The sequence below is a fragment of the Nuphar pumila genome, chromosome 15 (genome assembly GCF_984573655.1).
Source record: "Nuphar pumila chromosome 15, dmNupPumi1.hap1.1, whole genome shotgun sequence".
Lineage (NCBI taxonomy): Eukaryota > Viridiplantae > Streptophyta > Magnoliopsida > Nymphaeales > Nymphaeaceae > Nuphar > Nuphar pumila.
Window position 1 is genome coordinate 20,425,895 of NC_143263.1, and position 72,089 is coordinate 20,497,983.

At 37.8% G+C, this 72,089-nt stretch overlaps 2 protein-coding genes across 5 annotated transcripts; one reads left to right on the top strand and one right to left on the bottom strand.

The window, feature by feature from the left end:
• Positions 1-6,093: 6,093 nt before the first annotated feature.
• Positions 6,094-26,852, bottom strand: LOC149814743 (cellular apoptosis susceptibility protein, putative / importin-alpha re-exporter). Of its 4 annotated transcripts, none has more exons than XM_089990273.1 (2): positions 23,836-26,852; positions 6,094-6,281 (listed from the first exon to the last, which is right to left on the bottom strand). In XM_089990273.1, the coding sequence occupies exon 1, from the start codon at positions 26,731-26,733 to the stop codon at positions 23,836-23,838; it is 2,898 nt and encodes a 965-aa protein (XP_089846399.1). In that variant the 5' UTR covers positions 26,734-26,852; the 3' UTR covers positions 6,094-6,281. The 4 variants fall into 4 exon arrangements, with proteins under 4 accessions (XP_089846399.1, XP_089846401.1, XP_089846400.1 ...); XM_089990275.1 differs by lacking the exon at positions 6,094-6,281 and adding an exon at positions 10,504-10,765 and having other exon boundaries at positions 23,836-26,851; XM_089990274.1 differs by lacking the exon at positions 6,094-6,281 and adding an exon at positions 22,765-23,170 and having other exon boundaries at positions 23,836-26,851.
• A 24,641-nt stretch (positions 26,853-51,493) lies between these two features.
• On the top strand, positions 51,494-56,030 carry LOC149814744 (large ribosomal subunit protein P2B-like). The gene is made up of 3 exons (XM_089990276.1): positions 51,494-51,678; positions 55,378-55,607; positions 55,765-56,030. Exons 1-3 carry the CDS (start codon positions 51,591-51,593, stop codon positions 55,789-55,791), a joined length of 345 nt encoding a protein of 114 aa, XP_089846402.1. The 5' UTR covers positions 51,494-51,590; the 3' UTR covers positions 55,792-56,030.
• The last annotated feature ends 16,059 nt before the right edge of the window (positions 56,031-72,089 follow it).

A 72,089-nucleotide genomic window follows, 5' to 3' on the forward strand; every position in this document is an offset into this window, starting at 1 on the left:
CTTGGCATTCTACGTGCCCATCTCGTGAATCAAATCAAGCACATATTTGCATTGATTAATAAAAATGCCAGATCTATGGCGTACAACCTTTTTGCCCAAGAAATATTTCAATGTGCCCAAATCCTTGACTGAAAATTTGGATGCAATAAATCTTTTTACTGCCAGAAGTAGAGAGTGGGATGAGCTTGACAAAATCACATCATCAACATAAACTAAAATTGTTGCAAAGGAGCCATTCTTAGCATAAGTGAAGAGTGAATAATCTACCCGAGACTACTGAAAGCCAAAAAGCTTCAAACACGTCGTGAACTTGCTAAACCATTGACGTAAAACTTGCTTAAGGCCATATAAGGATTTATGTAAGCGGCATACTCGAGTGTCCCCCGGTCCCACATAGCCAGGTGACGGAGACATGTAAACCTCCTCATGAAGGTCCCCATGAAGAAAGGCATTGTTCACATCTAGTTGATGAAGTTCCCAACCCCGGATGGCGGCAACTGCCAATAAGCATTGAACGATGACAAGTTTGGCAACTGGCGCAAAGGTCCCATGGTAATCCACCCCTTCAACTTGGGTGAAGCGTTTAGCCACCAAGCAAGCCTTATATCGCTCTATTGTGTCATCGGACTTGTACTTGATGCGATACTGGCTTGAACCCAATTTTCGGGTATGGTATCAGGTTCAAAATCGGATCTAATCGGGTTCACTATAACAAAAATCATACTCGGACCCAATAAGAACTACATGAACCAGACCCTGACCATACCTGATAAAATCATATTTTTTATAATTTTTACATTGAAAAATTGCGGGTTTTAATCAGAACTCGGGTCAAGTCTGGGTCTAGTATAAAATTTCATAAATTATACCCGAGTCCATCTATTAATCAAAACTTTGAGTCTGAACCCAGGTATTCTTATTTATCGCCATACTCGGACCCTATAGGGTTTGGTTTGGGTTGGGTCCGGGTAAAGCTGACCAGTTGACACCCCTACTAAGAACTATGAAAAATAAAAAAATAACAAAAAATTGCAAAAAAATTCAATTAAAATCATTCATAATTATTCATCTAGCCATCTTCCTCCTCTCTGCAATGAATATATAGAGAGGGATCCTAGAAACCCTAATCCTATTACGGATTTGAGATAGATATGAAACTCAACTAAGATGTCGCTCCCGTTGTTGCATCATTCCCCCTGGGTTAGAGAAGACACCCTCAAGGCTAGATCTTACTTCCGCTTTTTTTAGTTTAGCTCTACTATTCAAGTCACCTAAATAAAATGTCATATGAACATGCCAAACATGACCCCTTCTAAGAAGTGCAAAAAAGTCAGGTATGCTCTTGTCAAACCAACCATAATCATCCATCACGTCTCTACGTAAAAATAAATAAATGCATCATAAATACTTCAATTTGAGATACCCATTCCTTAATTCTCCACATGTTGATGATGTTCTATGATGTACCTTGAGATTTGAGAAAAGTCTTAAAATGGTTTTGAAAAATTAGGCATAGGATGCTTTTGGATATGGATATTAGGATTGGCTGACGAGGATTCACTATGGCATAGATTCAATAGGTTTTGGGTATTGGGATTTTGGCCTTGGGTATTGGTTACAATATAGGAAGGCTCTTTGTGATTTGGATCTGAGTAGTTTAGGTTCATGTCCAAATTGGATTCATCTATATATGAACCAACATATTCTAGATTGACTTTTGAGGAATCAAATAAAATATATTTAGATATATCATGAGATCTTACATCTAGGTCTTGATGAAGGTCTTGGGTATGTTGTAGTGGATATTTATCTGGATTTGATTCTAAATCAGTTTCACCTACTTGGGTTTGAGTAGTAGTTTTAGGAAAGAGTAAACTCTCTTCGACGTATTGTTTTAAGGCTTTTGTAGCATGATTTGAAGGAACGCACCCAGTGCATCAAACATTGCATTTCTGGCCATGTATGAACTTGTACTGAACCTCTCGATCATTTTGCAACTCATTCCACCACACTTGTGCTAGTCCTCACAGTTGTGTCTACCAACGAGACTCTGCGATGCTCCAGAACATGATGGCACTCAAAGTAGAACCGCATAATCAAAGAATATCTTATCATCCAAGTGGCCATGAAACTCTGAAAACTCCACTTTGAATTCATAGGTGTTAGCACACTTGTGGGTATGATCATTATCTTTAAAATGTAACTAGATCTACCTTTTACTGTTTCTAGATATTGGTAGAGGTGGATCCTGAGACCCGTTTTAGGTGGTTGGAAAGAGTTGGGGTTTGGCCTAAGTCAAAATTTTGGGTAGGACTAGAATGGATTCGATAAAAAACTTGGGTTTGGTGTTGGCCCAAATGGTTCAAACAAGGTTTTGGATCAATATGGGATGAATTTAGGCAATTTTGGGTTGAGTTCGAGTCCAAAACAAGGTTAGGGTAGGTTCATGTTGAAACCAGTTCTGAAATCCTAAACCAGTTTTAAAAACTGAATAAGGCTGATAAAATGGATTTTGAGTTGGGTAATTAGGTTAAACATTAATAAACAAACCAATTTTCTATATATATATATATATATATATATATATATATATATATATATATATATATATATATATATATATATATATATATATATATATATATAAGGTCACAAGAATATGTTAACTAAAAATATGTGAACCAGAGAGTAAACCAAGATTTTCAAGGTTTTCTTTGTTATTTTCTTAAATTTCAATGTCCAGATGTGATCTACATATTTGGTTTTACAGGAACCAACTCTGGGATTATCCAATTATAATGCACAAACAAAATCTTTCAAGGCTTGCAAATCAACAACGTGGAAATCTTGGTAAATATTCAAATACTCAAAAATCATGTTTTTTCTTTGAAAAAACATGATCTAACAATCATTTCTTAGCAAATAGACCTTGCGTCAGAATTACAGAAAAAAACATCAGAAATGCCTAATTCACACTCCAGTTCACGTATTTCAAGTTAACATATTTTGGTGGCTATATATATAATTAGATTTTAAAAACACATTAAAAACAATTTTTTTAAGAAAATGAATCAGCTTGTGATCGGCTCATAAAGAGCTCAGGCTCAGCTTGTAAAGCACGTGAGCTCAGTGATGAGCTCATGAGATGACCGCAAGCAGGAGTGTACCCTTAACTAGCCCGAGCCTCAACAGGCCGAACTCGGCTTGGTCGGCTCATTTAGCAGCCCTAGTGCCAGAACCCAAAAGCTTCACTCGAGAGATGGTTGTCCGCGTATTGATGAATGATGCATGAATTCTTGAGAAGAGTGTAAACTTGCTGGCTTGAAGCTATTGTGAAAAAGTGACACTTCTTTGTCGACACTCGTAGCTCATTATCTATTTTGGATATGGACATGGTTGCAAAGCTTTGTAGGCAGCAGCTTCTCCTCCTCGTGAGGCTAATCAGCTTCTCCAGTCACAATTTTCTACCGACCTCAAATCCAGTCCACTTGTACCTTTTTCAATGATTTTTTTTTAATTAAAGCAGTATTATCAACCGTACCTCATAATATACGTTGGATCTGTTGCATAACATTTAGATTTAATCAACCATGAACCAACCCATCCTATCCGTTTGCACCCATGGCATGGATCATCACGGCAGGTTTAAATTCTACTTGGTACTACTACTACCAGAAAACACAAGGAGCGTGGTAGTGGGGTGTGGAAAGTAGAGAGTCGCTATTGAGTCAGATCCATGTCAACCTTAGGTCCACCAATTTGGGCCAATACCCAAAATGGACTGAACCCAGTTTGTGCATATCCAGATCTAACAAAGCATGATTTTGGCAAAAACTTGATCAGGTGGATCCTAGCCTTCGAAGTGCTAATATATGATAAGCATATTTTACTTTGGACATCTCTTTGAATGCAATATTGGGTCTAACAGTAAGGTTATAAGTCCTCTCCAGCCCACTAGAAACCCAGTAAGCTTACAGCACCCAATAGGTAGCCCAGCCTGCCTAGACAATTATCACCCAAGGACTGGGTTGTAATTTGACTCATGGGAGGCCAGCTACAGTAGGGACTCAATTTCTAATAAATCCGTTCTGTTTTGACAGTATCAGGGATCAAACAATCAGACCTAAACCCTACACATCAACGGATTGGCAGTTTAAACCCACTGAAACATCCTCATCCCACCAATTTATAGTAGGGATGGCAGTGGACCGGGGGAAAGCAGGGCCCCACCCTGCCTCGCCCCATTTGGACCAGGGATGAAGGGTATGAAACAGGGATGGAGGCAGAGACAAAGGTTAAAATCCATTCCCGTCTGGGGATGGAGGCAGAGATGGACGTACCCTTTTCCCCGTCCCGTCCCCACCACGATCCCTGCCCCATCCCGTCCCTGCCACTTTTCCCCGCCTCATCACCTCACCGTTTGAACCGGGGATGGAGGACATGAAGCGGGGATGAAGGCGGGGGTGGAGGTAATAATCCATCCCCAACGGGGATGGAGGTTATAATCTTGAGGCGGGGCGGGGGTGGAGACCTTGTCCCCCACCCCACTGCCATCCCTAATTTATAGGTGTACTCAATGGTTGCAAACGGATCGATCATTGTGGGTATTGGTTCAAGACCACTAGTAGCCTTAAGTGGGTCGAGCAGATATCTGACATGGTTAGATCCAGGTTCATGCCTGATATACTTCAATGGCCAGAACCAGGCTGAGATACTATAAGATCCAACTAAGCCATACCGGATCAGTCCCCAAAGCTAACTCAAAGGAACTAGCTCAACATCAAACTGACCAAACCCCTTGAGGACATACCATAAGGACGACCAAATCCTCATGGGCGAACATAATCGCAGTCAAACTAAAACCCCGCATAGACTAGACTACATTCGACATCTCAAGAATTCATGAACTTGGTCACAATCAATGTCTCAAACCTCAGCATTGGGATCCCTCGGAAAGGGGCAATCTCATGTTCAATAAAAAAATTGTGTTCCTTTGGAACATATCTCGAGAAAATATCAGCATATATATAAGATTTAGAAAATTAAGAAAATATATACATGTTAAACTGCAATAAAAACACGATATTAAAAAAAAGATGATAATTTCGAGCATTATGCATTAATCAAGATATTATAATTTTAAAATATATCACAATAGATTCATACCAATCAAAACTGCAACAGGCAAAAAGTCCACCAAGGAAAAAAAATAACTCTTTTCTCACCAGCAAAAAAGGAACGACAAGTATTCAAGAAGCTCCAAAACTAGAGAATCAATTTAGTTCTTCCAGACATCAATTATCTCACCCTTGAAAACAGCAAACTATGAAGGAACGATTATAGGGCTCTCTGATATGATATACAATGTTCCTAGGTTTCTGAATCCCTGCTACTTGTAGAAATTCTGAAAATCTAGGAAATACTAGGGATTCCAGTGGTTTATTCAAAGCCAGGTTCAATTTTTAAGCAGTAAGAGTGAATCTGAATTTAAATACTAACTAAATCCAATGAAGATAAATAAAGGGTTAAAATTTCATATGATAGCAATGGATTGGCTTGGAGAATCATACAGTTACCTCATGGGGAGTTAGCTACACCTATGAATGATATAAATACTACTGTTGCTTTAGCTTTACTCACGTCAGTGGCATATTTCTATGCAGACCTTACTAAAAAGGGATTGGGTTATTTCGGTAAATACATTCAACCAACTCGAATACTTTTATCAATAGTCTTAGAAGATTTCACAAAACCTTTATCACTTAGTTTTCGACTTTTCGGGAATATATTGGCCGATGAATTAGTAGTTGTTCTTGTTTCTTTAGTACCTTTAGTGATTCCTATACCTGTGATGTTCCTTGGATTATTCACAAGCTGTATTCAAGCTCTGATTTTAGCAACCTTAGCCGCAGCTTATATAGGTGAATTCATGGAAGGTCATCATTGAGTAGCTTTCCATCCAAATAAATAATAAAATAATGCTTTGATTTTCAAAGAGTCGTTTTTTCTTTTTGAATTGGTTTAAATTAAAAATTAAGTAAGCCCATGAATCTTATTCCAATAATTAATTCATGGGTAGCTTAAGGAACATGATTGATATAAATATATTTATTTATGATATGTATGATATAGAGTAGGAAGAAAACAAGAGCAAGAGATATATATGTCCGAAAAGGTCAGAAATGAGGGTTTTACATGTTAAAAAAAAAAGGAAAAGTACAAACAGATCATATATGATCTTGATCTAAACAAAACATCTCCAACTCTACTTGAGAAGTTACCTGTACAACCACAAACCCCATATTCAAATTTGGGAAACATAAATGTCAAATGAAAATTTTGAGAAACATAAACAAGAACCAGAATCCACAAGGGTAGTCCGGTTGACAGACGGGTTGAACTTTAAAAGAATAAACATATAAGATGGTAGAGAGTTCCAGAAAGGACTTAATTATATTTATATCACTAGATCCTCGGCATTACAGGATTAAGAAAGACAGAGAATCAATCAAAAGAAATGAGAAAAGTAGGCCATCCGTAAGGCTATTCCCAAGATATAGGATGCTCCTCATATTTATCATTCACGGTATGTAATATTCCCCATAGGAATAAATCCTATTTTTTAGAAGTTACTGAAAGCAAAGCATCATCATACAATCATCATTGAACTACAGACTGCAGTTAACTAGACCACTCAGCAGCTTGGGCCCAGAACTTCAAGGAAACATTTGAACATCATGCACAACATTCAGAGTAACACAATTTTGCAGGATTCAGATTTCTTAACAAAGTTCATGTTTAGCCACTATCAACAGTTGGAGCTCATTGTGTGTAATTAATATCAATTCAAATAATGACCAATCTAAGCAGCCCTTGGGACTCCACAAGATGCAGATGAACTGGGGATATTATCACCCTCCAATCAGGTAGATCCTAACTGTCATTATAATCATAGCTTTGAACTCATATATAGTCTCTAGGATTCATGCAAACCAACTAAACTAGAGGTGCCAGCCACCATGCTACCCTAAGCGGCAGGTTGGTGCATCCAAGTCATGCTCTACACTGCAGTTCCAGGTCCAGAGAAAGAAGGTGCTTGCACAAGTTAAATGATCAATATCAACACTCTCATTCAGAGGCATAAAAGAAGGGAAACCCAGAGTGCCTCCAGCCAATTGCAAGCTAATGTTGTGGTCTTGCTAAGATAACATGGTCAGCTACCCCATGCCTACTAGTGTAAAGTCCGTTCGTTGAGAATCTCTTATTTGTTCCATGTATAACCAAACAATACTATGCACCAAGGTTGCAAGTATTGTATCGTTACCTATATCGGTTGGGCCCAAAAAAAGATATGTATCTTATAGTAAAAAAAAACATAATTTTTTAATAAAATTTTTTCAGAAATTCTAAAAAATCAGAAAAAGTAACAAAAATACTAAAAAATCATAACACGTGAAACAGTGATGAATTGCACAAAATACAACCATAAAATCACATATGAAGCATTTATGTCTCTATTAGCTACGCTCTCAGGGCATTCCTAGAAGAAAAAAATCTCCTAATAGAGCCTGTATATCTACCTCCTTTCGAAGAACTGCTTTCTCCCTTTTTTTTGTGCCCACAAGAGTACTAGTGCTAACACCAGCCACACATTTTCCCTTCGCTTTAGAACTTCCTACTTTTGATGCTATGCTAAGGATTGCAGGATAAGAAGGAGCTCATATTCGTCATACGCATCCTCTCACGGTTGCACATATCCCATTTCTGCCTCATATCTTTTTCTTGTATTTTTTCTCTTGGATCAGTAAATAATTGTTGTCATTGTCATTTCACAGAATTCGACAAATCCCTTGGCATGCAAGCTGCAACACTGAGATGTGTCCCGGCTAAATGATTCTTCAACCGAGAGATACCACCAGAAATAATATGATGGCAACAATTGCACTCGATTTTGACTCACTACTTGAGTGTCCCCATTGTCATGTCAGATCATGTGATGTCATCTTCTCTCAAAGAACTCAATAAGAAGCAAAAATAGAGATTTTTAACCTTAAGCCACTTTCTTGAGTGGAAAAATGGTGGAAATGTACTCTTACTTGAGCAAAACGCAAAATCTCTCTCCCTTGCACACAGATCAACCCCTAAATCGCTCTCACAACTCCAAGGGTGCATGAATACCCCTCTAATGGCCTCTATACAAATGGAAAAATTGGCCCTCAATAGGTCTTTAAAACCCAAAAAAAATAAAAAATACGATTGGACCCTTTTTAAAGTGTGTTGAAGGTGTATCGTACAATACACATTGTATTGTTCGATACGCTTGATGCTGATATGATACACACTCAAATCGTGACACGAGCGTATCATAATAATTTTGCCCATAGTTACGATATGTATTGTACCATATTGTACAATAGGATATGATACAACATCGCTCTACACTGGTAGAGAACATCTCATTTTTTTTTAAATCCTCCATATCAAACTCCTAAAACATGGTGAAAAGACTAATCTTCTAGAATTTATAGCTACTTCAACACTACTTGAAAAGACCCATGAATTGCAACAATGTAACAAAGTTGTCAAGGAAGAAGTGATCCAATGGTAGTTTCACCTAGAGTTACCGGAAGCGTCTAGCCTAGCGGGGAAGCGTGCTTCCCCGAAGCGTGTTTCGAAAGCATGAAACATCGCGCTTCCAAAATGCATTGGGAAGCGTCAATTTTTTTGGGAAGCGCGCTTCTCCCTCACTTCACCCTTTTTTTCAATTTTTTTTGTATTTTTTATTTTTATTTTTTTCGCTTCCAGCTCGCTTCCTAGGTTGCTTCCGGCTCGCTTTCGAGACGATTCTTGATTCGCTTTTAAGTCTACCCACGCTTCCCGCTTCCTAAATTTTTTAAAGTGCCATGCTTTCCGCTTCCGCTTCCCATATCGCTTCCCGTGTCGCTTCCCGCTCCCGCTTCCTCAACTGGCAACCATGGTTCCACCAACCTCGTTGAAACTGAAGTAGGCATCATATGTCATTCATTTGCATTTCAACAATTTTTGGCTTTTTGCAATCAATCATAGGTGTAAATTTTGACTATCACAAGTGCGAAGTAAGCAAGGGAAGGAAACATTGATCACTAATCCAATTGATCAATTTAAAATTCAACAAGGTCATCAACTAACATGAGTAGACGTGTCAGTAGATGTTTCTAGAGCAGTATACTGTGTAACTTACCACAATGGCAATATTCCAACAGATTCCCTAGAACCATTCCTACACTGAAGAACAAAATGGAACATACATATTACATGGAAATCTGTCAGCTCTAAATACTTAAGAAGCCATCAGCAATGGTGCAGTAGTGTTTATGACACAAAAATAAAAAAACAGCAAGCATCATTATTCCTAATCCAAAATTGGAGTTCATTTGGCATAGCGTTGTGAAGTAGGTCCCACATGCACTCCTAATTCAAGGAGAGTTGGATAATTGTCTTCAACTATAACTCACAATTTGAAAAAAAAATGAATAGGAAAACAAAAAAAGGGAATTCTTCATTTGGGATCCAAAATTTCCTAAATTCCAAAACCAGACATCCTACTTAAAAGAGAAACTTCCTTTTGGCTTCTAAAGCTTCACAAAAATGGTCAAACAAAGACATATCTCTCATCCCCTTCTAGTTGATCGATAAGAAAGCACACATGAACGGAGATTGAGCAAGCCAATGTGCCAATAGGAACCAGTAGAGGGCTTATAAAGATATCGCTTTGTCCTTTATATGTAAAAGGATCTTTTGACCACTTACTTTTATGTTGTCAAAAGTCACACACACAATGGAAAATCTAATAACTTGAATACAACTAAACACAAGTTAGAAGTAACTTTGGTTAGTTGGGCAAGGTTAAGAGCAGGCCGTTCTTTAACCATTTTCATTCAACTTCAGACACTAAAACAACTTCCTTGAAAAGGATGATTTGTTCTTCTAATTTCAGGTAAAAGTAGGTATCATAAATGGAAATTGCACAAAAGACAAGAGATACATGTAGCATTAGGAACTCCCATGCTTGTATTGTATGAAGTTTGGGAAAGAAAATTCCCTTACATGAAATTGGAAAAAAATACTAAAAAATAATGGTTGACAGTAGGGTTTTCCTCATGGTACTTGTAAAACGAAAAAGAAGACTGAAGGATACGGAAAGGTTTGGGTCTTCCACCACTCATAGCTCCATCCTCTGTTCTAGAATTTCTATTTTGATTGGTAATCATCAATTGAATCATATTAAGTTATTAACCAATGTATCTAATGTGTCTGCCAAAAAATGTCCAAGAGAATTGTCAAAATGGCATTAGATTCCTCTTGATTTATTTTCTTTCATCATCTTCCTCACATTTTTTGGATTCTTCACAACAAAAACATTCTTAATCAATCACCGCTCATACAAACAGAATAATGATAGGAAAGACTTGAATTGAGTGGTAGAATTGCCTCAAAAAACATTTTTTATTTTTGATGTTTAACAAGGGGAAACTCCAGTTCAGGTGGTGGGACCCGGGTGAGATTGATGCCCCACCATATGGCTCACCCTCACAGTTAAACCCATTCAGCCACACCCCTGGCCCATTAGAGAGCCTGCTGCCTTGGCCTTTCAGACAAGGGATACACATCCCACCTGATCCAACTCATCCCCATCATCACAAACTGAGACAACGGGTTTTCACTCCCAATTCCTCATCATCGCACTCTTGACACCCTTCAACTTGAACGCCTTAAGCCAATCCACCTAGCAAGGTATGCAAAGCCCTTTTGGGCGCTTAATGCTTTATTTAAACAATGGACATATTTGGAAAAAAAGGAATAGAGCAATCCAATAATAAATGTAATTTACAAAACAGAATCAACAGAGGCACTTCGAACAAAAAAAAACACGAAATATCTACAACATCCACACACAACACAAAAAGAAGAAATATATTTGTGAAACAGTAAAACCCCAAATTCAATAAACATCAAATGGTCTGCTCCAGAAAAAAAACTCCACAGAAAGAACTTAGTACAAATTATAAAAAGTGACATGTGAACCAGTTTGGAATGAAGGCCCTAGTTTTTAGTACCTTTCAATCTTCTTCCTCTTCTTGTGTGAAACAAGGAAAGTACTCTCCTTGGTATAAGATGAGTACTTTTTTCTTGTATTTTCTTGTTTTCCTTTTCAACTAAGGAATCTGGGGTCATTTTCCACACCAACTGAGAGAACGCATGACAGTCTCTGAAACCTGACACCTCTCTTTCCTTTCTTTATTCAATTTCTTTTTCAAATGTGGATTTAAGATGAAAATTTCCAAACTTGCACTTCAAATTAGGAGTGCACATCAAACCAACTGACGAGTACACCAAAATACTCCTTATTCTGGATTAATTCCACTCTAGATAATAGCTGGGACAGTAGACGAGTTAATGCTAATGAAGTTCATTAATGCTCCCAAGGATGCCATGGGTTATGACTCTAACGAACAGAATAAGTTGTAAGATGCCATTTAGGCACATTAAAGTAGACAGCAATAGAAGTCCAATCTTGGTCGTTCAGATGGAAGGCAGCCAACTAATACTCAATCTAGGTCTCTCTGGCCTTCTTACAACACATGGCCTACAGCCATGGCAAAGCCCATGCATGAGTTCACAAACAGCATTCACTAGAAACTAAAATTACGATATTAAATCAAGCTCTTTATACTTCACCTGTTGCAAGTTTCAGCAACAATTTATAGAATCTCCTAAGCTAATCCATTCTCAAGGAGTATTTGCTCCCAACTCGTACCAGCCTCGTATGACTATTTCTTGAAAACCAGGGATACTAAGGGAAATAGCAAGCAATATATAGAACAGCAGTTCCTTTTAGGACACAACAAAAAAAGGTGGTTCTTAATCAGAGAAAAATAGCAAAACTATGATCAGAAAATTATACAGATATTCCCTTAAAACATTAAAAAGTTTTGCACATAAAGGAGACTGGAGTGTAAGGACACGCTTGATTACCTCGGATCTCAGATCTCCGAGGTGATCTCTTATGATTCCTAACTGAATCTAAAGCAATGTTTGACGAGAGAGAGAGAGAGAGAAAGGCATGTTTGAATGTCAAATATCTCTAATCCATGTATTGAATCTAGTGTGGGACCAAAAACAAATTCATCTTTTTTGCAGACATGGACTCTTAGATCCTTGAATCCTATGTTACATAGGTACGGGATACAACATTGGTACGAAGGGTACAACACAGGATTTTCGAAAAGGATGGGTATGGGGATACAGATCCAACATCATCTTCTATTCATAGATTTGCACCCGCCTTTCTACAGTTAGTAAGAAAATTTTCCATCTCAGAAACAAGCAAGAAAGTGATGGATCTTGTAGCGCCTTATCACCGTGGGGAAAATTAATACTATTTGGGGAAACTGAAAAAAAAATATATGGCTACCATTGAACTCTTTTGATCCTGAGTGCTATCTATGACTACATGTTCATTGGATCATGAAATGGATAAAGAGGGTTGAGTCAAGTCCAAAACTCAGTTGACCCATGCTCGAAGTACCCAAGTACCACTGCAGGTATGATGCAGGTAAGAGGGGTTAGTAGAAGTACTCATAACATATCGTGAATCTGAGATTCAATAGTAACACCAGTTTCATGAACATCTAGCCCAACAAGAAAAGATTGAGCTAGAGATATGAATCCTTGAATCATGCTTCCTCTTCAAACACTCGAGCTTGAATCTGATATCCAATAATAATTTATGCTCTCTCTCTCTCTCTCTCTCTCTCTCTCTCTCTCTCTCTCTCTCTCTCTCTCTCTCTCTCTCTCTCTCTCTCTCACACACACACACACACACACACACATCAAACACTGGTTATTGATCTAATTAGTAGGAACTGATGCCCCAAAATTCATATCCTACAATTTGATATCCAAGGTAATCAAGCATGACTAAAGAGAAACTTGAATCCAAGATCTATGCACCTTTGACCCCACCCTCCACCCAAGTCAGAGATTCATGAAATTATTGATCCAGTTAGTAGGAACTGATGTCCTAAAATTCATATCCTAGAATTTGATATCCAATCAAGCATAACCAAAGAGAAACATGAATCCAAAATCTATGCACCTTTGGCCCCACCCTCCCCCCAAGTCAGAGATTCATGAATTTGCAGTTACTTTTGAATGTCAAATTCAAGGATTTAAGGTCTCATGTTTGCAAAAAACATGCATTGGGTGTGGACCACAGGCCATATTTACTACATGGATCAGAGATTTGTGGCATCCAAATGCACCCCAAAAGTAATTTCAAGGCATAATCTATGTAAAATTTGTCATACAGCCAACCACCCTTGTCATATTACATTATCTCAAGGGACATGCTCATCATATGATCATCATTGTATCATTATCGTGATGATTCGTCGTGATGCAACAATATCATCATATATATGATCATCACCATGGTCAATGTCATCACAATTATAGGTGGTCCATTCACTTTTCCTAGCATAATGTTGATAATCCAGTGATCATCATCTCCTTGTAATTGCTTTTTCATCATAATCCATTATGAACTTTTCAAGTTCAAAATCAATTAAAACCTCCTTTAACATGCTCCAAGTTGATCCAATCACATTTCCTAGTATAATCTTGATAATCACCTCCTTGTAATTGCTTTATCTCCATTATGAACATATTCATATTAACTTTTCAATTTCAAAATCATTAAAACCTCATTTAACATGCTCAAAAGTTTGTTTATAAATATCTACTCTGCTTGTCTTTTCCATATCCCATAATCCTATGGAATATGTTACGAGGAATATATCTTCATCTTCATCTTGTGAATATACCTTTCATTTTATTTTTCATTTTATAAGCTGATAAAACATCTTAGGTCCACTTTACTATATGGTACAGAATGTTGGGCTGCCAAGATACATCATATTCAAAAAATGAGTGCAGCTGAGATGCGTATGCTTAGATGGATGTGTGGAAATACAATAAAAGATAAGATTCAAAACGAGAAGATACGTAAGAAGGTAGGTGTTGCATCCATTGAAAATAAGATGAGAGAGAATCGGTTACGGTGGTTTGGACATATTCGACGAAGGCCTAATGATGCTCCAATTAGAAGGATGGAGAAATGGGAAAATATATTAGTTAAAAGAGGTCGGGGTAGGCCTAAGAAGACTTGGATGGAGATGATAGGAAAGGATATGAATGCTTTGAACCTCACCAAGGACATGGCATTGGATAGAAATGATTGGAGGAGAAGGATTCATGTGGAAGACCCAGAATGATTTTCTTTTTTGGTTCATATCGCCGACCCCAATTGTTTTGGGATGAAGGCGTAGTTGTTGTTGTTGTTGTTGTGGTTGTTGTTGTTGTTGTAAGCTAATAAAACATCTAGCTTACCATATTATATTTCCTCTACAATATTAAATCATCCCTACATATTATATTTACAAATCGCAATATACAACACAAATGCATTTGCTTGAATATATGAAACTAAAAGGAAAAACTGCAGCTTAGTAATGGTAAACAAATGCAATTCAATGGCATAGAATGACATAAATGATCTTCAAACAAAAATATCTAGCTAGAATTGAAAACATCCTCTTTAGCAAGAGAGATCTAAATCCAGGTTCACCATGAGTCAGACTTGAGAAAATAGCATCCAATATCAATGGCCGATGACCAGATGGTTGTCGATGAGAAAACTAAAAGGTATGCAGCCAGAAGGAACAGAAGCCATATATTAAAACTAACTCACAATTCAAATATCCTCAAAACAATGCCTTTTTTGGTCAAAACCCCAAAAATCATGGAGCTTCTTTTCTCCAGACAACTATGACAATGACAAAGTACCAACATATACACCTTGCAGCACCCATGCATAATTCATATGAACCAACTGGTTTCCACCAACCAAATATCCACACAAAAATCCTGAGCAGGTCTAAAGGCACATAATTTCAAGGGCAAAATATGTATTGTCAAAGAAGATGGACATCTAGACCAAAATTCATGCTTAGCAATAAAAAGAGAGGATGCCTAGCAATCTTGTATGTATAGAATTCTTAAGGTGAAGGAAAATGAGTCAAGGATCATCCAATCACCTTATGAGGAAGGAATATCGCAATGTCAATGTAAGGAAGAAAAAAGATTCACACTTCCCAAAAACAGATGAGTTGGAAGTAAAAAACCAACAAGGAACCATCTTCAAAAGATTAGGTACCATAACAGATAGCTATGTCACATGGGTGCGGGTGCGGGTGCGGGGATGCAGCATTTTAAAAAAACTTGGGTAGGAGGGCGAAAATATAAAAAAATTATATATATATATATATATATATATATATATATATATATATATATATATATATATATATATAATTTTGAAGTTTTAACAGTTAACAACAATAACACTAATGAAATAAAAAACAATTGTCGTGAGTACATTTTAAAAAACAAAAATTATATATATGCTAAAATTCATCATTATAAGACTGCATTAACCAAGCTTAATCGAGTTTCAAAGCTTCATTAAGCTCTACTGGTCTGAGCTGAGTTTAATAGTTTAATCGAGCACTGCTAGATGCATATATGGTTTTAATTTTTTGTTATTGAATCAGACAAATATCAGGATTTGATGGATATCTGATTACATGTAAAAGAACCAAATAAGGTACGAACACCGGTCCAAACGGGGCGAGACCCCATTTTCCCCCTGGCCAGGACATATATGATGGTTTTCCATCTGACTCTTTTAGTTATTGTTATTCTCTCCTAGTTACGTAACTGAGCTACTTTTGAATGGTAACCAAGCTGGTCATCCCTGAAGAAAGGCTGTATTGTTCATGATCATTACATCCTGTCCCAAAATCTGGCAGCTCATTGACTTTAGATATTTTATACTAATTTTTCTAGTACATAACCTCCAGCCCAGCGCATATCTCGGAAGGAAATCAAAATCTGATTTAATATTTGCAGGCAGGTACAGTGGACTGCAATCTGTACGGGCCAACATGGGCATCATTACCCTTTCGCCTTCCTGAACCCTCTATTTTAATAGAATGATTGTTCTCTCTTCAATGGTTTGGACATATTCGGCGAAGGCCTAATGATGCTCCAGTTAGAAGGATAGAGAAATGGGAAAATATATTAGTTAAAAGAGGTCGGGGTAGGCCTAGGAAGACATGGATGGAGGTGATAGGAAAGGATATGAATGCTTTGCACCTCACCGAGGACATGGCATTGGATAGAAATGATTGGAGGAGAAGGATTCATGTGGAAGACCCAGAATGATTTTCTTTTTTGGTTCTTATCACCGACCCCAATTGTTTTGGGATGAAGGCGTAGTTGTTGTTGTTGTATTGTTCTCTCTTCAATTTTCAGGGTACAATATGGTTGTTCTCTGAGACCATCTAGATTTTCATGAAAAGTTAAGCTCTCATCAACTACGAGAGGTGTCAGATCTTCAGTAAAAGGTGAGAATGATGAAGAAAGCCACCAGGTGTAGTATCAATGCATTGCCTTATTCACTCCCCATCAAAATTGCGGTGAGGACCAGCATCTTGTCCAAGAGATGGAGGTATCTCTTGACTGCAATCCCCTCCGCAAAATTCGATGAGGATCATTTCCCTTCGACCACGAAGCAACTCAAAAGACAGAAGAAGCTCGGCGAGTCACACTTGCATCTAGAAGGAATCGATCTCTTCACCGCTGTCAATCGATTCTTGTTGAACCAGGCACCTTCACAGGTTTAGCCTGCGCTTGACCCAGAGAAACGATTCGGAGAAGAGACTCCTTGGTAGTTGGCTACGGCATGTGGTTGTCGTAAAGAAAGTTGAAGAGATGTGTCTCAAAACTCGCCACGTTGACAAACCAGTTCCTAAGTTTTTTGGCTGTCATGCCCATTTCATCGGGCCTCTTTTTTTTCAAGTCCAAAAGTTGGACATAAATGACCCTGGGTGCATTGACCGCACCCAGGGTCGGGTTGACCGCATTGGGTGCCGCACGCACACGCACACGCGCACGCGCACCCGCATCGCGTCGCATCAATGCGGGTGCAGCACATGGTTAGCTAAATCCCTGTGACATAGACAGACAAATAAAGCCAAGCCAAAAAAACACAAAATAACTGCTGAAAACTTGGATGTTAAAAACTATACCCTCAAATGAGAAAAAGAAACCAGAACTGACCTGATCTCCAAAAGCAAATCAAATACAAAATAACAATAATACTAATAATAGTGGCAGCAACAGTGAAAATCAATGTTGTAAGTATCATACGAAACCTATCATTATCATGGAAAATAATGATACAATATACACTCGTATCGCGATACAAGTGTGTATCATAAGATACAGCCCTGTATCATACATACATGGTATATTGTATGATACACCTTCGGCACACTTTAAAAAGGGGTTGAATCATAATTTTTTCTTTTGGGGTTTTAGATAACTCTTGAGGGCCGACTCCCTCATTTGTGTAGAGGTCATTAGAAGGGTATTCATGCACCCTACGAGTCAGTGTGATTTAAAGGCTGATTCGTGCGCTAGGAAGAGGACTTTTGTGTTTTGCTCAAATAATAGCAAGGTTGTAAGTATCGTATCGTTACCCGTGTTGATCTCGCCCACATTAATACCGTATAGTATCATAAATTTTTAATAAAAAAATCAAAAATTCTAAAAAAATCTAGAAAAATCAGAAAAAAAAAGATAGCAAAAATTCTTAAAAAATCATCACATAAAACAATGATGAAATTGCACAAAATACAACCATAAAATCACATATGAAGACAACTATATAATCTAAATTTATAACAAACCATGCAATTGATAACTAACAATGTAAATAAAAGGCAACTACATAATTTAAATTTTAAACACAATTAAAGACTTAACTAACAATATTAAATTCACATCCAAGTTATACTAAAATATCATACATCATAACTAAACTACTAAGAATTCATGATAGCTACAAATATTACATTTAACCAACGTCTTACATGTCAATCTTCATCTATAAAGTTCTAAACTATAAATATCCTAAAACTAAACTATCTTCTAGAGCCTATTTGCCAAACATTAAGACAATATTTTATCAATGTTGCATCCAACTGTTTGTCTTTAGCCATTTTTTTGGCAATTGGGTCATCATCATCATCATCATCATCTTTAGAATCGAGAACAATGGTTGGAAGTCCTTCACCTTTGCATTTTTGCAAAATTCGTCTTCGAATTTCTTCTAGTTCAACAATAACATCAGTACGAAAAGTGGTAGGAATAGATGAAGAATCACATGAACATACATTTTGATCTTCCCCCAAAACACTCAATAAGAAACAAAGAATAGGGATTTTGTATCTTAACCCACTTCCTTGAGTGAAAAAATGGTAGAAATGCACTCTTGATAAAATCGCAAAATCTCTCTTCCTTGAGCATGAATTGGCCCCAAATCGATCTCAGAGAACCTAGGGGGCATGGATTTTCTTCTAACGAACTATAGACATATGAAGAACTAGGCCCTGAAGAGACCTTTTAAACCCAAAATGAAAAAAGATAAATTTTGGCCTTTTTTAAGTGTGTCGATACTGTATCAGCACACTGTATCGTACGATACACCCGATACGGGTACGACACATACTTGGATCGTTATACAAGTGGTGTATCATATTTCAAAACCCAAAAATAATGATATATATATATATATAGTATTGTATTGTACAATACGTACAACCATGAGTAAGAGTGCATTTTCACCCAATTTTCACTCAAGGAGGTGAGATAAGGTAAAAAATCATTGTTCTTTGTTTCATTTGTACATGATTGAAGTTAAAGAAGGGTAAGTTTCTTTTTTTTATGTTTTTAGAAGACATTACTTTACTTTTTTACCCTTAATCCCATTTTTTGTGCCTTTAGAACTCAAAATTTGTCCTTAAGTGTGTTATTAAGCACTGTTTTACATTTTTTAGTGATTAAATTTAGTAATCCGTGCTCTAAGAGATCGATGGAGGATGCCTCTCAACCATCCTGCATTGAAATATTGTACACCAGTTGACTTCAAGACGTGTTTCAAATGAATAGAAGTGTAATTTTTATGGTTTTGAAATGCATAGAGAATTGTATAGATTTAAATGTCATGTTGTGGGGCATAGCAACTCCACTGTCAAATTTTGTACATATCGCATTCCTACTGTTATTCGTGTTGACTTCTTATTAATCTTATAGAAAATTATAAAAGAAAGACACGAGTACTTGTAGCATTTGCGGTAGAGAAATTGTCATAAGTGATCTCTGATTCAAAAGATAAAGATGACCCAATATCATGTCAAGACACTGAACGATGCAATAAACGAAAGAAATCATTGAGCTAAAGTTTGACATTAAAGATGATTTTTATTATATGTTTCTGAACTCTAGCTTGTATGCCTTTCCCGCACAACATTCTGTAACTAAAAAATGTAACTTCAACTTCTGTAATGAGTTATAAAAACTTTTTGGCTTTTGAATGTATCATTATTTTGTCTTAACTGATTGTATTTGTGGTAATTAGCACAACCAAATTTGTGGTTGTTTAATGTTTAAGAACATATATATGTTTAGTTAATCTTATTACGTAAATAAATTGTGTTCTTGTATAAATTTTTTGTTTTTTTAGATTGTTTTAGATTTTTAAAGAATTTTTTAGTGAAATTTATGATTTTTTGTAATACAATATGTATCTTACTTTGGTCCCCACCGATACGGGTTATGATATGATACTTACAACCTTGGTGAAAATAACCATCAAATAAAAAAAGAACTCATCCATCGTAAACGTGTGAACCAAGGTTGTAAGCATTATATCGTAACTCGTATCGATGTGGCCCAAAGTAAGATTCGTATTGCATCGTATTGTATTGTATTGTAAAAAATCATAAATTTCACTAAAAATCTTTAAAATCTAAAATAATCTAAAAAAACAAAAAAAACATATAGTACAAGAACACAATTTATTTATGTCAAGGTTTTAAAACTTGTCGAGTCAACTCGGTGACTCAACTCGGCTCGGCCCTCCAGCCAGTCAACCCGGCAGGGTAAACTCGGCTTGCCTTGACTCGGTCTGACTCAGCCGAATTCTGGGATATTTGAAATTTGATTTTTTGGGAATTTCAAAATAACAGTTCAATAATAAATAATAAATTACAAGACAAACCAGTTCAAAGATACAATAATCTATCAATATTTATGTGTTGATTAAACATATTGGCAAAAAAAAATGATTCAAAGATCTAACAAAAAAGTGAAGCATACACGTATCGGTACTTGTACTTCATGTTCTGGTGTTGGGTGCCTTTGAGTGTTGTTTTATGAACACATATCATATCCTTCATTGTATATAAAAATACATTTTTGTACAAAGTCTGTATTTGTTTATCTTCATATTCTTGTGAATTTCTCTATTTGCAATCTTAAATACACCTCGCACTTTATGCACTCATATCATATCCTTCATTGTATATACAAATATATTCTTGTACAAAGTTTGAAATTTTGCATCTTCATATTCTTGTGAATTTCTTTTTTTGCAATCTTAAATATACCCGCACCCACACCTATGCATAACAATTTGTACCCTAGCATCCTTATTTTTTGACAGAAACACCCATATCATACCTGTTGTGCTGATCTTGTACAGAATGCTTGTGCATGTATCCATGTGACATCATTTCCCTTGCTCGGTCCCTCCTTTCAGTCCTTTGTCCTGCCTCTTCTAACCATTTCTTCCAACCTAGAGGTTCTAGGCTTCTAGCTGGGGACAATCAATATTCATCTAGCTAAACCTGAGTCAAATATGAGCAGCATGCTTTGGCTCAATAAGCTAATCACCTTTGAATTTAAGGTATTCATTAATGTCCTTTTTATTTCTATTTATCTTTTGCTATAGTTGTATTATGGTTCATCAGTTTCTTCATGTAACTTGATCTTTCCATGTGACCTTGTTATGAAGAAGTTTGTACTTTTTCTACTCTGAACTTGCAATTTTTTATTCTGTCAACTCTTTAGACTATATGTTTACTGAAAAACATGGTTTGAGACAAATTATATATTGTTTTTCTTTTAAAATCAAAAGTTAACAAAACCCGGTCTGAGTCACCGAGTTGACCCGACGAATCACGAGTCGAGTTCCGAGTCACGGGTTTTAAAACCTTGATTTATGTAATAAGATTAACTAAACATAGATATGTTCTTAAACATTGAACCACAAATTTGGTTGTGCATACACGCATCTAATCACCACAAATACAATCGGTTAAGACAAAATAATGATACATTCAAAAGCCAAAAAGTTTTCATAACTCATTACAAAAGTTGAAGTTACATTTTTTAGTTACAGAATGTCATGCTAAGGGGAAAGGCATACAAGCTAGAGTTTAGAAACATATAATAAAAATCATTTTCGTCAAACTTCAGCTCAATGATTTCCTTCATCTATTGCATCGTTCAGTAGCTTGAGATGATGATTCATCTTTATCTTCTTAATCAGACACCACCTATGACAATTTCTCTCACGCAAATGCTACACATACTCGTGTGTCTTTCTTTTATCATCTTCTATAAGACTAGTAAGAAGCTCAACACGAATAACAGTATGTGATGTGACCAAAATTTCTCGGTGGAGTTGATATGCCCCATAACATGACATTTAAATCTATACAATCCTCCATGTATTTCAAAACTACAAAAGTTACACTTCACTATTCTTTTCAAACACCAAGTCAACTGGTGTACAATATTTCAATGTAGGATCCTTTAAGAGACATCCTCCACGACCTCCACCCTCCATCGACCTCCTAGAGCACAGATTACTAAATATAATCACTATTAAGATGTAAAACAATGCTTAATAACACACTTAGGGACAAATGTTGAGTTCTAAAAGACACAAAAAATGGGATTAAGGGTAAAAAAACTAAAAGTGAAGTAATGTCTTCCAAAAACATCAAAAAGAAAAGAGCTAAACCTCAAACTTCCATCATACACAAAAGAAATAAAGAACAAGGATTTTTTACCTTATCTTACTCCCTTGAATGAAAATTGGGTGAAAATGCACTCTTACTTGAGCAAACCGAATCAACCCAAAAATCATACTCATGACTCCTAGGGTGCGTGAATGCCCCTCTAATGGCCTCTACACAAATAAGGGATTCTATCATCAAGAGGTATTTAAAATCCAAAAAGAAAAAATTATGATTCGGCCCTTTTTAAAGTGTGTCAAAGTGTATCGTACAATACACCATGTATCATACAATGCAGGGTTGTATCGTACGATACATACGGTAGACACTCATACCATGATACAAGTGTGTATCATATCATTATTTTCCATAGTAATGATATGTATCATACAATACGGTACGATACTTACAACATTGGTGTGAACTATGTACCATGCACATCAGTTAGATGGGTCCTAGAAAGCAAAAATTAGGAAGAGGCAAAAAAACTACATAAGATAGAAGAAGGAAAAAGAATAGTAGTTGAAAAAGGGTTCCCATGGGGGCACTTAGGATCATCCTCCAACGACCACAAACATGAGACATTAGCTTCATATAAAAAAGGAAGTAGCAAAAATGCAAAAGTTGTAGGAAATCCACAACTGAGATTTCATCAACAAAATTAATTAAAATGTGCTATAAAAAATATGCACTTCCATAGAATCCATAACCAATAATAAGCAATAAACAGTGATAACCAACTTACCATCAACTGAAGCACAAATTTAACAATATATTCAAAATTGAGACAAAATTCGAATGACATCCCAACCACATCCCTACAAATAAAAGATCATTTACATCTCTTTGAATCACAAAAATCAGCCTGCATAGCAATCATGCAGGCTTGACAAGCTACTACAACAGCCCATCTGCTTTAGACAGACACATCACCCATCCAACAACACAACTTTCTCCTGAGTAAATCAACCTAATTGATGCAGAATATAACCTCCACTTCATGCACTAAAAAGATGTGCTACAAGTAATGAACCATCACATGACATATAGAAGACTCAAGGCCATCCATCTAGTGGTGCTTCAATAATGGGTTCCAGACAAACCAGCACTCAGGAAACTGACCTCTCCTCATGCAACATCTGTCAAGAGGAACATTTCACCTTTTATATTTTTGAACTGGCAGAATACATCACATCACACAGGCACCTGCTCCATCATCATCCAACCATTATTTAAGAACATATTCAGTTAGCAAACACAATTTTACTTGAGAAGCCTAAGTAAATGCACCATCGTGTTGCACACCATGACCAGGTTACTGCTATTTGCATTGCACACTGTGAACAGGTTAATTGCTATAGCGGAAAACTCATATTTCAAGCAAACTTCAGTACATGATAAAGAGATAATGGATTGCAAATAAAATAAATCTTCAAATATCATTACATCTAGAGTTAGGAGCCCTCATAGAATAAGAATAAAATCATCTGACTAACTCCATATAGTGACATAGCAACAAAAGAAACCAAAATTTCTGCATCCAGGTATCTTTCTCCAAACATAAAATCAAGAATATAAGCACTTACACTGCAGTTTGATTTACTCGATAAAGCAACCTCAACAACACTAAAATTCAGACAACCATGTGATAAGAACATAGGCATGTAAGATAAGTAAAAAATGAATTAAAATTTTGTCAAAAACACAGGAGACACTAGCGTCATCAGACACACCTCCAAGCTTACAAAGATTGAGAGAAAAAAAAGGAAAGCTCTTGCAGGAGAAAAAAGATATGATTGTTTACCTAGACAATGGAGCAGTTATACATGCTGCAAAGCTGAAGCAATGCCGCTTGATTAGCTGAATCAAGTGACCCTTGTATGATTGCTGGATATTTCCCTGGTGAAAGCGCTGAAAGCCTTGCCAAAGTTATTATTACATACTCCTTCGGATCTTTAATGTCCTTCACAAGGTCCTCTTCTTTCTTCCCAGCATTGTAGAGGTTCACAAAAGAGGCAGTATAACCAACAGCTTCGCCTATATCCGGAACTTCTGGCTCATCATCCACTCTCTCTTGCTCTGGTCGTGAAAGGAGAGTGACAATACTGTCGAGCATTTTACCCCATAAAATTAGGATGGGCGGTGAATCCTGCAACAGACTAGGAGATTCGCACAGTAGTCTAGTCGATGCAACCAGACACAGTTTCACCTCTATAGAACCTGTGATCAATTTCAGGTTGGGAATCCAAAACTGTTCCAAAATCATCCCATAAAGGTTTTCCTGAACCGCATTTATAGTGTTAACAAGAGTTGTGTGACCATGCTTCACCAAGAACAGGGACATGAATATGATGAGAGACTTTATGAACTTCACAGTCCTTTGCTTATGCAAACGCGAAAACAGGGCATTCCAAATGTGAAGCACATAGGGAGATATGACATCGTAGCTCAAGTTCTCTATGACTGTATTTACAATGTAGAAACCATACTCCTCTGTGCGAGCAACATCAATAAGCTTCTGGAATATACCAAGCACCTCACTCAGCCGCTGCTTCAATTCCAAAGGAGCCTTTTGAAGGTATGCCTGCAGCAGCCTCACAAGTGCAGGGATGTTCGCCTGTCTCACCCACAATTCTGGAGAGAGAATGGGACCAAAAAGCTGCATATAAGTTGCCGGTAGAGGGGGGCTGTTAATGTCTATCATCTGAGCAAAGATTTGAAGTGCATAAGGCAGAAACTCTGCAATGTCTTCAACCAATATCTTCTGAAGAATATCGAAGAGGCTCACTTCTAAAGTTTTTATCAGCGAGGGATCCTTTTCGCAGGTTCGCCTCACCAATGCAGCCACTGATTCGAACAGGTAATGGTTAAAGACCGGGTTCTTCGGATTCTTGCAGACCTCGTTGAGTCGAGTTTTCAGACCAGCAATGCAGGCTGCTGCAACATCTGCATTAAACTCCGCAACTCCAAAAACCCGCATAATACACTTCATGGCGTACTGATTCTCCTCAGATTCCGGCAAATCGAACACATTATACAGATTGGTCATCAAGGGAATCAGAAACGGCGCAATGTCAGAAGCAGTATATCGTGCCCGGCCATCATCTTTAGCGAGCAAGAGCTTCTCGATGCAATTGGCTGCGTACGAATGAACCACATTCGACTCAGCAGTCAAGTACCTGACCACATGAGGCATGAGCTCGAGGGCCAAATTCTTCGGTATCCTGCTGCGGAATGTGGTGAAGAACTTCAATGCATCTGCCTTCAGCATCGGCTGGGAGTTCACATCCTGGGACTTGAGCTCAGGCTCAATTACAGCTTTGAAGAAGCTCTCCACATCCACCAGATCGTTGCTCGCGAGCGAGACCGCCAAGTATATAGCACAATCCTTCTCCTTCCAATTCTGCACTGGGTTTGCAGCATACTTCTCCATCATGCTCTGCACCTCTGAGGACACCAACACCCTCACCTGCTCGCGGTAGTTCGACACCAAACCCTTAACGAGCTCGCACGCAATCCTCCTCCTCGTATCCATGTCGCTCCCCTCGATATCCCTTCTAATGTACTCGACGTAATTCATCTCAAACAGCTCCTCTTCGTCCTCACGAACCCTGACATTCGGGATCACAATGCTCTCGCAAATCAACCGAAGAGTCTCCGGGCTCGCAAACAGGGCATGATCGACGCTGGTGCTAATGGTGGTCAAGAACTTGATCGCGGTAACAGTGAGCTTGTCGCGATTGGGCTTCGCTGAGACGGCGACCAACAGACTCCACACTGCAGAGGCAAAACCTGGGAGGAACGGGCGGAATTCCTCCTCGTTCTTCTCCATGTAGAGGTTGATGTTCTCACAGACAGCCGCCCGGAGCTCATCGGCGACCTCATGGCCACCACCTGACTCGTCATTGTCAAGGCCAGGGTAGGCGGTGGTGAGGTACTTCTGGAACTCCCCCATCCACTCCTTCATGTGGTCCTCGAAGAACTCCGGGAGCTCCTGGAAGTTGAGGGAGAAGAATATGCGGCAGCAGAGGCGCTGACACTCAAACCACCCGCGGAAAAGAAGCGCGTCCCCTCCACCGCCTCCGGCAACGGCGGCATCAATGAGGCGTCCGGTCTGAAGTAAGAGCTCGAGGAGAGGGGCGGCGAACCCGTCGATGCAGTACTTGAGGTCGAGGAGGAGGTCGTTGGTTTTGTACTGGAACCGGAACTTCTTGAAAATGGAGTTCGCGGTGGCCAGGACGCCAGCGACGGCTGAGAAGTCAGAGGCGGTAGCGGCAGAGCGGAGGCTCGTGACAAGCTCAGGGAGGAGGGCGGGCCACGCCTTCGGGAAGTCGGACTTGCCGATGACGGCAAGGGACTCGCTCAGCTGGCCCTGGATCGGGGGCTGAGCAGAGAGCATGAGGCGGACGATCAGGGTTTTGATCTGGTCCTTCTCCGCGTCAGAGATGGCGGGGGCGGCGGAGTCCGATGAGGGAGACCAGCGGGAGCGGAGGTGGTTCTTGAAGGCGACCGAGGCGGAGAGGCGGACCTGATCAGAGACGGAGCGATCGGAGAGGAGGCGGAGGACGGCGATGGCGTATCCCGGGCGGTCCGCCGCCCCGGCGAGGTACTCTTCGGCCTGCCGCCGCGGTTGGCGATCAGGCGAGAGGGTCTGGAGGAAGCACCGGGTCAGACTCTCTAGGGTTTCCGGAGAGACATCCATCGGACAGTCGATCGGAGAGAAAGCAAGACAGGACGTGCTCCCGTCCGTTCGATCTAGGGCAGGGAAGCGGTGGCCTCCTTGCAGGCAGAGAGAGAGAGAGAGAGAGATTTGAACTTCCAGTGCTGGGGGGAGGATGCCCGCTGCTGCCCTGATAAAAACGCCGGTAAACGGATCGGTTCGAAAATATTCGGACCTAGATCAATGGTCTGAAAAGCAGACCCGACAATGTGCCGGATTAGAACCTTATTTTAGGATTACATTCATATCCAATTTAGAGTTTGCATCATTGTTACCGACCAGGGATGTAAACGGTTTGGATTCGGATAGGATATAGCTAAATACCATATTCTCTTAATGAGATGTTCTAAACACATTTGAATTCGGATTCAGATCTTCTTTTTTATACCTAAACGGATTTGAATATCTATCAAATTTGGATATTTCTCAAATTTCGTAGCAAAAAGTCAAAACCAAATATTTAGATCTGATTATGATCAAATATTGTTTGGACTTACCCCATGCAGCTAAACGTGCAACTAAACCTAATTGAATTTGATTCGATATCATTGACATCCCTATTCCCAATGCAAGAAGCCAAGGTTTAAAAAATGTCTTAATAATAAATGAAGCATGGGGGGGGGGGGGGGCTTCAGAATTACACACTTCCCCAAGGTGGATCAGCCTTAGGCCTTTAGGGTATGTGTGAATCATTGTCCCAAACCCGAAATGGGACGGGGATGGTGATTTTAACAAACATTGGATGTGATGGATTCTCAAAACAGTGGTTGCATCATCCTTAAAAAGCTATTCTTTCAGGATGTGAGGAACACATTTAATAAAAACCAGGGTAAGTGTCCCCCCCCCCCCCGACTCTCTCTCTCTCTCCTTGGTAACCAATACCGGGATCATCGACGTCGTGGATGAGGCCGCCATCTAGAGGTCGGCGAGGCGATGCAAGGCCGACAATGCCGCTGAGGATGAGGCCGTCGATGAGGATTTTGGTTCATTTCATTTGCTTTAGACAAGAATTATAATAACATGTTTGTTTCATGGACAGGAAAAGTGGCTGATCAACTTTCTAGCAGTTTGCAACTGCACCATACAAAAGTTGGGACTCAACTCCAGTTTTTGTCACAAAGCTATAGTTTATGTAACTACTATTAACTCTTTTTTTGAAAGAAATGCAATTTCATTAAAATGTAGGAAATGAGGTATCATTTGCTGCAACTCGAAAACAAAGAACAAAACTAAAAACATAGTTTCAGTCCATGGAAACTGCAGAAATACAATCAGCAATTGCAGAAAAACAAGAAAACAGAGTAACAACAACTCTAATTTTTAGAGCTCCTTACAGGATGCCAGGTTATAACCTGGTGTCATTTTGATTTCTTAAAAACAATAGGTGAAGAACATGTTAAATCCTTATTCAACAATATCTTCAAAATTTTCATGCTTTCCTTTCAAAGATTCACTCTAATTTTCAAGCAACTAGATCAACCACCCCAAGTTCCTGTAAGCATTGTTATCATGTTGGTAAGCATGAGTTATTAGAGGTCCTTTCTATGACCTATGTTGAAGGGATATCTATATGATGTGATCGATTGCGCAAGGCCCACGGTAGCGGAACTGGGAAAAGTATACAGAAAATATAGTTCTTTTTTTATTATCTTAGTATTAGTTAGTGATCCCGGCTCGATGAGTCCTTTCTTTAGTGATGAATTGTTGGCACCAATCCTACATTTTGTCTCTATGAACTGAGCTATATATACATGTAGCTGGTCACTCAAAAATATAACAAATATGCAAAAGGTGCTTTCAAATTGCAGATGAAGGTTCATGTAAATGGGAGCAAGTTGCTGGGATCAAAGTAGCCATCATAGCCAAACCAACAACTCCATAAAAGACCCAATAGAAAAATAAAAATCAGATATGAACTGGTCCACCACCATGTAGGGGTGGCAATCGGGTCGGGTTGGCGGGTCAGCATACCTCAACACGAACCTGACCCGTTTATTAAACGGGTCGGCTGTGGCAAACACGAACCCAACCCATTTATTAAATGGGTAACCCGACACGACTTGCCTAACCCGTTTAATAAACGGGTCGGTTGGGTAAACGGGTTGGCGGGTTAGCGGTGCAGCCTAAAAAACATACAAACTTTTTTGCAGCACTTCACGTGAGTTTGCCACTGCCATTGCCTAACCTCGCAGGCGACGACAAGCCACCGGTGACGACAGTAGCCCCGACAATGGTATACCGGCCATCCAGTTGTTGAAGCAAGGGAGGATGTCGATCACCATCGCTGACAAGGTCTACCAATTTTCTATCAGTGGTGACCTTTCCAGTCATCGTCGCCTGTGGTTTTCACTGTCGTTGTCCCCCCTATTGCAGAGGTTGATTTCTGAATCGAAAAGGGGAGGGGGTGGGAGGCCTTGCTTCACTAGTACCCTTTACAGAAATCGGTTGAAGCAAGGGAGGATGTCGATCGCCATCGTCGACGAGGTCTACCGGTTTTCCGTCAGCGGTGACCTTTCCAGTCATCAATGCCTGCGGTTTTCACTGTCGTTGTCCCCCCTTATTGCAGAGGTTGATTTTTGAATCGAAAAGGGGATGGGGTGGGAGGCCTGGCTTCACTAGTACCCTTCGCAAAAATCGGCATTCGTCGAGGATGGAAGGGGGAGCCAGGATCCAATCCCTATCGTTGTCGCCATCGGCCTCGCTGGGCCTCCCCAGGATACAAAATTAAACGGTTAACCCGTTTATTAAACGAGTCAGCCAGGTTGGCGGGTTGGCATACCCCTAACACAAACCCAACCCGTTTAATAAATGGGTTAGGCGGGTCGACCCGTTTACGACATGAACCCATTTAAGCCAAACCTGAACCCGACTAAGAAGCGGGTTGGCGGGTCGTGTCAGATTTTACCACCATGCACCAACTTGTCCAAAAAAAATGGGATAAACTAGTATCTCACATTACAGGTAAGGAGCTGCAGTATCACAACTCGTCCCAAGCAAAAGGAGAGAAAGAGAGAGAGCACCTAATGGGGGGCTTCACATTGGTTCTCCTTTGCTAATGCGAGCCTTCTTCTATCTGCTTGGCGGCAAGAGAAAATAGGGTTGCAAAGAAGAAGAGGCAAAAGAATGAGAAGAAACATAATGTGTGGATTCGTTTCCCAAAAAGGGGGTGAACGGGAAATGAATCTATGCATTTTAACCCTCTTGTTGAAATGAGATCCTCGAATGAGATGAGGATCGTGTTTCTTTCGTCTGTGTAATTCCATGAAAATTATACGTCTTTCTATAACTTTGCATGGAAAACACCTATTTTATGTGACAAACAAATAGGCCCTTAGGTTGAAGGACATCATAAGTTAAATACACAGAAGCACGCATCTTTTGTTGCAATGTTGAGTCCAACGAAAAACTATCTTTGATGTGCAGGAGGCATTATTTATGAAATTTTAGGCCATAGAACCTACAAAATAGGGTCATGATCAACCTGGCATCTTTCGGCTTCTGTTCTATTACCAAAAATAATTATTTAAGAAGCATAAGAAAAAATGATTAAAAATAACATTAAAAAAGGTAAAAAAATGAAAAATGGTTGCACTGCATGACAAAAATGACATGTTCCTTGAAATGCCTTCAAATTTGTTTGTTGTCTAAAATCACAAATACTTTTATTTTTATAACCTTTTTAGCCCTTGCACCTATCATTTTTTGTGTGAATTTTCTCCATATGCAATGTTTTGAGGTTCGAGTTTAAAAGAAATGTTGGAGTTTTTTATGCGAGGTTATTACATTTTTTATGTGATACTCAGGTATTTATACAGTTTGTCAGTTCAAGTTAAAAAAAAAATTGCATGTTTTGATGTGTATTTTTGGAATTTTTTATATGAAGTAACTCAAGTATTTATGAGATTTTAAGGTTCAAGTTTAAAAGAAATTTCACAGCTTTTTTATGAAAAAATATTATATTTTTTATGTGAAGTAACTCAGGTATTTGCAGAGTTTATGAGTTCGAGGTTAAAAGAAATTTCATATATTTTTTATGCAAATTTATAAAAAAAATTATGCGAAGTAACTCAAATATTTGCGATGTTTGAAGGCTCAAGTTTAAAATAAAGTTCACTAAACAAATCTGGATTAAGTATTTTCACAGGAATCTTCAATGCCTTAGGTGGATGTGCACAAGGAGATAAGGTCGATCAGTCATCCTCCCCTCTTCAATGCCCTAACCAAAATTAGGGTTGAGCTTCTTAGGACTTTGCAATTTCATTTACAAAATATTTTGTAATTTGTAAAGCTTTTATGGAGTCTCTCTTAGCTTATAAAAGGGGCTCTCATTGTTAGCATAAGACAATAAATCAAAATGATTGGAATGTTCATCGCTCTCTCTCTAGTTGGACATCACATGTATGCAAGTTTGTGAGGAGGATGAAAGGGATGCACCCATATGTTGGAGTGAAGGGCGGTAGTCAAATACTGAGAGTGATACCCTTGTGAGGTGTTGATGTCACGTTTGAACTTGCATCGACAAGTTTAGGAGAAGTTAAGTTTGTGTTGTTTTATGACTCTTCTCATAAATAATTTGATTTTCATAGTGTGTTAGAGCGAATACTCCCCCCAATTTTCAAAGTTGGTTTGAACTTTGTAGACAGTCTGAGGTAAAATTAAAAAAGAAAAAAGTTAATAGAAAAACACCAAAATATTATAAGCAAAAGGCCGGTTTGAGCATCCAGTTTCATTACAACTATTCTCAAACCAAGCCTTTGTCTGGAATGTGTTAGTTCTTTTTGGTTAACTTTTTTTTTTCACCGTAGACTGTCTAAACAGTTCAAAGCAACTCGCTCTGAAAATTGAAAGAGTATTCACTCTAACACACTATAGAAATCAGATTGTGTATGAAAAGAGTTACAAGACAACACAAGTTCAACTTTCCCTAAATTTGTTGATGCAAGTTCAAAGAAGGCAACATCACCTCACTGAGTCCTTGGAATGAATGATTATATGAGCATGTTCATTTGTTAATGAATGAATCAATTTGATTTATTGTAAATTTGATTCATTGACAGATTAATGAAACGAATGATTGTATGAGCAGGTTCATTTGTTAATGAATGGAATCAATTTGATTTATTGTAAAATTAATTCATTGTAATTTTAATTCACTGTTAATTTGATCCATTTGTAGAATGGATTCACTGTTATTTTTTTATTTACATAAACTATAAAAAAGTAAAAATTGCAAACCTACGAAGATCGCATAAACTGTGCAAATTTGTTATTTATTTCACAAATACAATTTATGAAATTTGCATAAAAAATGTGTGAACTTTCTTTTAAGCTCAAAATTTTGCATAAAAAATGTAAGGACTTGCATAAAAAATAGCAAACTTTCTTTTAAACTCGAACTTTGAAACTTCGCAAATTCTTGAATTACTTCGCATAAAAAAATTACTAACTTTGCATAAATAATCTATGAACTTTCTTTTATACTCAAACATTTAAATATCGTAAATACCTTAGTTACTTTGCATAAAAATTTTACTAAATTCGCATAATAAATCTATGAACTTTCTTTTAAACTCAAACCAACAAACTGCGCAAATACCTGAGTTACTTTGCATAAAAAATATGCAAAATGTCTTTCAAACTCAAACTTCCAAACTGCGCAAATACTTGAGTTATTTTGCATAAAAAAATTCAGAAATATGCATAAAAAGCTGTAAAATTTCTTTTAAACTCAAACCTTTAAACCTCATAAATAGTTGAGTTACCTCGCATAAAAAATTTACTAAATTCTCATAAAATATATACGAGCAAACCTTCTTTTAAACCCAAACCTTCAAACATCGCAAATACCTAACTTACTTCACATAAAAAAATATAGGCAATTCACATAAAAGGTATGTGAATTGTCTTTTAAACTCAAGTTGGCTCTTAGGCTCCTCTGTGTTATATAAATAGTAGCAGCCAAGACATTGCATATTTTAGGGCTCCCATTCTATCACTATTCTCGCATAATCTAGGGTTTTCTTTATGGTCCCCACCAAAATAATTGAACAGCTATTTTTGACATTTTGACAACCTTTTTCTGGTATTATGGCAATTAAGAACCCTATGTCTGTGAACTACATCATCATTCAACCATTGTACCATGAAGTATGTAACGTCTTGAAACTTGGAAAGAGGGGGTCACACCCTCACCGTCTTTGCCTCAACATAAGTTTTTAGATGTTTACCACGAAAAATACAGGCTAAAATTTCTACCACTTTGTAAGAAGCAGTCGCAAACACCAGCCCAAAAAATGAATGAAGGGGTTGTTGCCACAATGATGTCTCCTATTCCTAAAGCATCTAAGGAAGGGGAGGGAGACTCATTAAAGGAGCATTTGTTTGAGCCATGCACTCACTTGGAGGTTGTTGGAGATATACTTGAGTTGCATCCTCCCCTTATTATGAATATGGATGGTAGAATAGTAGATGGACCTCAGCAAGGGGAGGACCGAGTTGCACAACAACCAAATGCTTCTTGGTTAGGGTTGGAGGCAGTTGCAATGAGATGACGCTTCTCAACAAGGGGAGAAGACTGCTAGTTCAACAAGGGTCAGAGACATTGCAACAAGGAGCGGATGTTGATAAGAAAGTACAAGCTCTGAGGATTATCTCCAAAGCGACAATGTCAACAGGTCGTGTGTACAACCACTCTCTCCAAAGTGGTTTTGAGTTTGAATAGGTTATGGGTGTTATATACTTATTAGGCTCGTGCATTAATTTCAAGTGCTCTCAACACACGAGCTTGCTAGCTTAATCTCCACTCAGAGAGACTCTACAACACAAAGTTGTTTTAACCCATTCAAACAACTCGAAGTTCAAACTCCATCTCTAAGTTATTTTGAACATGACCTCCTTAAGGCAATTATGTGATTTGATGCATGGTTGTTCAGTCTTTTATGTCCTTAGTGTTTCGCAGGCACCCATGGGTTCCATCAAACCCAGGCTCACTCATGAGCTGTATTCATGCTCATACCACACATTTTTTTATCAAGTATACATTACATCATATGCTCACATGCCTACACATAGGTTGCATACACCATTCAATCATGAACATGGTCTAATAACCAAACATCATGTGCATCCATTTATTTTTCATAGTTTATGCCTTATGATGCATAGTGCTCACTAACGTATTTAACATATGCATAGTTATCAATCATGATTGAACATGAAAATCATTCAATTAACATGCTTATCAGCCCAGAATGAAGTTTAAGCATCCATAATCATGCTGCAATAATATAGAAAATGAATAGGCATTAACATAGAGTAATTAGGTAATTCGGATCACTATTAACCTGATTTTGAAAAATTCATCGAGTCTCACAGGGATTAAATTTAGCTCTCATAATTTGATTGGAGTTGCCCCAACATGTTAAGGATACAACCAAAAAATAGAACATTAAAATCAGTTGTAATAAAACAAGGGAAATTTTGAGATTGATCCCTATTCAGGAAATTTTATAAACCAGTTTCTGTAATCTACATAAAATCCTCTAATTTTGGGAATTTTGTGGGAGATATTGTTAACTCTTTTTAAAAAACATTTTTACAAAGTCTTCCTCTATATGTGGACTCTCACCTAGAATTTTCACAGAATTAAATAAGTAGTTTTGATTGAGTTTTCTTGACTATTAAAATAATTGGTCAGAATAGCCCTATAACTAGAGACAGAAAACAATTATCTGTTATAGAGGGCATAACTCCCTCAAAACAAGCTCAATTAAGACAAATTAAGAGACTAAAGTCAATCCCCACATGTATAGAATATCCTACTATTTTTATTTTATTTTTATGATTCGTATTCTAGGAGATATAGTTTTTTTGCTAAAATGTATCAGGTTAAAATCAGGTTAGTTTCATAGTGAGTCATGTTGTTAGGGCAGAAAACTTATGCCCTATTGTAGAGGTCATTTGGGCATCAAAACTTACTCAAATAAAATAGCTAAGGGCTCTAAAATCAAGCCATAGATATATAGAATATGATAGAGTCCTTATTTGTATTTATTAGACTCGTATTCACTGAGTTATCAATTTTTTTCTGAAACATGTTAGATCCAAAACGTAAACAACATAACAAAAATTTAAATATACAAGTCCTTCAAAAATCAATGTTAAGAGTAGCACAAAAATTAATCTAACATGCTTGTTAATTAAACTAACATGATTACAATACAATACAACCATTAATCATAAATTTCTTATGCTAAACTACATGAATTTGAGCACTACTCATTCATGATTCATGAAAATAGCACAAATTTTTTATTTAGGCATGCTTTGTTACAAAATCCTAATCAAACTAATCATACAATCAATCAATCACCATTCACATACTAACATGGCTTGAAATCATGAATTTACAGATCTAAACAACCTACATATGCTTCTTTTTCATGGATTAAAACTACATATTCAACCACACAAACCGATTTCACTAAAATCCTTTTTCAAAAATCGGTTTTCCACAAAATATACCTTGGTGATGTATTTTCACCAAAAACATTTTCTAAAACTTACGCATATTCCATGTGATGAGATCAATTTATGCCTATGCAATAGGTGAACCTACCTCTTTCGGTGTTTCAAATCGATAAAACCATCGTCTCCCACCTTGGATTTGCCAACAAAGGTTGTTAAGCTTGGTTGCAACCTCCAATGGCTACTAGACCAGCCTCCCTCTCTCCCTCTCAAAATCTCTTTTTCTCTCAAAATCTCTCTCTCTTTCTCAAAAACTCTCTATTTCTTACAAAGGGGTTGAGCAAGGGTTTCTAAAACCCTTGCTTAGGTCTGAAAAATAAGGAGGAAGGAGGGTAGGTCATGACCCCTCTTCTTTCCTTAGTTTTCCCAAAATACAAGGCAAGTCATACTTGCCTTTTTCCTAGTTTCTCTTTTTTTTTTTTCCTTTGATTTTCCTTATTTCTTCATTAGCTTGGGTAAGAGGTAGGGATGCTCCGTGTAGTCCCTTTTCAGCTCTAGCTTGGCTGGCTAGAGTCCTTTGACTCTTGGCTCAAGCTAATTCAAGTCCTACCATTTTTTTGGGTAAGTTTTGACTTAGCCATTTTTTTTATTTTTTTTATTTTTTATTCTTTTCTTCAATTTGACTTGGACTTGTTTTATGGAAAGCATGTTAAGCAAGGGTGTTGGTCCACCTAGGGGACATCCCAACCCCTACTTCTTAATTAAATAATTTAATTAATTAATTTTTTATTAATTAGTTTCCAAAAACCCTAAATCATCCCTATGGAGTTTTAAAACTTTAAATTAAGCCCAAATGCAAATCAAACCCAAATATAAGATTCAAATTTATTTGGAATTCAAGTCCACATAAAATTCATCTACATTTAATTCAAATTTTATTTAAGTCCTGATTTAAGTGAAATTAACCCTGAATAAAATTTAAAATTCATTTTAACTTTCAATAAAATTCCAATCTAGCTAGAATTTCATTTTGAGTCAATGTACTATATAAACTATAATTCTCGAGCATATTTAAATAAATAAAAGTCATATTCAAAATAATAAATTATCTTTATTTATTTAAGCAATTGTCAAAATTTTGTGGTTATTACAATTGTTGGGATGCATATCACTAGAACTGGGCTGCCCAAGTGGTTCCATATCTTCTCTAGTAATCCTCTATTGATTTACACCCTTAATTTTTCGTGAAAGTTTTCATTGTCTGCAGGTCCAACATTTATATTCCTAATCGGTTCGGGCAATTGCATGTCCATCACTTGTACAATATTACTATCGTTTATTGTTTGGGACAATTGCATGTTTGGTTCATTAACATTATTCACTACTTGAAACAATTTAATGTTTGACAACACATTGACCTTGATAGATTGTTTTGCATCCCTTTCAACTACTTATTGCACTATGCGAACCACTAAGTAAACATTACCATTAAATGACAACCCTTCTATATCATCATTGTCAAAAACATCTACCTAGTCTGGTTCATCACATATAGACAACGAATATATATACTAGAGGCTGATTAACTCTTTACTCATTCATGTTTTTTTAGACAACCTAGCTACTAATTCATTAAAGCTAATGTTTTTTGGAGATCACTAAAGATCTCCAACTACGTTCATCAATGACACAATAGTGCACTTTAACAGATACTGAAGTCATCTTAACTACCTACATCAACCACACATAATATACACTACCTATTGAGGATATAATACATATAACAACCACTCTGCAAAACCAATTACCTATATTAACACCTTGTGCATGGTCAACCCAAGCCCCATTACACATACATAGAAAAATAAAAAATCATATAATAATGGACAAACATCCTTAAAGAGAAAAAATATTAATTGTTTATGCGATAAAGTATCTTCAAAGCATACACAAATCTTCAAAACAAACATATTATATTCTTTAAAGAAAGCCCTAAACTATATATGTGGAGGAAATTTTAAGGTCCATAGGTTGGGGATCATAAAGAACTCACCTTTCGATCTAACAAGAGAAGTTGATGGGAAGAATGCCATAACCTCGTCAGAATCACCAGAAAAGACATTAGAGATAAGAAAAACTAAAAAATTGTGTGGAAAGGATTTTGGGCACCATAGGTTGGGGACCACGAAGAACGCTAGATTTTGTTCTTTAAAAGAAGTGGAATTTTTTTAGAAGGTATCGGGCCAAAAATAACCCCCATCCAAACCTAGTACCAACATCTCAAACACTGAAGAAAGGCATGCATTTTAAATTTTAAAAGACATTAGCAGATTTGTTATGCAGCGTTATTTCATTTTCTATGTAAAGTAACTCAGGTATTTGCGCAGTTTCTCGTTTCAAGTTAAAAAAAAAATTGCAAATTTTTTATATAAATTTATCAATTTTTTATATAAATTTATCAATTTTTTATGTCAAGTAACTCAGATATTTGTGATGTTTGGAGGTTCGAGTTTAAAAAAAAGTTCTCTCACACATTTTTTATGCGAGGTAACTCAGGTATTTGCGAGGTTTGTCGATTCAAGTTAAAGTTATGTGATGTTATTATATTTTTTATGCGAGGTAACTCATTTATTTGTGATGTTTGTCAGCTAGAGTAAAAAAAATCGCACATTTTTTATGCAACGTTGTTATATTTTTTATGTGAGATAACTCAAGTATTTACGATGTTTATCGGTTCGAGTTAAAAAAATAATTTCAGATTTTATATGCTAGGTAACTCAATTATTTATGATGTTTGTCGGTTCGAGTTAAAAAAAAATCACTGATTTTTTATGCGAGGTAACTCAAGTATTTGCGATGTTTGTCGGTTCGAGCTAAAAAAAGCATAGATTTTTATGTGAATTTAAGAATTTTTAGATGAAGTGATTTAAGTATTTGCAATGTTTGTTGGGTTCTAGTTTAAAAGAAAGTTCGATCACACTTATTTTATGCGAATTTAGTAAATGTTTAATACATGATAACTCAGGTATTTGTGAGATTGAAGTTTTTGGTGGAGACAGAGGAGATTCTTATATGAAGAAAATTCACATCGAAAATGATAGGTGCGAGGGCTAAAAAGGTTATAAAAATAACAATATTTATGATTTTGGACAACAGGCAGATTTGACAATTTTGAAGGCATTTAAGGAAACATTTCATTTTTGCTATACAGTATCGTCATTTTTCGTAAAAAAAAAAATGTGTCTTTAAGATCAGTTTAATAAGACCCAAGGGGTTTGCATAGAGGGATATGGCCTAGACTGTTAGACGGGCAGTCTAGGTTCAAATCCCATGGGTGTCATCCCCTTGCGTAAGCTAAAGCTTGGTGACTCCATGGGATCGAGGGGTAAACCCTCAAAGTTTTACTTTGACATGAACATAGACCGTAGTATGGCAGACTTAGCCAATGAGGCCAGGTCTCTATGCCTGGGGCGGTTTCTTGAAGTAAAATTCAAAAAAAGAAAAGAACTCAGTCTGATAACTGATAGCTGATATGGGAGTTTATAGAGTTTGTAATGGTCACAGTAGTTAATAGTAGATGTTTGGAAATTGATAGTTGGAATCCATTGACAATAGATGTGAACCAATCGATGGCAATCTAAGAGATGAAAAGTAGGTTTTTTTTTTATCGTTCGAGACCAAGGGAAGAACATGTAGAGGCTTGCTTAGAGAGATGCATTTGAGAGAAGAAATGAGACTGTCACGGGCTGGGAAGCGAAGCCCCCCGTGACGTAGCTTCGGGCAATCACACACACCGAAGGCAGGCCTTTTAAGCGCACAAGCAACACACAACACACACGCACGAGCGGAAGCAAGAGTACGCATATGCACAAGCACAAAGAAAGAGAGAGAGAGATGCAAAAAGCTTCTTTATAGATACTTGAAAGCAAAGTACATCAAGAGGGGAAGAGAGGGTCCGAATACACAGGGTTCTTAGGCCGTAAGGCCTTGTGGGGCACTCTAGAGTGCAAAAGAGGTATATACATTACAGCAAAAAGGTGAAAAACATGGCGGTCCGGAACAGAGACATTTACTCTTTGTATTTCACCAAATTCTGAATTTGGTAACTCCCACCTCTTAGCGCCCAAATCCGGCATTTGGCAACTGCCACCTTTCTAAGTGCATGAATTCCCTGATCAGACCACCAGTTTCCAAGCATAACCTACAGGTTAAACTCGATCATAAGTTCACAACTGCTGTTCTCTAAATGCAAAAGTGTTTTAGTTTGAATCCAAGCAAACCGGGCCAGACTTGAATAATAGTTACCCAAATTTAGATCGGGTATGGGCAGGGGCGGCCCAAGAGAAGTTGATTGGAGGCCCATACTTTTTTTTTCATTGGAGGCCCTCAGCATGTGAAATATAAGCATTATATATTTTTTCATTTGAGGCCCTAGGCGGTGGCCTCAAATCTCAAAGAGGCCAGCCGGCGGCGCTGGGTATGGGAACACCTGACGGTAAGACATGGATCCAACCTGAAATCAGGTTAAGTGTTGCCCACATACAAAAATATGAGACCCATTTGGTCCTTATTCCAACCATGTTTGTTATAAGGAAGATGGCAGTGGATTGAAATCTATCTAGGGACTAGGGCTGATAACAGGTAGGGTCTCTTACCCAGCCAGCCACAATACCAGCCCAGAAATGCCAGGGTCTGGACCCATTAACGTTGGATCTGTAGAAGCGATGGACTAAGTACTAAACTAACAAGCCCTAAAGGGGTTGACGTAGTGGGTTGGGCCTTGGCTGTCAGACAGGCAGTCAGGGTTCTATTCCTGTGAGCATCACCCCCTGCGCAAGCCGACGGCTAGGATAGGCCCTGGGAGTGAGGGTCCTAGTCTTGGAGTTTTACGCCTTTAGGAGGACGACCGTAGGAATGGTAAGTTGAGCCAGCACGACTAGGTCTTATATCCCAGATGCCACTTTTCAAGTAATAAAAAAAAATGTAGTAAACAAACACAAATCCGATTGGAGGGTTTCTAAACCAGATTATTGAAGTCCAATCCGAGAGTTTGTTAAGATCCAAAAAAGTTTGTGTAATGCTTTTATAGTTATGTATTCTATCTTGGTTGATCTGGCTCTGGTTGTTACCATCGGAACCCAGATCTGGACATGGTCGTGGCCATGCTTGGTATGATCAGCCCTGGACCCGGTACTGCTGACCCAGAGTCAGATCAAGATATGTACTCAGTTAAGGTCATGCCCAGATGAGATCAACCCGTTTGCAGCACTAAATTCCTATCCAAGGCCTTTTCATTAAGGGGCGTTTGAATGGCCAAACAAATAGTCCTTGGCGTGGGCCCCACATCCAACTCAAACACGGATTAATACTAAGAACGTCCAAAATGTTTAGGTACGTACCAAAGCTCTCTCTCTCTCTCTCTTTTATGACTAGGAACTCTCGCCAAAGCTAGGAAAACCCCGGGTGGGGCCCATGACCACCCTGCCTGGCCCACTTCTAGAAGCTTTGGACACACACTCATGTGTCGTCCTCAAGAAAATCTCAGCGAGGGAAAATATCTGTGATATTTAAAGGAAAAAAATTTCTTAAAGAATATATTGAAAACATCAATGCATAGAGATGAATAAAAATATATAAAAAGATATATAAAAATGTAAAATAATAATAATACATAAATTCTGTTTTTATCACGTTAATATTACGAAGAAAATTTGATATTTTCAAAATATCAACGATATTTATTTAAAATTCATCTAATTGCATCATATTGACATGTTCCCGAAAAGGGGGGGGGGGGGGGGGCAACAAGGAAACCTAGTGTCACGAGCTTATTTGGACGCACCGTGCAGCACCTGGCAGGCTGTTTGAAACCATCCTTGTTCATTTTAGAAGTTTTGGGAGCACCTAACCCAAGGCATTCAAATATTGGAAAATGGATCCAACACCCAATCTCTTATGGAAAAATGCTTAGAACAATAGTTTCGTGAGAGGATGCCAGATAACTTTCATAATAAAATTGGCCAATGGTAGTTTGAAAGACTGATCATTTTCCTTGGAAAATTTGAATCCATTCTGCTGGTATACTAGCATTTTCTTTCTTATCTAATATAGAAGTTTTCAGAGATTCAATCTTTGTGATATTTGATTGGTGGATGTTGAAGCATGAGCTTCTACATGTGCTTTATGACTAGTTGCTTTAAAATTTGAGAGTCAAACAAGATATTTATCTTAGTAAAGAAGAGTGAGATTTTTTACTTTACAATGACTTCAATTAGAAGTAAACACTGAAAGGTGAAGTTGGATCAACCTTGATAATGATCTAAGTTACTGCTAAGTAATGCAAATTGCACACAGTCATTTGACACTCAAGTGATGAGAATTTTCATTCTCAAAATTCATTTACAAAAATTTAGTAAGGGGTAGTTTATTTTTCTTTGAAAAAAAATATGTTGTTTAAAGCATCATTTTTAGTTTGATGTCATATTTCATATTGATTTTTTTTTCATGAGTGTCATCTATGTATTGTCATCAGATTACCATGAAGTTCTCCGGCATCATGTCTTGATTATCTCATCAATAGCATTCATATGCATTCAATCATTTAGGTTGTCACATTTGATCTCACCATGGTCTACAAGTTGATTCTACAACGAGATTTATTTTAACCAAATTTTTCTATAATCATTAATGATTTTATCGAAAATTAAGCTTTTGTAATGCGTGGACCCATAATATCATTTACAAGAAGTATCATTTTGACTCAATTCTCAAATTGTGTCATTGTTTTACTGCATTTTTGTTCACTTGTTTCGCTAAAAATGTCAATATTGACTTTGAGTAGGCTAAGATTAAGTGTCTTTCGCATTGTTTAAAAAAAAAAGATCTTTCACGAGCCAAAATTTTTGTGTTAAGAACTTTTTTTGATGATCACCTTGACCAAGTAAAAAGAGGATCAAACCAAAAGTATCTCATCATGCATCAACATATTATATCATATGCATTTTACTGCACATTACTAACCACTTTTTCTTGCAGCTAATATAGTTTTTAGAAACCCAATTATCCCATCAAGAAGACTTACCTAGTCTTATCTTAGGATCATCATGTTAGATAGATAAACATTAGGTCCATAGGTTGTCCCAAAGACGAGCACAATCAAACCAAAACACATTTCTCAAGGTTAATTATTGTCCTTATAAATAAAAAAGTCTATGTATTTTCAAAATGATTTGGTGAAAAGAGTCAAAATGTCTTTTAAAATAATGTTTGTCCTGTCTTTCAAAAATGTCTTGTGCAATCCTATGGCTACAAGATGTTGGATTTGTCTTGTTTAATCCTATATCACTCAACAAGACCGCCATACATTAGGCACATAGCCTAGGAGATCCTTGTGTAAAGCCTCTCATGCACCTTGAGTTACACAACACATGTTCCATGTCTATTTGTCCAAATGCTTTCCAAAAAAATATTTCATGATTGTCAAGCTCTTTCAAAGTTGTCTTTCGTCTTTCAAAATCAATGTGTTTACTTTTTTGTTATCAACTGTGCTTCACATGCTCGACAATAAAGAGGGGCATCTACAAACACCCGAGTTTTGACCAATCATTATTTCATAGATTTTGTTCAAATGATTATTTTTTCAAAACACTGAGATGTATTTTGTCCAAAACTACTAGAACTACTTTAAATGCAATTTTGGTATGAAAATGATATTTTCAAGCTTTTTTTCCAAAAATAAAATTAAAGATGATATCATAAACTTTTCAACGTGTAAAAAATCACCTCAAACAGGCATCAAGATCAAAAGCTATAGCTAGAACATGGTGTTTAGCCTATTTGGATCTGGTTTTGGATTTATATTCATTCTAAGTTGTCGCCCAAACTCAATTGTTGTCCATACATTACTGTTTAAGCCCACTTGTCATCCTTACCATTTGGATCTAAACCCTATTCAACCAGTTTGAGTAGAGACACAATAACAATGAACGTGTATACAATACCAGGTATACATGAAACACACATCATTCTTACTTGCGTAGAGCATTGCCTTATCATATCATGATATATTATAATAGACAAATATAACAATTTAAATTCAGAATGCATATTTATGAATAGAAACATATCCAAACTAACACATGTACTTAAGGAAAAAACAATTTAACATCCAACAATTAAAAATACATAAACATATATCATGTTTATTCATAAGCAGTTAATCAATGCATGAACTCACCAGAATCATGGAGACCTCATAAATGCATGAGTAGCTTCTTATTTTATTAATTATTTTATCTTGCTTAGATGATCCATGAAATGTCTTAACTACATATATAATACATAATTGTTTCGATATCATAAACTCTGTGGAAAACAACATCGATAAAAACCGGATCAAAGGCAATGGTCTAGGGCCCTATATTTGGACAATTTGTGGCTTATTAACTTGACCTTACACTTTTCACCGTACTAGGGTATGGGGTGACCATTGTCGAGAGAGACCCAACCCTCTAACCTCATATATCAAAATTGCATTCAGTTGAAGTATATACATACCACTTCGTGGTTGCAGTGATAGTTTAGTTCCCTCTCTCTGTGGCTAGAAAAAACAACTTTTCATGCTATTAAAATCATATGTAACCTAGAGTACTACAACTTACTCTCTCCTTGTAAACCCAAAAAAAATAATTTGTATTATCATATTATTTTCATTAACTCTCTTGTCATTAATGCCTTAACACAAATAACCACTGAGGGTCAATGGCCTCCAATTTGGGCACAGGCATAACCACTATTTCAGGCTCACAAATACATGAGGTCAATAGGCATTACTCCCCAATTAACCTAGTTCTTAAAAGGTTCTCATAAATGCAATGTGCATGCACACAAATACTCAAATAGGCAAAAAGGAAAATTTTCTTACACATGCAATCATCTAAACAAAGCATTAACACGTAAGACATCTCATGTGCATGCATAACAACACAAAATCATTACATCATGACCATATCATAACATTTTCTAGTACAAATCCAAATTTAATCATATGATAAAAAGGTCTCAGTTCCAAATTTCCAATTTATATGGACATGCACATGAATATCCAAAATCAAGCATGTTGCAGTAATTCAGATTCGACGACATTTCACAAAAACTTCAGATTCCAGCATATGCAGAAAGAAAACTATGTGCAGAAGAACAAATCTAAATGTGGTTCCTCTCAACACACTCACTCATACTAAATACAAGTTTGAGTACGATTTTTGTCCACACACACAGGAAAATTCGGTTTGTATGTGATCCCTATCCACACACACACATAAAAGTTTAGTGTGTGTGTGTGTGTGTGTGTGTGTGTGTGTGCACAAAATTGTTGCTGCCTTATGTGATTTTGCAAATTGATCCCTCTTTTGCTTAACTTTTAATGATTGCAGTTAAATGCTAATAAAATAACCATTTGGACTTAATTAAAGGACCTTTTTTTTAACACCGGTCTGACCCAAACAGGGCTTAGCCCAGCCTGTTGCCATGTTTATGGATGGCTAAGATTGACCAGGTTGTAAACCATTGACAAGGCAATAAACCCGTTCAAAAACTAGGAAAATTACACAGAAAAAAAAAATTACAGTTCATATGTGATTTCTGACCACACACGCACACGGGAAAATTCAGTTTATGTGCTCAAGCCAATAGAATTTTTTATCCCTATTAAACATCAGATTCGTATTAAATATCTGATTCACATGAACATCAGATTTATGTGAATCTCTAATTTGAATGAAGATCCAACCATACAACATTCTTTATGAATCAATTTCAAGAAAAAAAAGAAAAAGAAAAACCACACGCACTTGATACATGACTGAATTCATGTCCCCACTAAATATCAAATATGTATTCACATGAACATCAGATTCATGTGAATCCTGAATTTGAGTGGAGATCCAAACATTCAACATACAGTCTTTATGAATCAATTTCAAGAAAAAAATCAGGAAAACCACACGCACTTGATACACGTCTGAATTCATGCCCCTAATAAATATCAAATATGTATTCACATGAACATCAGATTCATGTGAATCCTGAATTTGAGTGGAGATCCAAACATTCAACATACAGGCTTTATGAATCACAACAACAAACAACAACAACTACGCCTTCATCCCAAAACAATTGGGGTCAGCGATATGAACCAAAAAAGAAATTCATTTTGGGTCTTCCACATGAATCCTTTTCCTCCAATCATTTCTATCCAACGCCATGTCCTCGGTGAGGTTCAAAGCATTCATATCCTTTCCTATCATCTCCATCCAAGTCTTCCTAGGCCTACCCCGACCTCTTTTAACTAATATATTTTCCCATTTCTCCAACCTTCTAACTGGAGCATCATTAGGCCTTCGCCGAATATGTCCAAACCACCGTAAACGATTCTCTCGCATCTTATTTTCAATGGGTGCAACACCTACCTTCTTACGTATCTCTTCGTTCCGAATCTTATCTTTTATTGTATTTCCACACATCCATCTAAGCATCCGCATCTCAGCTACACTCATTTTTTGAATATGATGTCTCTTGGCAGCCCAACATTCCGTACCATATAGTAAAGCGGGTCTAATAGTCATCCTATAAAACTTTCCCTTCAACCGCAATGGCATTCTACGATCGCACAGCACTCCAGTAGCACTTTTCCATTTCATCCACCCAACCTTTATCCTATGATTTACATCTCCATCAATTTCTCCATACTTTTGAATGATGGATCCCAAATATTTGAAATAATCATTCACCGGTATATCTTGCTCACCAAGCTTCACTACACTCCCATCCCTACTTCGTTGCTTACTAAACCGACATTCCATATATTCAGTCTTACTCTTACTCAACTTAAAACCTCTAGCTTCCAATGTCTGTCTCCATAATTCTAACTTAGCATTAACCCCAGCTCTAGACTCATCAATCAAAACAATATCATCAGCAAACAACATACACCACGGTACATTTTCTTGAATTGATCTCGTAAGCTCATCCATCACTATCGCAAATAGGAAAGGGCTTAAAGCAGATCCTTGATGTAACCCAACCGTTATCGGAAAATTGGTTGTCACCCCTCCACAAGTGCGGACATTGGTTACTACTCCTTCATACATATCTTTAATTATACTAATGTACTTGAGAGAAACACCTTTCTTCATCATTGTCCACCAGAGAACGTCCCTAGGTACTCTATCGTATGCCTTCTCTAAATCAATAAAAACCATATGCAAATCTTTGTTCCTCTCTCTATATCTTTCAATAAGTTGTCTAAGAAGGTGTATAGCTTCCATAGTTGATCTTTCAGGCATAAAACCAAATTGATTCTCCGATATCATGACAACCTTCCTCAACCTAGACTCAATCACCCTCTCCCAAAGTTTCATAGTATGACTCATGAGTTTTATACCACGATAGTTTGTGCAATCTTGTATATCACCCTTATTCTTATATAAAGGCACCAAAGTACTCTTCCTCCACTCATTAGGCATCTTATTTGTTCGCCAAATCAAGTTAAAAAGATTTGTCAACCATTCTAAACCTTTCTCTCCCAAGCATTTCCAAGCCTCGATAGGTATACCATCTGGGCCAACTGCCCTTCTTGATTTCATTTTCTTCAAAGCCTCTGCAATTTCTTTCTTTTGAATCTTGCGCATGAAGTCACGATTTATCTCATGAAAAGGAATGGAGAAGTCTCCAAGATCTTGAGCATGACTATCATTAAATAGCTTATCAAAATAATCTTTCCATCTCTCCTTAATCTCCTCATCTTTGACTAAAACCCTTTGCGTTTCATCTTTGATACATCTAACCATACCCAAATCCTTCGATTTCCTATCTCTCATCGTTGCAAGCCTATAAATATCCTTCTCGCCTTCTTTGGTATCCAACTTGTCATAAACCTCCTTATATACCTTAGCCCTCGCGTTTCGAACAACTTTTTTAGCTTCCTACTTTGCTATCATATACTTCTCCAAATTCTCATTATCACGACTCTTACTTAGATTTTTATAACACTCTCTTTTAACCTTAATAGCTAATTTGACATCCTCGTTCCACCATGATGTATCCTTAACTAGTGGTGCACCGCCTTTAGACTCACCCAATACCTCCTTAGCTACTTTTCTCATACCACCCGCTATCTTATTCCACATTGATTCTGAATCCTCCTCGAGACACCAATCAACTTCCTTAACTACCTGCTCTACAAACATTCCTTGTTTAGCTCCTTTCAGTGCCCACCACTTAATTCTAGGATCTATCCTATGTCTATCCCTTTTGCGGCATTGTCTAATTCTAAGATCTAAAATTAAGACTCTATGTTGTGTAGCTACACTTTCTCCTGGTATAACCTTACAATCGATGCAACAACCCCTATCTCTCTTTCTAAGTAGGAAAAAATCTATCTGACTCGTATTAACCCCACTTTTAAATGTTACTAGGTGAGACTCCCTCTTCCTAAACCAAGTGTTTGCTAAGATCATATCATAGGACAAACAAAAATCTAAAATCCTTTCTCCACTTTCATTTCTTTCTCCTATACCATAGCCTCCATGGATATTCTCAAATCCATCCCTACTAATGCCTACATGTCCATTAAGGTCACCGCCGATGAAAAGCTTTTCTCCATAGGATGTCTCTTGTACTACTCCATCTAAATCTTCCCAAAATTGATGCTTAATGGAATCATCTAAACCTACTTGAGGTGCATAAACACTAATAATATTAATAATATCCGTACCTAATACTAATTTAATAAGTAAAATTCTATCACTCTTCCTACGGACCTCAACTACATTATCTATAAACTGACGACTCATAACAATCCCTACTCCATTCCTATTCCTATTTATTCCTGTATACCAAATCTTATATCCCCAAGGTTCTATCACTTTAGCTTTCTCACCTACCCATTTGGTCTCTTGAAGACATAAAATATCAATCTTTCTCCTACACATAACATCTACTAACTCTACCAACTTACCAGTTAAAGACCCTATGTTCCAAGTGGCTAACCTAATTTTATGGTCTTGGACTAACTTCTTTACCCCCACCCGTCCAACAAAGTGAGGGAACCCTTGCCTATTTGACACCACACCCGGGCGCCGGTGTGACGCGTCGCTTCTGGGCGACGACCTAGCAACCCTTGCACATTTATCACTGCCTCCGGGCCTAGAGAGTACAGCGCGTCGCTCAGTAGGGAACTTCCCAACGAAATTCTCATATTGGTTCATTTTCATAGGATATGACAAAGTTTTTATGCTGGCTGACAAAGTTTTTATGCTGGCTTTATGAATCAAATAAAAAAATAAAAAACTCACACCCACTTGCTACATGATTGAAAATTCTAAAACACAACATATGGGATTTGTGTAACGTGTTCACAAGAATCTCTAAAGCATATACAGATTTATGAAAACCCCATATTTATGATTCCCATGAACAGACAAAACTAGTTCTATACGCCCATCCATGGTTAAGTGCCCCTACCTTAACATCACATTGGAAAGTTTGATATTCAAAAGCTTAGAAGATGCTAAATGCTGGACCAGTGCTTGCTGACCCTCATTTCAACATTACCTAGGTTCAATTGAAACTCGAAAAATGGGGCCTCTACCAAGAGTGTGAGGGAGAATAACTAGAGAAGAGGAAATAAATTCAAGGAGTGGAAAGATAAAGGGTTGTGTGAAGGCCCTCTTATATAAAAGTGTGGTGCCCCAATGGCAATGGGAATAGGAACTTGTAAGTTTCCTATTCCTCTCGTAAATGCCTACTTTGGCATTCCCATCTTATGCCAAAGATTCTCCCAAAAACAAGAAAGAGGAAGGGAGAGAGGAATATCACTTACTAATATTTTTTTTATATTAGCTTAGCGACCTTCCTTAGGTAGGTCTCCTACAAAATCGTGTGGGAGGGAAATGAGGTTGTAGTTGACTAAAATTTTCTCAAGTTTCCAAAGTTGACTTCTATTTCTTTTGGTAATTAACTAAATGCCCATGAGTCTTCCTACTCACTAAGGAACTTTTTTTTGTAAATTTTAATATTTTTCTTTGACCTTTATTAAATTGAACATAGAAGGTGCCGTGGGGACGTCCCATTCTATGGGTTTAATTGAAAGTCCAACTTAACTCCAAATAATAACCCAAATCCATTGTACCAAATTAAATTCATTATTGGATCTGAATCCAATTTAAACCCAAATTTAATTTAAAATTCCAAATTCAATGCAAATGAAATTTAAATTCTAACTTGAATTCATTCTACATGAAATTAAATGTTACATTAAAAATTCATACTAATTTGAGACATAAAATAACATTTTTATTAATTAGAAATATTACCAATTTTTTTTTGGGTATTACAGTTCTAGTAGACTAGTATACACACACACTTGTACTCAGGAAGGCCCCTTAGTGCTTAGTCTGATTGTAGCAGTGCCATCGATAAGCCTTGCATCATTCACTTAAAAAAAATAACTATATTTTTAGGTAAAAATTTTAAAGAATGTTACTAGTGGTGCTAAGAACCAAATCTTTTAGATTTGAGATTTGTTTTGCATATAAAGACTTGTTATTTTTATTAATAATGTTTCCAAGCAATTCATTTAATTCATGAATGATATTGTCTTATTTTATCTTGAGTTAGACCTGTACCCAAGTTCAATACGGGAATTAGATTGAGTCTCATGCTGAGTTGAAATACCGGTAACCCGTTCAAAATTTTAACCGGAATCAAAATAAATGTTTTCGCTGCATTTTTATTTTTGTAAATGATTCTTGTCCTTAGTTGTGTCTTTCACGAACTTAGTTTTAATGAGTTAATACATGTTTGTACTTACGTTCAGGCGGCCTCCTAGTGCTTAGTTCGGTTGGAGCATTGCCATCATTAAGGACTTGCATCCTTCACTTTAAAAAAATTAGCTATGTTTTTGGGTTAGAATTTGAAGATGATAAAAAAAACTATGAAAATCTCTATTTGTACTTTAGTTCTCATATTTTATTGCCACTAAGTAGGGTGTCTAGATTAATTCAAGGTGGGTGAAGTAGTTGTATTCTCTTGCAACTTGTTTACTTGTGGCATATATGAATTGTGTGTTGTTTTTCCGTAGTTCTATGCTATTTTGTATATTATGAAAAGAGGAGATATTAGGCTGCACCCCTTTCAAATAAGGTTTTACCTACACCTAAGAGTGCCAAAGGGTTGGGTTTACATGGACCCGACCTGAATCAAACCTTATAGGGTTCGGGTAAGGTGATAAATAAGAAGACCCAATTAAGACCCGAGTTTGGACCCAAAGGTCCAATTAATATATGGATCTGAGTATAGTTTGTGAAATTTTATACCCGACCGAAGCTCGACCCGAATTTTGATTAAGAATCACAAATTTTCAATGTAAAAATGATAAAAATATTATTTTACCAAGTATGGTCCGGGTTTGTTTTATGTGGTTTTTATCAGGTCCGGGTATGGTTTCTCTTATAGTGGACTTGATTAGACCCAAGTATGTACTCAATATCATGCCAAAAAATTGAGGCCAAGTTTGGTTCCGCCTGGGTCTGAACCAAACTCAACCCGTTGACATCCCTACGCCTCATGTATTTAGGTGTGTCAATGGGTCGGGTTTACCTGAATCCAACCCGAACCAAACCCTATAGGGTCTGGGTGTGGTGATAAATAAGAAGACCCAATTAAGACCTGAGTCTGGACTCGAAGGTCCAATTCATACATGGACCCAAGTATAGTTTGTGAAATTTTATACCAGACCCGAGCCCGACCCCAGTTCTAATTAAGACTCACAAATTTTTAATGTAAAAATGATAAAAAATATTATTTTACCAGGTACGATCCAGGTCTGGTTCATGTAGTTCTTATCGTGTCTGTGTATGGTTTCTCTTATGGTGGGTCCGTTTAGACTCGGGTCCAGACCCGATACCATACCCAAAAATTGGGGCCAGGTATGGTTCCAACTGGGCCCGAACCAAACCGACCCGTTGATACCCCTACTTATATTTGAAATTTGAATAGTCTCTGAACCTGTTATCTAGTTGAACCTACTAAAGTTGTGGCTGTTGGTCCAAGTCCAACCCTGACGCTATGGGTTCAATATCGGGTTTAATCGGGTAAGACCCAACAACCCATTAGTGCCTATGGTTTCCATGTCCATATCAGATCCCGTTATTATTTTCAAAATGACGAAACTACCCTTGACAAGGGAAACCCTACAGGCTGTTGTCCTGTAAAGAGGGTAAAACCCTAGTCGGCCGTCTCCTCTTCCCATCTCTGCGCGCGTTTCCGTTACCTCCCTCGCCCCTCTTCCTTCTTCTCCTCACAGAGAGAGAATGAAGATCGTTGCTGCCTACTTGCTCGCCGTATTGGGTGGGAACGCCAATCCCTCTGCCAGAGATCTCAAGGCCATCCTTGGTTCTGGTACCTCTCTCTCTCTCATGGTTCCCTCTTTTTGTTACCATCTTTCCCATCTCGGATTTGGGGTACTGGGTGTTCATGATTGATGCGTTTTTGTTCTTTTTGATCCTTGTAACTTTCTCCTGTTATCGATTTTTTGTGTTTCTGATATTCGGGTTTTAGGCTGTTTGAGGGGTTACAGTTATCTGTTTCTTGACGTGATTGGTTTTTGTCTTAATGGTTTTGATTTGATATCGTTGGTGATGCTTGTTATTGATTTCTGCTTGTTTGCCATGTTGGTCTTTTTCCCCGTCGCATTTTGCATTAGAGCTAACGTGATGTGTTTTTTAAGGGATATCTTTTGATTACAGTGGGTAGTGGGAACCAAGGGAGTTCCAGAAACGAGGAATATCTTACTCACGGGCACTTGAGATTTATTTGTCTTCACTAAAGATAATTTTTGAACCCTAATGAGCACTTTCACTTTTTTGTTAAACCTACAACTGTCTAGGCATGTAATTTTTATTGTTAAAATATTTTCAATTTAATTTTACTTTGTAGTGCCGAATATCTTCTTTTTATTGTTATTTTTTTTTAACTTCTGGAAGAATGTCCATTGTGCATGAATCCTGTTTTTGTTAGTTGTGCCCTAATAAATGTTCAGGGCTCACTTCAATTTGGAATTTGTTCATTTTAGTTATGCATCAAAATATGATCCTTGAGAAATACAATATTTTCTGTGTAGAAAGTGAGTTTTCTATAACCCCTGTTATTGTCATTGCGGTCTCTCCATCGTCAAGTCTAGGCAGATTCTTCTATCTCTAGATCTTCAAGGAACTAAGAAATTAGAAAATGTGTTAAACTTTTTGAAGATCCTGCGATTAGCATCATCGTGACATATATTAAATTACTGAATTAGTCATTTTGGTAGTTAGCATAAAAATATTTATTTTCTGAGTTGCAGTGGATATCTTTTGAGAAATGCTATGGCTACCCCTTGGAGGTGGCCATAGTGGCCACCAAAAATGGGATTTATCCATTTGGGATGCCTCTACCAGCAGAACAGATTCTACGGGTAGAGCTTCTTCAGAGTCCCAAGGTGGTTATTTACTCTCTCTCTCTCTCTTAGGGAACAATAAACATTGCCAGCATCTCCTATTTACCCACACACAAGAAAATTTATCACTGTGAAAAGATAAAAACCCTTCTCTCTCTCAACCTCTTTACCCACACACAAGAATGTTTACCACAGTAAAACAAATCTCGCAATAAAAAAACCTTATTACTTGCCCAAATTTTTCATCAAATGGAGATTTATGAAGAATTTATGCATATTGAATTTGTTCAAACCATGCCTCAACCTGTAACAAATTTGTTTTGAGCCCATGTATTTTAAGAATATCAGTATGGGGAACTACGTCCTTTATATATTGATGATTTTTTTACTCATTTAGCCAATATGAGTAGGCCAAATCTTGCTGAGAATATGGATTCTCACATACTCCTGTGCCTGTGACTTATTTAAGTTGTAAATCTGGCCATGTTGTCAGGTTCATCAACCACTTCTAAGTCTCAGGCCAATGGAATTGCTCAGTGAGGAGTGTTCATGGTTGCTGATCATGTAGGGGAACAAGCCACATAGCAACTCGTGTATGAATCTTGGGCCCACCATGTTGCATCATCAAATCAGCACAATTATCACTAATATATTATGCTAATATGTTCTTGTAGAAATCCCTCTCTAATAACTCTAATAATTTTCACCACCAACCACTATATAAATCTATACCCACAAAGGGTAAGCCTTCACATGAGTCCTCAATGGGCTCCCTGTCCTACACTATGAGATGTTCATATCTAGGGGTGTCAATGGATCAGACTAGGTTTAGACCCAGGTAGTTCTGAACCTGTATCTGACTTTGAGGTGCTGGTGCTGGGTCCAGGCCTAGGTTCCGTCACACTTACTATAAGAAAAACCAGACCCGGCTCATACCCGATAAAATAACATTGTTTTTATTTTATTTTTACATTGAAAATTTGTGGATTCTAATCGGAACTTAGGTTAAAACCGGGTCTAGCATGAAATTTAACAAACAATACTTGGCTCCATATACTAATCGGATTTTTTGGGTTTGACCCAAATTTGCCATAACATTTCTCATAGCTTTTTATCTGGGATAAAACCATCCCTGGGTCAAAACTTGCAATCCATTTTAGCAGCAGGCAGCGGCCATGCTTGCTCCCAGCCTTCCCTCCAATACACCTTTAAACTCTTCTGGAGCAAGGCTGTGAGATCATTCAGTATATTTGCTGGGTTGGAAGGGCATAGCTTCAGTGAGTTGTGGATGCATCTTTAAAACATCTCAGTTCTATGTCTGCACGAACACTATTTGTAGAGATAAAGAATTTCTCAAAATTTTAAGGTAATTTCATGTAAGCCTTGGCTACCTGGGTTTCTGACAAACTTGATGCCTGCTTCTACTGGATTTATTTTTATTTTGACCATGATGTCTTTTACCACAAACTTGATGTCCGCACTTGTGGAGGGGTGACAACCAATTTCCCTATAACGGTTGGGTTACATCAAGGATCTGCTTTAAGCCCTTTCCTATTTGCTATAGTGATGGATGAGTTTACGAGATCAATTCAAGAAAATGTGCCGTGGTGTATGTTGTTTGCTGATGATATTGTTTTGATTGATGAGTCTAGAGCTGGGGTTAATGCTAAGTTAGAATTATGGAGACAGACATTGGAAGCAAGAGGTTTTAAGTTGAGTAAGAGTAAAACAGAATACATGGAATGTCGATTTAGTAAGCAACGAAGTAGTGATGGGAGTGTAGTGAAGCTTGGTGAGCACGAAATACCGGTGGATGATTCTTTCAAATATTTGGGATCTATCATTCAAAAGTATGGAGAAATTGATGGAGATGTAAATCATAGGATAAAGGTTGGGTGGATGAAATGGAAGAGTGCAACTGGAGTGTTGTGCGATCGTAGAATGCCATTGCGGTTGAAGGGAAAGTTTTATAGGACGAATTAGGCCCGCTTTACTATATAGTGCGGAATGTTGTGCTGCCAAGAGACATCATATTCAAAAAATGAGTGTAGCTGAGATGAATGTGTGGAAATACAATAAAAGATAAGATTCGGAACGAGGAGATACGTAAGAAGGTAGGCGTTGCACCCATTGAAAATAAGATGAGAGAGAATCGTTTACGGTGGTTTGGACATATTCGACGAAGGTCTAATGATGCTCCAGTTAGAAGGATGGAGAAATGGGAAAATATATTAGTTAAAAGAGGTCGGGGTAGGCCTAGGAAGACATGGATGGAAGTGATAAGAAAGGATATGAATGCTTTGAACCTCACCGAGGACATGGCATTGGATAGAAATGAATGGAGGAGAAGCATTCATGTGGAAGACCCATAATGATTTTCTTTGTTGGTTCATATCGCCGACCCCAATTGTTTTGGGATGAAGGCATAGTTGTTGTTGTTGATGTCTTTTACCAATCTTGATGGAATAGTTTCATAAATTCATACAAACAAGTTGGGTTCATTCTCATGGTCTGCAAATGCTGTTTACTGTGCTTTGGCATAAGTCAATATAAATAAACATCATGTCTGTGGTGATTGCTCATTCTTTTCTCTGTTTGATTGACTCATATCATTGTATTTCCTTGTCTTCTTTTGTTTTAACATGTTATATCCTACTTTTTAACAGTCGGTGCTGAAGCTGAAGATGATAGAATTGATTTTCTATTGAGTGAAGTTGGAGGCAAAGACATAACTGAGCTCATAGCTTCTGGAAGAGAAAAGTTTGCTTCTGTCCCATCTGGTGGCGGTGTTGCTGTGGCAGTGGCTCCTAGTGCTGGTGGAGGCGCAGCTGCAGCACCTGCAGCTGCAGAACCTAAGAAGGAAGAGAAGGTTGAAGAAAAAGAGGAATCTGACGATGTAACAACTCTTACTGATTCCAGTTTTTACAGCTTATATATATATATATATATATATATATTATAGAATGACAGCTACTTGTCTTGTGAGCATCATTTCCTTCATATTATTTTTTCCTTTCCTATTTTGACAGTTTCATGGTGTTGAAAATTTGCAGGATATGGGATTCAGCTTGTTTGACTAAGTGGCTTCCTTAATGTTAGTTGATCGAGGTTTTAGTTTTTCTTTCCCCCTTTTTTCCAAACTTTTTTCTTTTGATCGGCAGTTTCAGGCACTGATGCAAGATTTAGATGTTGAATTTATAATTTTGTTATCTATCTGTAGAACTATTACTGTTCAATATTTTTTTCTCAAATAGGCATTCTGCTGTCCTTTTCTTGATCTCAAAGTATTTGTTTAACATCAGGCATTTAGATATGGCTCCCATTCCTCCCATTTTAGTGGGCTGTTAACCATTGCTACTCTCTCTCTCTCTTGGCATGCTGGATTTGGTATGGTTCTGTGATTCTGACCTGGCTTTCCTTGCATGGAAACATGGTTTTTATTTGTCACGATTGGGAGCATCTGGATCTGAATGCATTTCGTTTTATGTGTAATTCTGTACCGGATCATCTGTTTTTGAACTTCAGAAGTTCCAATATGTATTTTCATTATAGAGCTGGAGATCTAGAATAGTTACCTCATTAGCTTCCTCTTCCATTTTAGTTCAATGGAGGTGGAGATCTGCTGAATCATAGTTATGCCACTGTTTTCTGCTGTCTTCAAGTCGTAGCTGTGATGGGTCTGTTTCTTGGTCCTCAGGCTTTAGTTTGGATGATCCAAGCTTTCATGCATTATTTTCTACCATCCTGAAGCATGATTGAGGTGTTTCTTAAGATGCAACGGAATTGTAAAAATCTGATGGGCGTGGAATTCATATAATGACACCATTCTGTGTGACCATGGGGCAGGAGGCCAGTGGGAAATGGCATGTCTTGTAACTCCAATGTTCGCAGCTCTAGTTGTGGGAGCTGGCTTTCTCAATGCCATTAAGAATTGGGTGGGCAAGCTGCCACTTTGTTGAGTGATGCGAATGTTGATGACATTCTTGACTAACACTATTTGGCTAAATCTTATCCAAGAAGCTAAATGGATATCATAAGTGGAATGGGGAAGCAAGTGTTAAAAAGTAGCATGAAGTGAGCATATGAGAATCTAAAAAAGAAAGTGTAAAAAGCAAGGGAGAAGCGAAAAATAATATAATATTATTATGAGAAACATGAAATATAAAAGGGAAGCGCAAGTGAGAAGCACAGTTTTTGTAATACGGAAAGTATGCTTTGCATAAATGGGAAGCGAGTTTCCCCATGCTCCCCCTATTTGTTGAAGCGTGACTCTTTTTGCTTCGGCGTGCTTCCTCCCCTAAAAGGGTGCCTTCTTTGACTATGTTCTTACCATGACGGCCCTTCCACTTGACCTTGACAATCAGGATTCCCAAGCAGAACTGTCAAGGTGAGCAGGTGAAAAAAGAAGAGAAATAAAATAAGGAAAAACCATGTCTAATCCTCCGAGGCAGGCCTCTTGGATGAATGCTGTTATGTGCCTCAAGTTTAATCCTTACAATTAAATACTTCAAAACTTGATTTTGATATTTATACACATCTTTACTCCTTTCTTCTGCTTCGTTTTTGTCTTGCCATGATTTTCTTTCTTTTATTAAAATTTTCGTTTTCGACTTGTGGGCTTGTGAAAGATCTAAGGATAAAAATGTAGAAAAGAAGGGGCAGATGGTTTCCTCAAAAGCAGTGACAAGTTTAGAACTGCAAATAAATGTCAGCCAAATTCTGTGACAGATTGGAGAAGAAAGATGGTCCAAAATTCATATTTTTTTTTAGCTTGATCTGAACCGTGAGATGTGTTTATCATTGTTTACTCAATAGAGAACATATATTTGATTAAGATTTTTTATGCTTACATGTGTATTTTAAATAGGTAAAAAAAAACTCAATGGTTGAAATTATGTTAAAATTGATGATATTTATACTTTTACATCAAATTAATTTAAAAGAAAGTTTGTTTCTTAGTAAATGAACAATGATAAATCCATCTAATGGTTTAAATTGAGCAAATAATACTTGAATGTATGATTTTTACAGGGTCCTAGCCAGCTCTCCAAAAAACAAGGGCCAGCACCAAGGCTATCAGTATCAGCCAATACACATCGCATCCGCACGGCTATTTTTAATAAATATAAAAATATTTTTTAATTATCATTTTAATAATTTTAACACATGTCACGCTATGATTGACACACTGTTTTTTTATTATTTTCGGACAAATAGATAACGATAAAAACCAATGTTGTCATAATTGTATCGGACCCTGAAAACGATTCGGGAGAATCGGCTGATCTCGATTCTAAAATGAAATGAATCGACCTGAATCAGCTAATTTTAATCAGCCACGTGACACACAATATTAAAATAATGTTTAAAATATTTAAAACTATTCTGTAAAGATATTAATAAATAATCCAAATCAGCTTGGTTTCATATCGATTTCTTGTTGATACCGTACGGATCTTCCAATTCAGTCTGACTGGCAACGATGTTGTCAACATTGATAAAAACACATCTCACGGTCCAATTACATGGCACAAATTGCGTGCATTAAGCACCTCCATCAGACCTTGTGCCCCACAACTGACAGGCCTGCCCCCTCTGGATGGAATGGTGATTCGGTGCTTAGTGCTTAATGCACAAATATTTGTGCAATTTAAAATGAAAAGCTCACAATGAGCTTGCTCACTGTTTTTTATGGGTGTTGGTTCATTTTTAAGCTGGGATTGCAAGCCTTTAAAGGATGGGCCATAACAGTGTAGCAGGGCCTAAAGTAAAAAATGTTTAGGGCGAAAACTTGTTATGAGGTTATACATTCTCAAGACCAAGTGATTTAGAGTGAAATTAGTTTTTCAAGAAGTAATGAATTTTAGTAAATATAGCTTCAATTGAATGAAATTCTGATATATTAGGTTGAGGGTATTGAGTTTCTCTTTCATTAAGTTTTGTCCTTAATCTATGATAAAAAATGAAGTACAAGGCTAAGGTAAAAAGACACAAATTGTTTGAATATATCCCTTAATCATGTCTTTTATCAGGATATTGTTTGTATACCCACAAAGATTGTTAAAAAAAGAAACAAAAATATATTGTGCATTTAGTGAAGCATATCATGCCTCATTTAAGAAAAATCACCTAAATGAAAGAATTATAAGCTATACATACCATAGATGGACGATCTACTTGCATTGATAAGTCATGCATAATTTACTTGATCATGCAATAATTATTTATGTGTGAAAAAAATGATGCTTCATGTATGGCTACTTCTATACACATATACTTTGTCATTGTATTCCTATAAGAGTGGGGTTATGGACTCCCTACCAAATTAAAGACACTCAATAATGAAACAAAGTGGTGATGGAAAGCTGAGGCGAAGATAAAGAGCCAAATCATTTTCTTTCCTGAAAACTAGATTTTCGGAACTTCATTTTTTTTGAGAACCTTAGTATTGTTTATTCATCTGTTGGATAATATTCTATATGTGAAAATGCAAGTTTATTTTGAGCATGTTCCTTTTTATAAAAATCCAATACTAATATGATTGATCGATTTGTAACTCACCCAAGGTTTTGATCCAAAAAGTTGAAAATTATTTTTGTTGATGAAAAAAAAAATCTCAAAATTTTCGAGTTAAAAATCTTGGGGTGTTACAAGGAGAATGTGAACAACGTCTTCAGAATTGTAACCTTCCCATGACAACAAAGCTATTGATATATTTTTCCTAAAAGCGAGTTTGCCACCAACTATAGAAACACCATCCGCCATTTTTTATGGTCCCTTAAAAAGGCATTTACCTCGATGAACCTGAGGGTTTTGATTTATCCTTGTCTGCAAAACTTCAAATCTTTTTCTTTGCCCGTTGTATGTTGCTCCTGCTTAAGTCAAAATGGCTTCCACTTTCTTGGTTAGCCATCACAGTCTTTTAGCGCCCAATCCCTAGCAGAAAACCCATCCATAGTGGTATATATAAGCATTGCTCCCTGGCCCAACCTGGCCATTGTCATGGTTCCCCAGTGTGGACGGATCAAGAACAAGAATCTTTAGCTTTGTTGTTGTTGCAGCAGTGGTGGTACTACCGCTTTTGCTCTTTCTTGATTGCCCTCAAGATTACCCTTCACACTACTTGTTGAGGAGGAGTGGAAGGGTGGGTCATGGCTGATGAGTCGCTCTCACTTGTTTCAGGTGGCTTGGTACTCCCCTATATGAAATAAATAGAGTGTGGTAGGCCGCCCCCATCCCTCACCCTACTATTTGATTTTTGCGGAAGCTTCCTCTTTGGAATTCATTACGGTAAATTGATCTTCCTTGGGTGTTCTCGTTATAAGAATGATTCATCATATCTTTATCCTCTTCGATGAAGTAATAAAAAAGTTGACCTCATCGAGCTCCACGTCATACCCATCTTGGGACAATAGCAATCTTTTTTTTGCTGTTTGAGACAAGTTTTTCCTAAAGAATCTCCATTGAGAATGAACCCCTAAAGACACATAGATTTCTGGGTTTTGTACAATGCTAACATTTCACTCCTTTTAGAAGCTATATAATCTAGGTCTTGCCCAGGATTTGAGGGAAGAAAATTTTGAATTAAGGTATGCTTTCTTGTTCTGTGGTTTATTCAAGTGTCATGGATGAGTGAACGAGTTAGTTGCCCAAGTGGCAGGGTGGCATGTGGCTCATCTGTGACAACTTCTTCGAATTTGCATGAATGAACTAATGGATATATACATAGATATTAGTAAGCAACAACAAGCTTCTTAGTTAAGATATTTGATGCTTCTAAAACTTCAATTATGTGGTTGTATGATCGATTGTAATGGATGTTTTCCTTTTGAATGATGTAGGCTTGAGTTTTTATGTCCTGCCCATCTTGTCAGTAAAATGAACATACATGAGCATAGTTTCACAGAAATGTAAACTTTATTACATGCATATGAAAAAAAAATATTATGCTATAATGGATATTTGTAAAAGAACTAAATGTCAATAATGCTATTTGTTTCACATATGATTTTGTATGTGATTTGCATGCGAATGTCATGACCATGTCCAGTGTGGTAAGTGCATATTCTTATTAATTTTTCACGATAATAGAAATTGTAGGGCCATGTGTATGCAAAAGCTCAAAACTAAGTTTGTTGTTCTGCAACACCTTTGTAGTGCCATTTGAACAACTCTGAGATTTTATATGTGTGACATGCTATGAATGTGTTATGATGCAATGGCGTGATACATACGACTATATGTTTGTCCAAGACCGAGCGTGTGGTTGAAAAAGATCAATGAGGTACAACACATACACCCAAGTTTATAAAATTGAATATTGAATGCACACATAACCTAAATTAATGTCTGGCTAGTTTAAAGGTGCCAGAGCTTTCTTTTCGGTGCTCGACTGGTTTAAAGGCATTAATTAGAAGCTCATTGGATGGGTTATATGAATGCACCAAATTAAATATTTTTGACTACCAGAGTAAGTAGAGTTTGTTGCTTAGCCCTGAATGCCTAATGAGGTAGGTATATGTGAGATTGCGCTTGAAAATTTAAGAAATAACCTAAAAAGATTGATAACCTATTTAGTCTCGGACTATCTTAAAGATTGTAGATTACAAACTCTGTTGGGCTGTTATTTTTTTATACTATGAGCGGCAATGGCTTAATTGGTCTCCGCCCAAAGAGTTAGGAGACACAAACTATCAAATATTATCTTAGGCGTTATATCCAGTGTCTTTTGCAGAAGTCAGATGCATTCTGTTTAGCTCAACCTTCAGGGGTTTTCTCTTGGCCATTATATCGCCTCTTTAGGAATCCAATATCAGATACTTATTTAAGGTATTAAAACACCTAAGCATAATAAACCTTCGAGCGGTCTCATCTGTCTCAGCATAAGCAAACTGCGCATACCGGCAATGGGTTAATCAAGTACAACTTAAATCTTACCTATACAACTTTGCTTTATTGAAATTGTTATTGATGCATGCTTTAATCATGTTGACGCAATAATTGTTAATCCTGATATGCCCTAAAATATATTTCGAGTTTAATTTTTGAATGTTGGCAAATGTTTCATGAATTTGTTTACACTTGTCTGGATTAAATACAATGTCATTTTCAATTACCTGTATGTTATTTGTGTTGGTACATTGTTTATGTGCTTTGAAAAATGTTTCCTATCGAGACTTGTAAAGTCTGACCCACATTTACTATAAATTTTACAAGTCAGAAATAAACATGCAGGAGCGATTGCAAGATGTTGCGATGCGATTGGTGCCATGTGATCCACATTTTCTAGAAATCAGAGACATTGCTTAGATAATTGTTTTAAACATTCTTAAGTTTTGATTTGATAAACTCAATGTAAACAATTTCATTCTCAATTTATGTGTGAATCATATTTAATTCAAATGATTGGATACTTGTGTATGAAGCGGACACCTGTAACCCGCCCATGATTTTAGCCTATTAAGATTTAAAACTTCCGCTGTGCTGGTTTTACCACGAAAAAAATTGCTATATTTTTTGGGTAAAATTTTAAGGCATTATAAATCACAAAACAATCATGTTGCATAACGTTACTATGGAGCAAGAGTCCGGTCCAAGGGGCCTTAAACGGAAAACTGTCCAAGGCACCCTCCATCATCAAAATGACTGGCACCTAAGCGTTATGAATTCTATTCAGAATAGTCAGGTCAGCTTGGTTAGCATGAAGCAAAAATGCATTGAAGATGGACATGCTAGCACAGTCGAAAATCAATGTAAAAAGATAGAAAAGAATAAAAATGAGTAGGAAAGAAAGAATCAAGGAGATAAGTATGAGGATAAGAATGCTGATATCAGGAAACAGATCTCAAGATTCTCCATCTCAGTCAACTTACAAGGCCTTTGCCCTTTTCAAGGATTTGTAACTGATATCTCTCTCATTTTGGTGCTATTTGGGTATGAATCAGTCACATTGTTTTGTTGTAGACAATGCAAATAATGGCATTGGTGGTGCTAGGGGTGTCAATGGGTCGGGTTTGGTTCGGACCCAGGTGGAGCCAGACTTGAAACAGATTTTTGGGTATGGTATTGGGTCTGAACCTGGGTCTACTATAAGAAAAACATACCCAGACCCGATAAGAACTACATGAACCAGACCCGGACCATACCCAGTAAAATAATATATATTTTTTTTATCATTTTTACATTGAAAATTTATGGGTTTTAATCGGAACTCGGGTCATGCCTGGGTCTGGAATAAAATTTCAAAAACTATACTCAGGTCCATGTATTAATTGGATCTTTGAGTCCAGACCCGGGTCTTCTTATTTATCACCATATCAGACCTTATAGGGTTTGGTATAAACCCGGCCCGTTGACACCCCTAGTCATGACATGCAAGGTTTCATTAATGGAGAAATTAACCAACATGTTGTCACCTATCTTCTAATAGGTACAGATTTGGGCAGCACTTGTCGATGCATTTTCCTAACAGTCTCAAGAACGGACTCTTTTTCATCTCACACAACTGATGACTTCACATCAGAAAGGTATGGACTCATCATCTTCGTGAGTACATTAAAAAATTTAAAAGCATATGTGAAGATCTCACAGCGATAGGGAAACCTGTAGTTGACTGTAAAAAAGTTTTCTGGATATTTCAAGTAACAAACTGAATGAGGCTTCTTCAAATCAGTCTCAAGTTGCTTTTATTGCTCAACATGGGTATAGTAAAAAGAGGGGAAATGATCAATATAAGTTCAACTCTAAAAATCGGGGCCTCTTTCAAGGGGTACTTGAATCAGAATGAGAACAAGAACTCTCAATCTAAAGAGAAAGTCCCTGTATGTCAGATCTGTCATAAGAATAATCATTCGGCCATTAAGTACTATAATCGTTTTAACCATGCCTTCCAAGATAGTGATGTGCCACAGGCTTTAGCTGGCATGATGATTTTGAACAACCAAGACTTGGAGTGGTTCCAGACATGGACGCCGCAGCTCATATGATCGGGAACTCAGGTAAATTGCTTAACTTGAAGCCTTCTTATGATGAAGATGATTATATAATGGTGGGAAACGAAGATAAACTGCCGATAACTCACACGAGTGATGCCAAAAATAATTCAATTTTGTCTTCCTTACGTTTGAAGAATATCCTCTATGTTCCTGAACTTAAAGAAGGATCTTCTATCCGATTGAGGAGTAGCTATGCTTTTTAATGGGTTTCAGAGTGCTTCAAATGAAATGTGGTATGCCGGGCTAGCTTGGTCATCCCCACTTTTTTCTATTGTTATTTTCTTAGAAAATAGAATTTTATTCATGGTAGCGGACTTTCAATTAAGAATATTATTTGTTCAAGTTGTCAAATAGGGATGGCGTGTAGACTCCCTTTAGTTCAGATAAAACTAGTGTTGGACCTCTTGATAAGATTTATTCGAACATTTAGAGGCCAACCACAATTTTGTCTCTGGAAAATTTTAAATATTATGTTATTTTTATGGATGACTGCACAAGGTTTACGTGGTTTAATCTCATGAAACATAAATATGTTTTTCTTGATATTTTCACTTGTTTTCATAAATTGGTGGAACATCATTTTTGAGAAAAAATATAAAAGTTTGATTTTGGAGCACACACCAAAATTGCTTTTGGAAAATATCTTGATGACCATGGGATTCATCACCATTTTTCCTGCCCTTACATGCAAGAACAAAACTGTGTTTTAGAAAGAAAACACAGAAATATTACAGAATTGGTTCTTACAACGCTTTTCCATGCTCATATGTTCCAAACGGTTTTGGGTTGAAGCTTTCTTTAGGCTGCAGTATTTTTGATAAATCAGTTGCTTTCATCAACTCTTGAAATGGATTCTCTGTATTACAAATTATTTAGAAAGAAGCCAACCTATTCAAGTTAAACTACTTTCTGGTGCTAAGTGTTTTCTGTTGGGCGAAAACCCTGTGAAAACAAATAGACAGGGAGCGTACCTGGATTCGCCATTGATTGTGTAGGTGATTCGGCGTTCTCCTCTGCCGGTCGACGCCCACAATGAGCCCAGGCCTAATGTCGACGGTGAGCAGGACCCGTTCTGCTGCTCCTGTATGCAGAACAATATTTGGCATGAAATTGTTACGAAATCTCATCATTTTCGTAACCCCAAAACCACTTTATATAATGGAGAATTGGGCAGTTACGTGAATGTGGTCTCTCCACATTCACGTAACTCCCACCCACTACCTCCATCATCCAGTCACTTACGTGACCCACTAACATGGTGTCAAACCGGGTCAGACTGCGGGTTGGACCCGTAACCCATAATGTCCAACATTCTCTCACTTGACCCATTGACACCAAAAGTGTACTAAATCGAGGTGTATACCGTTATCTCGATTTAATTCTTCATGTGGGTTCACATGCCACCCTTTATCACAAGGATGAATCATATGAGTCAAGGATATGAACACCCCTTTATGAAATGTCATATTTCCTTGTACTACACTACAATTCACCTTCAGTGCTTAGGCATGTAAAGAAATTACCTTTATGAATAGGTTGGTCTCTCACCTATTCTATTGGTCCTTTAATATTGTTATTCTGTTATTCTCTCTAACCCATATGAGAGATTCTTTATGCAAAATCAACAATAACACAAAACTTTAGAGAATCAAAACATAAACACAAATGTGATTACATAATGTATTGTCATACATCAGAAGGAATAAAAAAGACCCATCCCCTTTACATGTTGGGAATATAATCCCGGTGCTAGCCCTTTAGTAAGGGGATCCACAGTCATTTCATTCGTCCCAATTGTATCAATACATACTAGATGATTCTCAGTCCTTTCTTTAACAACAAAATATTTTAACTCCATGTGTCGACACGATGTTGAGCTCTTGTTGTTATTTGAAAAAGACACAGCTGCTTCATTATCACAAAAGATCTTTAGTGGTCTCTCAATAGAGTCCACTATACCAAGACCCATAATGAAGTTCCTTATCCAAATGGCCTGTGACGAAGTCTCGTATAGAGCAATAAATTCCGCCTCCATGGTATGAGCAGCAGTGGTAGACTGCTTTCCGCTTCTCCATGAGACAACACCACCCGCTAGAAGGAAAATGTATCCAATAGTGAATTTTCTACTGTCAATACACCCTCCTAAGTCCGCATCAGAGTATCCAACGACCTCTAGATGGTCAGCTTTCCTGTAGGTCAACATATAGTCTTTCGTTCCTTGTAAATAACGCATGACCTTTTTCGTTGCCTTCCAGTGCGCAATGCCTGGATTTGACTGATATCTACCAAGCATTCCCACAGCAAATGCTATATCAGGTCGAGTGCAGGTCTGCGCATACTGTAAACTCCCAACTGCTGAAGCATATGAGACAACATCCATCTGAGCCTTCGCAATATCATCCTGAGTACAGTCCTTCAAGCTCAATTTATCCTCTTTCACTATAGGTGCCGAACTAGGAGAACAATTCTCCATCCCATATCTTTTAAGAACCTTAAGGATATAGGATTTCTGAGATAGGCCAAGGACACCTTTAGTTCTGTTACGGCGGATCTCGATTCCAAGGACATAAGTGGCCTCACCCATGTCTTTCATATCGAAATGAGAGGAAAGAAAATCTTTTGTTTCATGTAAAAGACTCAAATCATCAGTTGCAAGAAGAATATCGTCAACATATAAAACCAAAATTATGAACTTACTCCCACTAGTCTTAATGTAAATACACTGATCAACAATGTTTTCAATGAATCCAAAGTTCATAATTACCTGATTGAACTTCTTATACCACTGGCGGGAGGCCTGTTTAAGTCCATAAATTGACTTATTCAATTTGCAAACTAAGTTATTTAAGTCATCTATACTGAAACCAGGAGGTTGTTGCATGTATACCTCCTCATCCAGATCCCCATATGTGCATATATGACAAAGAAGGTTTTCTACCTGTCCATAACTCATAAGGAGTCTTTTGAACAACCTTCGTAGGAACCTTATTCAAAATATACACTGCAGTCCTAAGAGCTTCACCCCACAAGGTTAAAGGAAGGTTTGAGTGATTCAACATCGCTCGAACCATTTCTTTAAGCATACGGTTTCTCCTCTTAGCTACACCATTCTGATAAGCACTATCAGGCATGGTATACTGAGGTACAATGCCTTCCTATTTTAGAAACCGCGCTAATGGACCTTCCTTTTGTCCCATCTCAGTGAAACGACCATAATATTCGCCACCTCTATCTGACCTGACAACCTTAATAACTTCACCGGTTTGTTTCTCTACTTCTTTCTTGAAGTCCTTAAAAACTTGAAAGACTTCAGATTTTTCAGATAATAAGTAGAGATACATATACCGTGAGTAATCGTCTATAAAGGTGACAAAATACTTTTCACCCGTATAACACGGTGAAAAAGGGCCGCAGACATCCGTATGCACTATTTCTAACTTTCCATTGCTGCGTTTGACATCTTTCTTGTATGTGTTAGACTGCTTAGCCTTTATGCAGTCAACACATGGCTCTATATTCGTAAAATCAAGGGATCCAAAAATTCCCTCTTTCACGAGTCTTTGGACTCTCTCTTTCGAGATATGTCCTAACCTCTGATGCCAAAGCAAATAGGATTGATCATCCTTTAGACCACGTTTATTGCCAATCATTGTGTTCTCAATAGAGTGAGATTCCTGAATTTGGAGTTTGGTTCTTAATCGATACAAACCATCACACATATATGCAGAACCTATATTCATTGAATTGTAATTAGGCTCCAACTATAAGATGAAACATAAAATGTATCGACCAAATCCAACATGAATCCCGACTCCAACACAATTCTGCAGGTCCCAACGCTTTTGACATGCGAACGCATCTTATTTCCTGAGAAGATGCTTCTTTCATGCTCCGTTGGTTCCCTTTTGTTCAGAAATGCCTGCAAAGAGTTGGCAATGTACACCGTAGCACCAGAATCAATCCACCAACTATGCAATGGAACATGAATTAGATTGCACTCATGAGAAACGAATGACTTATTACCTTTATTTTCGAGCCACTTCTTGAACTTCAAACAGTCCACCTTATTATGCCCTTTCTTTTTGCAGAAGAAACACTTTATAGAAGGGCCATCAAACTGAGATTTGGCTTTCGCCTGAGAGTTTGAACTCTCCCAGTGGCTCTCTTCTGATTCTTCTTTTTGAAGGAGCTTTTCTTTGGCCTCGACCTCTGTTTATCCTTATGAGAGGCCATATGTGCACTTGGCACCCTCTCACCCTTCAATCTCTCCTCTTCCTCAACACACTTACTCAAGAGGTCATTAAAAGACCACTCATCATTATGTGTGTTGTAGGAGATTTTAAAGGGTCCATACTCAGTAGGTATCGAGGTTAAGATCAGATGGACTAAAAACGAGTCAGAGATGGCGAACTTCATGTCATTCAGTTGAGTTGCAATATTCCTCATTTCCAAAATGTGCTGTCGGATGTGACTATCACCAGCATATTTCATAGACACTAATTTGGACATGAAGGTACTGGCCCTTGCTTTATTAGAAGTGACAAACTGAGCCTCAATGGCTCCCAGAAATTCCTTCACAGTCCTACATTGAGGAATTGATCCTCGAATGTTCTTAGCCACCCGAGATTGCAAAAACAACAGGCTAAGTCTGTTTGAGCGCTCCCACTTCTCAGAGGCAGCCTTCTGATCAGCTGTACTCTGCTCTGTAAGAGTGGGAGGTTCGTCAATTCTAAGGGCCAGATCTAAATCCATATAGCCCAAAGTGAATAACACGATTTCTTTCCAATCAGAAAAATTTGATCCGTCTAAGATAGGGATACTACTAGAACCGTCGATATGGAAAGAACCTGATAAATCAAAGGAACGAAAAAAAACCTGGAAAGATGTTACTATTATTGCTCAAACGCGACTTGTGTTGAAAAGGTAAAAGTGAGACAATTTATTTTCACCTTTTCTGAGACAAGCATAGTTGAGCCATTATCGTTTCACTTTGGTGAAAACGATAATACTCATGATTGCTCCGTCTCTTCAATTCCCAAGGAATTGACTTCAGTTGGTGAAACTAGTAGATTATGAATCCAGAGGCAATTCAGCACTGTACTTTTGGGTACGAACATGCTTCATGGGCTGGAATTCATATCTACTATCACACCCTGTGTAAATTTGGAACACAACGACCTATCTTTGGGTAGAATCGATGTTTCATAAATTCACACACAATCATAATTATGAATCTTAATACGGTTCAAAGAATCCTCAATTAACACGACTCAGATCACTTTGGTGATTGATGAATCAGTTAATCAAAATCTTTTACCGAAAAACTTATTCGTATTATGGAGCACACCCATGCACACATTTTAATGCATGTATATTCATGACCTAATATCAGTTTATACTACAACAAAAATGCATAAACTAATTGTCATAAATTTAGTCATAATTCATGCTTAAAATCATTATGCATAACTTAACCAACACTAAATGCATGAATTAACATGCATAAGTCATGCATTATTCAAAATAAATACTTTATAAAGCATGAAAAATAACAAAAACATGCTCTTATGGGTAAAACCTAGAGTCCTCATGTAGGAAACGGTCTAAAAACACTTTGAACCGATCTGAAACCGCCCCGAACCGGTCATCTAAGGGTCCGAACCGGTTCTGAACCTTATAAACCGATACTTAATATGAACAAAAGTTCATAAAACCCTATAACCGTATGTCAAAATCCCTGTATTTCTTTATATTTATGAAAATAGGGTTTCAGCATCCCAGAACCGGTGAAAAACTAGAAAGAACCGGTCAAAAACGACTCCGAACCGGTTCCGGAAGGGGTCGAATCAGGTTCCTGATCCGATTCAGTCTCAATAGTGTTTGGATCCTGCATTGCATGGATCCGATCCGGTTTAAATGGGATTCGGGTCTGACCCGATCCATACTTAATATGGATCAGACCCGACCCGAACAGAACCCGGGTTAGACCCGGTTTTAAACAGACCCGGGTCGGACCCGGTCCAAAACAGACCCGGGTTGGACCCGGTCCAAAACAGATACCGGGTTCGACCCGGTCCAAAATGGACCTGGGTATGACCCGGATAAAACCGGATCCGGGTCCGACCCGGTCCTTAATGGTCCCGGATCGGACCCGATCCAAAATGGGTCCGGATCGGACCCGATCCTTTCCGGATCAGACCCAGACCCGGTACCTTTATGGGTTCGGGTCAGATCCAAAAGAAAAGAGCAGTCCCGATTCACCCAAAAGGGTTTGGATCGGGTCTGTCCACGGGTCAGCTCGCCGGACCCGATCCGGTCTTATTTTTAAAACCTAAAACAGAAACCCGATGGTTTCTGTTTCGGTTTTAGGGAAAAAACCGAAAAAAGGTTTTCGGTTTCCCCCTTTATCGATTTCACGGCGACCCACGTCGCCATCACGGCGACCGGCGCCTGATGGTCGGCGACCTGCGTCACCCCACGGTGACGCCGGGCCGGCGTCAACCTCCTTGACAGAAGACGTCGCCCCACGGCGACGATGGTGGCTGCCATCTGATGGCTGAAGTGCACGACAACGCCTGTCAGTCCGACGGTAGCCCCGGCGGTGTCTGCAAGGCCTCCGGCGACCGACGGCTACCCCTGCCGGCAAATCGTCCTACGGCGATCAACCCAGCCCTATGGCTGAAGGAGCAGGACAGAGAAAAAGGGGGTTTTAAACCCTTTCCGCCATCGGCCGACGACATCTTCCGGCGAAAGCACACCGACGACTGACGGCGCCCTACGACGACGTCCTATTGCTGGCACCGGCTGGAATCTTCGGCAGATGCCCCACGCAGTGAAATGGGGGTTTTGAGGCCCCTGACGCCGACCATCCGGCGTTCAACCACGACAACATCTCCTGCATAAGCCGACCACCCTGCAACCCAACGGTGCAGGGGTTTTCTGGTGACGGCTCCGACAATACTACCGGCGACGGCAAAATCGGCCTGCAGCCCAACGGCCACAGGTATAAAATAAATTTTTTTTTTAAGGTTTGCCAGAACAGGGAAAAAAGATGTCGCCTTTTTGTGGTGACATTTGCCGGTGATGACTGTCGCCTCACAGCGACAGTCTTCGGCTAATCGGTGGTTGTCGCCCCACGGCGACTCCACCGACGCCAAAACGCTGTTTCAGCCTACACGGCCACGCGCAGCGGGAATGCGTGGCATTGTGGGCGCATAACCCAATGTTTGGCGAAAACCCTGTGAAAACAAATAGACAGGGAGCGTACCTGGATTCGCCATTGATTGTGTAGGTGATTCGGCGTTCTCCTCAGTCGGTCGACGCCCACAATGAGCCCAGGCCTAATGTCGACGGTGAGCAGGACCCGTTTTGCTGCTCCTGTATGCAGAACAATATTTGGCATGAAATTGTTACGAAATCTCATCATTTTCGTAACCCCAAAACCACTTTATATAATGGAGAATTGGGCAGTTACGTGAATGTGGTCTCTCCACATTCACGTAACTCCCACCCACTACCTCCATCATCCAGTCACTTACGTGACCCACTAACATGGTGTCAAACCGGGTTGGACCCGTAACCCATAATGTCCAACATTTTCCGCTAGCTTGAGAGATTATGCTAAAAATAAATCAGAGCCAAAGTCTTATGCTTTTCTTGGATATGATATCAGGTTCAAAGGGTAGAAATATTTTCATCTAGGATCTGGAAAAATCTATATGTTGAGACACGTGGTCTTTGATGAAGAAAATCTTCCTTTCAAAGATTCGGCATCTTTATATGACGTTTCTAAGAGTGAAGGAGAATTTTCAATTTTTGATGATTTGGAACAAGAAATAATTAGGTTTCAATATGAAGAAATTCTTCCAAACCACACTCAATCTTAACATTATCATTTTGTTAAAGAAAATGGCGATGAACGAAGTTCTGTTGGTGATCGGTTTTTATTGACAGTCAAAATGTTGTCATTGCTGAAAATGAAGGCATCAAACCAGAAAGTGGAGATGTTCAAAATGATGTTAGTGAACATCAGGTCACGGTTCAAAATGTTGTTGATGAACAGAAAGACACCCCTCAAGTTGTTGAGCCTATTGCTCTCACCATGGTCACTAGAAACCAAATCCCAAGTAGGATAATGTGCATGTTCTCAAATATGGGTCTGTACCAAAAGAGCCCAAAAATATCTCTGAAGGTCTTTCTCATAGTGGTTGGAAGAAGGCTATTATTGAAGAAATGGATGCCTTGCAATAAAACAAAACTTAGGATTTGGTGCCATGGAATTCAAAGATTAATTTAGTTGGTTCAAGATGGGTTTTCCGATCTTTGGAAAGGCTTAAAGTCCAACTTGTTGCTCGTGGGTTCACACAGATCGAGGGAATTGATTT

What these genes read in the sequence shown, in the direction of transcription:
- LOC149814743 (XM_089990273.1), bottom strand. Translation starts at nt 26,733, where the DNA reads ATGGATGTCTCTCCGGAAACCCTAGAGAGTCTGACCCGGTGCTTCCTC.
- LOC149814744 (XM_089990276.1), top strand. Translation starts at nt 51,591, where the DNA reads ATGAAGATCGTTGCTGCCTACTTGCTCGCCGTATTGGGTGGGAACGCC. An exon ending in CAAGGCCATCCTTGGTTCTG is followed by an intron (nt 51,679 to 55,377) that starts GTACCTCTCTCT and finishes ACTTTTTAACAG; the next exon opens with TCGGTGCTGAAGCTGAAGAT. An exon ending in AAAAAGAGGAATCTGACGAT is followed by an intron (nt 55,608 to 55,764) that starts GTAACAACTCTT and finishes GAAAATTTGCAG; the next exon opens with GATATGGGATTCAGCTTGTT.